The sequence below is a fragment of the Indicator indicator genome, chromosome 3 (genome assembly GCF_027791375.1).
Source record: "Indicator indicator isolate 239-I01 chromosome 3, UM_Iind_1.1, whole genome shotgun sequence".
In the NCBI taxonomy this organism is placed as follows: domain Eukaryota; kingdom Metazoa; phylum Chordata; class Aves; order Piciformes; family Indicatoridae; genus Indicator; species Indicator indicator.
The window spans coordinates 33,132,721-33,204,809 of record NC_072012.1 but is presented as its reverse complement, the minus strand read 5'-3'; positions in this window follow the sequence as shown (position 1 = coordinate 33,204,809).

The window sequence follows — 72,089 nt, the reverse complement described above, 5'->3', positions numbered from 1 at the left end:
ATGAATTTCAAAATCATTATTTCTGCCACAGATCTTGCAGTCCATATGGATAAGGTGCAATACTGGCACTGGTATCTACAGGTCCATCTGCACAGAGCCTCATTTTACTGCATAAGTTAAAGCTTTGTAAACCCAGCCATCTGTTTTCAGTGCTATTTATTCCTCAGAATCTCTAAGTAAGGCTGGGCAATAAAGATGAAATGTAAAGAATTCCTCTATATTATATGACTAAATTTAAAAAAATAGATTAAGATAATCAAAATAATATTGAAATATTTTCTATGGTAATTCATGTCTCTAAAATAATTTAAAATCATAAATACATCCTTTAACTATGATAATGGTATCTGCAAAATGCTATGTAATCATAAAATTAATCCTTCTTCACCTTGTTGCAGAACACAGCATTAGGCTCCTCATATATTTTTTTTCCCATGGATTTGCTGTCCGTGATAATAATAAGGGGAAAATTTGTTTTGACTCCCAGTGATTTCCATTTGGCTTTCAGAGAAACAGTGGATGTTTTATAAAAATATCATACCTCCTTCCTTTTTTAGGGAACATGGGATTATAAACACATTTGGTAAAATCTACTTAGTGGCTTGAGTACTTTTGATTAGTTCATACATACATACATACATATATATATGTATGTATGTATATATATAGAGATGAAAAAAATCCATTCTGTGAGACAATTCATGGATCAACACCTGGTACACTAACACTCTGAAACTGTGAGGTGCTGGAAAATACTGGAAGGTACTTTTACTTTGTCTATATCTTGGAACGAAATGGTCAAGGCTGATATAATTTTCTGTGTAATCACAAAAGTTCCTTGGGTAGTATTACATTTTAATAATTCTAATTTATAAAAATGTAAATTACATTCTGAAACACACCTCCTGAGGCTATTTTATTAGAAGTATATGTATTGTTTGAAGAAAATTAAATGAAAGCCATATTCAGTTGTGTCTGTACATTCAGTTCTCTTATCAATCCTGGAGAACCTGAAAAATTCCAAAAGATAATGCAAGGCCTCAAGGCACCTTGGAGATCATTGAAAGAATGTGGGCATCTACTATCACTTCATTCTTAGTTTTGGGTTTGGGTGTCTTCAGCTCAAGTTAGATCAAATGCTGAAGAAACAGAAGCAAAAAGATTCTAATCTGGAGGTAGATCAATCAGACTGAAATTAAGTAAGTAACATGTTACTGAAGAACAGGTAACGTGTCCTAACATTTACTCTCATTGTTATTTTAGAATAATTTTTTTCCAGAATTTTCATTTCCTTCTGTCTGCATGACTGCTAGTGGTTACTAGACATCTTGCTTGAACAAAAAAAATGTGTTTATTCTTTGGCATACTTAACATGTTAAGAGTGTTTTACAACATAAATAATACTGGTTTTCCGACTCTCTATGGGGAGGTTGGAACTAGATTATCTTTAAGGTCGCTTCCAAACTGAACCATTCTATGGTTCTATATGTAGCTTAAGAGCATAAACATGATTTGTGTTTTCATACAAACTCCCAAACCACAGACAGTTTAATTTGCAAGCTAAAATTTATGGCCACCTCTTCAATTCAGAAACATGTAATCAAAACAGCTGGCTGCCAGCCAGTGATTTAGACACTGGTGTTGTACTAGTTAAATGTTTAAATTAATACAGATAAATCCAGGGGCTCTTAACAGCTGTGTTTTAACTTGTGCCTTGAATTATTTTAACTTAAGTTTCTATAAATACAAGACTGATGGGTGGTTCTTTTATTGAAGTTTCGTGTATGTGTTTGCCTTGGTAATTTTTTGTTAACTTATTTATTTTGAATTTAGCAAATGAACAATTCTTTTTGCTTCTTCCTTGTCCTGATGTTTTTAAGAATGACTTTAATTTGTCTACTTAATGTTGGGAGTTAACTCTATTTCTGTGGGTATGATAATACTTAATGACCAGTTCATGGGACCCTACAAGAGAAGCTCAACTCCTCTAGCTAACTCATCTAACATGCAGCAACACATGCATCTTCTTGAAATGCATAGCCTTGTTTTGTAAATTGATGATGAAAGGATCTTCAAGCAACTATCAGCAATAATTTTGAAGCTCCAGGTGTCACAAAGGCATGTGTACAATACAGTTGAAAAATTTTGTCTCAAGATATGAAGCAAAAGTGACTATCAGCCTAACCTAAGCCTTTCTTCCATGGAAGACAGAAGACTCCATAAATATGATTTAAGCAGTGGCTTTATTCCTGATTTTTTCCACTTTTGAAAGGTGAAGATCCAGTGTTTCTTCTGCATTCCAAGTCTTCAGCTGGCATGAGGAGGTCCATGAGACATGTTCCCTTATAAAGAAATAAAAAAAATCTTTTTTTTTTTTTTTTTAATTGAAGTTAAGAAGTGAGGAAAAAAATTTGAAACAATTGAGTCCTCAAAGACTTATGATTACTTTCATGCCAGGGATCAGTTTTGTACAAATGAATGGGGGTCCATGCTTAACAGCTGTGTGCCTGTTTTTATGATGTTGCTAAAATTACAGCCTGTAATATTTCTGCATAAGTATTTACAAACTTAGCATTTATTGTACTTTGATTATAGAAATATTATTTTTTTCAAATATTAATAAATACTGTTTCATGGTCAAGAAACTGGAGAGGAACTATTAATTCCTTTTCAGCTAGCCTATATAGCTAGCTAGCCTCATCTCAACAACTATGACTACAATAAGCTTCTAAGCAGTCTCATAAGTTACAAAAGGTGTTAATCATATCCAGAAAGTAAATAAACTGTTTCCTTTTGGAAGATGAGCAGCCAAATCTCACTGTAGGCAAATAATATTAATAGTTTCTAAAGTCGGTCTATTCCCGCAGCACAAAACAATTGTATATGGCAGAGTTGGAAAAAGCATGGAAGAATGTAAACAAAATAATTTTTAATTCAACAGATGGCTGATCAAAAGGCATGAACCTTACCTGTAAAGCTAATGCTGTTAGTTTTAAATAGAAGTTATCACAAACTCAGGATTGCTACAACTCTTCATTAATCACTAGGCACTGAGCTATAATTTCTGTATAAAGACCTATCACATCTGTCCCCTCATCTGCTCTGTATCTGAGTCACTGGTTTTTCAAATTTATGAAAGGAAGAAAAATCCATGAGTGTTCTGCAGCCAGATAAAAGGTAAATGCTAACATACTTTAAAAACAATCTGAAGTACTTTGACTAATATATCCTATTATTTACAGGTTGGTTAACTGTGGGAGACTCAGCAAACTTCTGTCAGCTAAAAAAAACATTGTCATGTCAATGAAAAGTGATGAAAATTCCCTGAAGGACTAAGAAAATTTAGAAATAGAGTTCTGATGAATACCATGTGTGAAAATAAACCTCTTCCATTTTGGCCAGTTTCAATGATAATAATATCCAGAATAGAAGTCACATTTAATCAACCACCACTGATTTTGTCAGCAAGTTGATAGGAACAAAACAGTATCTTCTAGAGCTTTATCTGTGAAAAATGTCATTATAAAACCATTATTAAACTCCAATATTCAGTGACTTCTACAAGAATAGATTTTAACTCAATAAACCAATAATAGTGCTGTCTTGCATTATGTGTATATATATATATATATAAAACTCCCTATTTATTCTAAGGTTTGACATAATGTCTATGTATTGTTTAATAATCTAATATTTGAGGGGTTAAATTTGCACAAAGTCTATTTACAAATATTTGGAAATACATTTTCTAGCAGCATGGGTAAACTGAGCAGAATTTAAACAATACACTAATGCAATTATTAACATGTTCAATCAAGTAGTGTACTAAACCAAATCGCTTCTGCTGCTAAATTAAGTGGATATTTCAAACCACCCTGCTTTGAATAGACTTTGCTAGTGCAGTCCTAGTACTACAGCATGAAACAAAAATAAACAATTGTGAAAGAGGCAATAAAAATATTTTAAAATACATTTTTATTGTTCTTGTCTTTCATAAAGCATAGGATTTTTAAACTAGTTACTTCATCAAAATCTGTAGGCATTGGCTATTGGTGTGTTGTAGAGTAGGGAATAAACTTAAAATATTGATCATCCTTTTTGGCTCAGAAGTGCTTGAAATGAATCCAAGTAAATCTTTAACAGTGCTTGGGATGTATATATTAGCATATTTTTGATGAAACTGTTTTTTAATAAATTGATGATACATGTATATATATTTTAAAAATGATTGATACATAAAAAGTAAAACTGTAATCATGAATGTAGTTTAGGTGATCTATAGTCAAATGTGTTTCTAATCTAAAATGTATCTTTTTATATATTTTGCCTATGTAATATCTTATACCTAATTTAATATCTGTGTAGTATCTATCAGTATGTGCAAGGATATTTGAATACTAGGAAAGAGAGGGCAAAGTTTCTAAAAACAATCTTATTTGACCAACATGCCTACAATACTGTGCATCATTCCTCCATTGAAATTACATTTTTTCCAGTGTTCAGATTTTTAATTATAAAAAACTTGTATATACATTGCAAACCCCATGTGTTTCAGGAAACAGACACCATTAGATAATGCTTAACTTGGGCATTTTGAAGGGGAAGTGAAACATTTTATTCAAAGACTAAAATGTTTTGGATCCTCAACAGTACAGCATTATTATAAATATGGAGTTTTACCTACTTGGTGCAGGGAAGACAGAATATGCTGAGTTATTGTTCACTGGGGAAACTTTCATCTACAGACTTCAAGAAGTGAAATTATAATGGATTCGTCATATAATTTGCCATCAGGGGATGAAAGGTCAAGTCTTTGTCTATAACATGAAATGAGATCTTTCAGAGTTTCCTTATAGCATGAGTGATTTAATGCCTGTGAACAGAAGGTTGAATGCTCTTTTTTCCTTTTATTTTGGAAGTGATTAGTGACTGGATCTAGTAAATCTGTACTGATGAAAAGTTGATTTATGCTAAAGTCCAGATTCTCTTTCCTTCAAATGATCCTCAGCCTGACTTTGTTTTCATCTTTATGCACAAAATGTTAAACAATCCATTCTGGCCAATATCTGTAGCCAATTCTTTGCCATGACTAATGAATCAAACAAATCTTACTGTATTGATACACTGGGAGCATCCAGAGGAAATGAAAAGGTAGAATGGAAACAGCTGGATTTGGAACAGTTATAGATCCTTATCACGTGCCTGAATGTGGTGTCAGAGTAGCTTGGAAAGTTATAAATATTTGTCATAAACAAAAGTGTTCAAAAATGGAATCTAATTGACTTAACTTATGTACCTGTTTTGGGAAAAGCTGAACCCACTTTATAGTTTACATTGATTGTAGTGACTTGAGCTCCATTGACTATGTGCAGAGAAACCTGTATATGGACATTGACCTGTTACAAACTCCTCAATTTCTGTCTTTCTGAACACTAGAGGAGGAAAGGAATTTGTGTGTGTTGTAAACTGAAAGCAATTATGTTTCCTTTGAAGGCATATATATCCTGACACCTTGAATCCATTGCAAGCACAGATCTGAGACCTCAGTCTTCTACCCAGACACTTGAGTGTAAAAGGAAAATATTAAGTGCAGATATTCTTACATTCTGCATGGAAGAGCAGACAAACCCTAATCTGGTCTATTGTGAACTACTACAATGATGTCATATTCTGCTCTTGTCTAAAATAGACTACTAAATTAAATTGCTTACAAAAATAATATTTGCTTTGAAAAAAACCTGAACTGGACTTCTCACTTTTATATAACTAAAGCATTCCATATCAATAGGAAAAATATAATTTTGATTATTTTATTTAATCTCCATAATTTCAATAATATATGTAAAATATAAACAGTGAGGCAGCAGAAGTAATTTTATACAGGCTGTACAGCAAATAAAGCAATAGTGATAAGCTATTAAAAAAAAGAAAAGATAAAACTGAGACTTTGATCTTGGAAAATTATCATTTAGAAAACAAAGTATAGAAAAAGAAGTTATCTCCAAAATAATCTGTTTTTCTGGGAATGATGCTGTAAAGAAAACAATTTTGATTCTATATACTTAGTTATAATCTCCAAATTAATCTTGACCTGAATAATTATATTTATTGCAGTTCTATTTTGGAAATAAAGAGTTTTAATTCATCAAATATATGAAAAGAAATCCCAACCCCTGATAATTTATTTGCTGAGACAGAACCATTATAAATTGCTACATTTTATACCTACAGAAGTATCTCAAATGAGAAGCTTTAGGTACCAAAGAAAAACATTACTATCTCAGAGGTGCACTGAGCCTCGTGTTTTTATTGCAATAACAAGTCAATACAGACTGGGAGTTCTTAAATCAGACATCAGTATTAATACAAAAGTCAGGATATAATTTTTTCATATTTATCTAGAGTCCTAGTAGTCAAGCTAAACTCAGTGCAGAGGTCTGTGGGTACAATTCCACATTCTTTTCTATATAAGAGATTAAGCAAATCTTCAAGATCAAGTGTACCCTCGGCAAATTCACTGATACTAAACACCTTGTCAGGCTGGGCTGTCATCCCATGAGATCTGAACAGGGTGAAGAGCTGGTCACAGGTCACCCTCATGGTGTTCAATATGGATAAATGCAGAGTCCTGCATCAGAGTCCAGGCATCAGTACAGACTAAGGGGTTGTCCTGCTGGAAAACAGCTTCATGGAGAAAGATCTTGGAGTCCTAGTGGACATCAAGTTCTCCATAGGACAGCAATGCACCCTTGTGGCCAAGAGGGCCAAAGGTATCCTGGGGTGCATCAAGAAAAGTGTGTCCAGCAGCACTAGGGATGTTCTCCTCCCACTCTGCTCCATCTGGTGAGGCCTCATTTGGAGTACTGTGCCAGTTCTGGGCTCCCTAGTTCAAGAGAGACAGGGAACTACTGGAGAGAGTCCAACAGAGATATACAAAGATGACTTTCTTCTATGAATAAAGATAGAGAGACCTGGGGCTGTTTAGTCTCGAGAAGAGAAGGCTGAGGGGGGATCTTACCAATGTATATAAATATCTGAGGGGTGGGAGTCAGGATGAAGGTGCTCAATGAACAACGGGTACAATCCAGAACACAGGAGGTTCTACTTCAACATGAAGAGGCACTTCTTCACGGTGAGGGTGACAGAGCCCTGGAACAGGCTGCCCAGAGAATTTGTGAAGTCTCCTTCTCTGGATACTTTCAAAACCTACCTGGATGCATTCCTGTGTGACCTGTCCTGGGTGATCTTGTTTGGCCAGGGGATTGAATTAGATGATCTCTAGAGGTCCCTTCCAGCCCCTAGTATTCTGTGGTTCTGTGTTTCAGTTTGTGCCCACTGGTCCTATTACTGTGCTCCACTGAAAAGAGACAGGCTTGGCCTTCTATTCACTCTCTTTTCAGATATTTGTACAGATTGATAAGAACTTCCCCTGAGCATTTTATTCTCCATGCCCAACAGTCCCTGCTCTCTAATCTCAGAAAACAGATGCTTCTGTCCCTAATCATGTTACTGGGCTTGCCCCAGCAGCTCCACATCTCTCTTGTGCTGTGATGCTCAGAGCAGGACATGGTACTTCATGTGTGACCTTACCAGTGCTGAGGGATAGGATCACCTTTCTTGACCTTGATGACAACAATCTTCTTAATAAAACTGAGGATACAATGAACCCTCTTTGTGGCACTTTGCCTTGAGATAAGCAGTTAAGACTGGCAGTATGTGTACTCCACAGAATTTTCTCTGGGCCCTTGTCGGCTCCTGAAATGGAAGTATTCACCTTGCTATATTTTCAGATCAGAAACTCTGAAGTAATCCTCAAACTATGTGAAAAATCATGAAAGAGGCATATCAGCAGTATATGAATGAGGATTTGATTCCATGACTTTGAGGTTTGCAAGAAGACATCTTGTCATGTTTCAGAGTGACAAGCCTGATGCACCACTGCTGAGAAATGCAAAACATGAGGAGGCCAGACCTGGTGCAATCTCCTCCTCAGGAGCCTCTGGAAACCTCACTTGTGCAATTGCTCAGCATGTGTTCAGGCATTGAAGTCTAGCTGGCACTGGGTGAAAACATGTCAGCAGCAACAAGTTTAAGAAAAAAAGTTTGTGTAACAAGGGCTGCATGGATCAGTGCTTAAGGCACAAACCCATTTTATTCACTTGTAGAAATATATATTTAGATATTAATAATGTTAATTGTTCAGACATTAATAGTATGAATCTAATTTTAGAACTGCTTTTAAGCATACCTTTGTGGTCACCCCTAACAGTTTCTGCTGTGCTTAGCTTTAAATTTGTGCTTTGATATTCATGACACTGAGGCATATACCTAAAATCAAGGATGCCTATGAATGCCCATCTAAGGAAGCACTTTCCTATATTTGGCCTGCTATTTATATCATGCTGGCACTTCCCAAGCTCACTTGGGGTGCTTTGCAAGTGTAAGTGAATCTTTCTGCAAAGCAAGGATGAGAAGACAAAAGGTTGACAGCTTTCTAAGGCAAATAAATCAGCAGCATTAGAGTGAGAACATAAGACTGGATATTTTCAAGGTTTCCCTTGAAGGACAGTTTGGTACTGGAAACATCTCGTCTCAACCAAGTAAAGCACAACTTATCTCAACCAGAGTGCTTTGTGTAAGAGTGCAGGGTCTAACCCATTCAGCGTCTTTGCTTCGGTCTCTGAGCTTTTGTGTGATAAGATCTGCCCATCTCCACAAGTGCAAGAGAGAAGCCTCCTGGGGAGTGGGGGTAGCTATGGCTGGACAGTTGGTGAGTGCTCTGGGGTACTGACAACACAGGTGATGTGAGCTGTGTGCTGTTACACCTACAAACAAGCTGGCACGTGTCCTGTCCACTCACTGGATTCCATGAGTTTGCCTCTAGCTTACCTGGAAAATAGAAACTTGAATGCTGGCATTACACTTCTTACTGTGTAAGTGTTAAAAAAACAAAAATCTGCACACAATGAAGAAAGACTCCTAATTTCTTTTAAGTCATTATTGTGAGACTAGACCATGGTATCAGATTTGTAAAATAAAATATTTTATTGTTATAGTGTTCTATGTTTCTTTTTCTACCCTCCTCCCTATTAATCAAAATTCTAATCTTCATCCTTAGAATGTTTCAGTGAAATATGGGACTCAGATCCAAAATTTAAAAGGTTGCCATGCCAAGCTGCTGCAATAGAGTCTTTCTAATCAATCAGAACTTCTGAATTATTTGGCAGTCCAGCATTGCACAGTCTTTCAAATTGCAAGCTCCTATAAGCTGCTTTACAGTGGATGTCAGTAAAAATTAAAACAAAAGAGCAGGCATTTTATCACTGCTTGATTCTATTCAGACAGTTTTCATACATTTTCAAGGGTGGCCCAACTATTCACACATTTGAATTGATCATGGTAATGCCTCTGTGTACTGACAATTGATACAAACGAGATAAAAAGAACATTTTGTCATCAGATGATAACTTCTCTATTTAAAATTCCATCCTTATTTAAATGGAACAATAGCTGTCAGGAATTAATACTGAAGGGGACTAAATCTGTAGCTGCCATTATGTGTTAAAAATACTCTCCCACTGACATTTTCACTATACATGTCAACTAAATCCACAATTAGTATTAGCTCTGAGGAATGATCCCTGATGTATGAATGGGCCGCAGGATCAGGAAACACACAAAACAAATGTAATAAGCTTCATAATGTGGACACACAAATAAATAAAATTAAAAATTGGGAAATACAACAAACTGTAAGGAGTGGACACCAGTGTAGAAATTTCTGCTGAGCTCTAAGACTGAAAATTGTGTCAGAATAGATACAGCCTACACTCTGGAGACAATATTCTTTTCTTTGACTTCCACCAGGTAGTCACAGACTCTTTGAGCAGAGGAGCACAACAATTTGTGAGTTTGGCAATTCATTGCATTGCCCAGGGAAATATGTCAATACAATTTCAGAGAACTATGTTCTGGACAAACAATTGAATACCATATGAGTATTTCTTGAGTGTATACTACAATTTAATTATTTTTTTAAATTATGATTCCATGACACCAAATATTGAGTTTTATGAAACTTATTGTTTACTTGCAATAATATATTTTTACAGATTTGTTCCCTGTAAAATTTACATTGTGACTCACTGGGGTCTTTAATCCATATACTGAAAGAACTGGACTAGCCCTCTGCTTAAATGTGGGTGTTCATTCCATCTTTTTCTGAAGTCATTAGTGCAGAAACTGTTATCTATGTAGGTGGATGGTGAACAAGGCCAGAAGCAGTTCTAAATTCAAAGTAGCCTAGAAAAAAAAAGGGTAAAAAAGGTTTATTTCACTCAGTCTAGTTTGTTACATGGTGCCCTGGCTGCCTTTAAAGGAGAGTGAGCAAGGGACTGCTGATGAATTTAGAGTGAGGGTATGGTTAAAAGACTGTAAGTTTATACAAGTGTGAAGTGGTCACAGAAGCAGAATGCTTACCTCAGTAAGGTTCAGAGTTCAATTTGCCTATGCAGCTTCAGAACAAAATATGCTTTTAAAACTCCAGACTTTAATTAGAAAATTGTTAGAAGGAAATACAGCATAGAATGAAACACATTGTGACAATGAAGCTTTGTCTGCTATTGTGTGTGCATATTTTCCATCCAGCTGCATTAGCATACATTAGCTAACTACATCTCCCTCTCCTTAAAAGAAATCACTGTGTGCAAATTACCTCAGGAAAAAAGGCAGCCATCAGTAAAAGGAAGTTTATTTCTCTTATTGCTAAGTGTTACTGCTTTATGATAAAAGCCATAGCATTTAGCTCATTATATATAATATAAATCTTAGAAATAAAACTGTGGTATTCTTTCTGAGATAGACTGTTCACGTATAATTTAAAACACAAATGACTGGGTAATACCAAACGATGAATCAAAGCCATGATAATGTTCCTACTATTTAAGGCTGTATTTGTGCTGTAGTGGCAAACTGAGTTTTTTGTTGTTGTTGTTGTTGTTGTTATTGTAGTTTGTGTTTGTTTGTGTTTTTTAAAGGCAGGAACAAAGAACAAGAGTCCGGGAGATATGTCTTTGATGCTGAAGACCCAACGCTTTGTTACGGCAGGCAGCATCATCATAAAATACAGAACACTGGAACAAGCAGCCCATACATTCAAAACCTGCCTGGATATGTTCATGTGTGACCTACTCTAGATGATCGTGCTCTAGTGGGGGAGTTGGACTAGATAAACTTTTGAGGTTGCTTCCAACCCCTAATATTCTGTGATCCCATGAATACCATCTAAAAAGGCATCAGGTTCCTACATCAGCTTGGAGTTTTCCTGCTTAGAAGTCTTTAGCAGAATTTTACTTCTTTAACAGTAAAAAATCTCCAATATTTTGACTCAAGTTACTTCAAGTGACCAATTAATTTATATGACTAGAGAATCCAGATGTGTTTGTCAAAGTCTGAATTACCTTGGATCTTGGAAATCTCATTTCATCCTTGTTTTGCCACCTCCAGGATATATTTTTGTAAAGGCAGGAAATACAACATACCATCATAGTATTAATTGCTAAGTCTGGATTTCCAAAAGAAGGCTTTGCTTGGCAAGCTGAAATAACAGTCTAAAATACTAAAGATTTCCTTCCTTTCACATAGCTTGGTGGAATTTTCAGGGAAAGAGGCATGGGTGCATTTTATTTTTCCCCAGTGGAAGCACCTGCACTTAGTTTTGACAGTAGACCTGCTTCTTTTTTATGTTGTTTGTTTCCTTTGCATTCAAGTGGCAGATGAGGTGCTGACAGAAAGACATCAAGAGGCTCGCCTTTGAATTTTGCTGATTTTTGAATCTGTAAGAAAGGCTTACCATGAGAGCATTCACAGAACATAGGAAAGACTTACTCTGCAAGTACCCCCAAAGCCAGTAAAGAACCCTTGAGAAAAGAAGGCTTAGGGAAGACCTTATCATCATGTTCCAGTATTTAAATGATGGCTACAAAGAAGACAAGAGAGTCTCTTTTTACAATGAAGACAAGGTAAAGACAAGGAATATTAGGTACGAGTTAGTCCTGTGGAGATTCTCATTAGACACAAGAGGAAAATTTTTTCACAAGGACAGTTAGCCATTGGAATAATCTCCCCAGAAAAGTGGTGAAGTTCCCAACACTACATGTTAAAGATTTGACTGGACACCATGCTGGGCTACTTTGTCTAGACTGTGATTTTCCAAAAAAGTTTGGCCCATTGATCCTTGAGGTCCTTTCAACCTGATATTCTATGATTCTATAATCTTGGTTTGATAGGAACTCACATGAGAGTTCCTGTTTTTCTCTTTGCCCAGGGAAATTGTGGATGCCTCATCCTTGGAAGTGTTTAAGACCAGCCTGGATGAAGCTTTGAGCAATCTGCTCTACTATGAAGTATTCCTGCCCATGGCAGGGGAGTTGGAAACCAGATGATCTTTAAGATTGCTTCCAAATCAAGCCATTCTGTGATTCTATGATTCCACGATTCTATGTTTCTATTATTCTGTGAGCTCATACCAGATCATACATTATACAGATATCTATAATGTTACACAGTTGCATTATCTGTCACAATGAGAACTGGTTGCTACAGTGTTGTGTTTGGTGAAAACAAAACATATCTTTTTTAGCTACAACTTCACAGATGCATTTTCTCAAACAGTGCACAATAGTTTACATTTTCTGTGCTTATAGAATGATATGCAGAGCTTCATTAGAAAAGGTAGTTACTCAAAAGGGTGTGATTTTTAAAGACAAATCTATAGTTGCTTCAGTATTTTGCTATAGTCTGACAAATAATCTAGAATTATTTCTGTCATTTCTCTGAATAAAGTATTCAAAATTCTGTAGTCTAAAGATTTGCAAAAAACATGTAATAGCTTCTGTTTAACAAGATGAAAGTTAAAACCTCTGTTTCCATGAACACTTCTGGCAAAAAAGTACTGTTCTGATGTTTGTGAAGAACAAAGAAAGTTGTGGGTGTAATGCAAGTCCAATTTACATATAAAATTTAGCCTGGTTTTGCAAAATTATCTTTGAATACAATGTATGTTGCTCCTAAGACTTACTTACAGAGGAGGCAGACATATCTTCATTTTCTTATTTAATGGTCTTGATTTTTCTATTTCCACGTAAGAGCAATCTTATAGAAACATACTACCTACAGCTGCTACAACAGCTCATTTAGGTTGATGAGCTTGTTAGAAATACCTCCTCTTACAATAAGCAGTGTTTGGTACGTTCACTTGAACCTTGAACTAGAATAAACATTATTTGCTGTGCAAACAGTACCACCATTGGCAGGGAAAAAAGACTTTTTCTTCTGTCTTTATGTCAGAATTGGAATTAGCAGTAATAGCAGCAGGCCTATTCATGATACTGGGAATATAACACACAGCCAAGTTTAGTCAACTAGTACTGACTCCCTAACTCACTCCAGCACTCTTCCTCACTTCTGAGAAGACATATTTAATTTTTAATTGATTTGGAGTGTTCAATTAGAAAAATCATAAATTCTCAAGAAAAGATGTAACAACAGAGATTTTATATTGAAGAAAATAAAATTCCCAACTGCAACTGCTAATCTTCTCCTTGGAAGCCCTCAATTTATCTTTTGGTTTTGTTGTTCTTTTAAATACAGGAAAGCAGAAATGTCCTCCATTTTATCAGTATATAGAGAGCATGTGAGCTGGATGTGTACTGACACTGGCTTGACATTATAATTGCACCTTGCAGCTAACTGAAGGAGAGTTACAAGGATGGTAAAGTCAAACTCTTTCGGGTAGTGGTTGTAGTAAGCAGTACAGCAGCCACAGGGAGTAGGTTGGGAAGATCAGGATGCAGATTAGGGGGAAAAAGTCTTTATTAGGGTGGTAGTTCAGATTGGGAAAAGGTCTTCAGAGAGACAAGAAGTCTCCGTCTGTAGAGTTTTTAAGACTTCACTAAGCAAAGTTGTGACTGAACCAATTTCGTTTGTAAATAATCCCGCTACAAGCAGGAGAAACAGATGAAGTTTTGCTTGATTGTGGTCCAAAGCAGGACACTTTCAGAGATTTTACAGTATAGTTGAAATTCCATGGCACAACATGCAGTACATAAAATATTTGTTTAGTCCTACCAAACACCCATGTTAACCTTTCCAGTGCAGTCTGTCTAGAGGTAGACTTTGGGAGTTTCAAAAAGTGCTGATATAGATAACATTTGAATGTTGCAAGCATATATTTACTCTTGACTGTTGTTTGATCTAACCACTTTTAAATCTATTTTAGCAGATATGTTACCAAGCTCTTTAGATGTTTCAGAGAGGTACACAGAATAATTTATCATACTGAAAAGAGAATGGGTGGGTTTAATTTCCACCTAATTTTAGACTTAAAAGAGTTAGACTTTCATGTCTAAGACAACCAGAACCATATGTTAATCAGTCAAGAGAAAAGAGCAACTTATGAGGACATGCTAATTTTCCTAAGATAGTAGCCTAAGATAGGGCACATGAGTCACCAGAAAACACTGATTTCTCTTCATTGTGGTATTTACAGGATGACTCAGACATAAAGCTTTTAGGTGCCTAAACTGGGGCACACGAACACAGTGTTTGACATGGTGTGATTAAAATAATTTTTATTTTATATAGCAATAGCAAAGGATTAGAGATAAATTGAGTAAGCTTACATCTTAGTATCGTAATTCAGACCTTTATAACCTCAGCATTACGTTTTGGGATATCTGATGTCAGTTTATTACTTCTAAACTCATGAGAAAAAGGCTTTAAATTATTGCTATATTTGAAGGTACAAACATTTCAAATCAATTCAGCTGCTTTGATCCTATTTTTTTTTTTCAAGGTATATAACAGAAATTTTGAAGGAAAAACAGAAGGGAAAAAATTAATGGTTTAAACTGCCACTATATGATGTAAGCACATATTGCATAATAATAGCAACAGTGAAAAAGAGTAATGCTGACAACAACTCTTGTGATAAAACGTCTTGCACTTTTCTTTGGCTAAATCTAAGTTAAACTTTCCCTTGATCAATTATTTAATGGGTTGCATGAAAGGGAGTATTCTTTACATATTCTTATATTCTTATTCAACTGTAAGTAACCTTGATCATCACAGTTGCCTTGATCATCAGTTGCATTAGGATGCTTTTCAGTTCTGACTGATGTGAACATAAGCAGTTTAGTCCCAAGATTTTTGTTGTTCTTATACATATTTGTAACACTCTTATACTTCTAAGATACATAAAATGACATTATAATATCTAGGCTGAAGCACATGTCATGGAGGCAACGTTGAGTTATATGAGAAACTATGAACACTTGATCTTCATGAAGACAGCAACTTGACAGGTCAAGAAGAATTGTGAAAATGAGAGTCACCCAGCAATTTATGCTGTGCCCTAATAAATCCATTCACTGCACTGGAATCAGTCACTCTCTTTAAATCATCAACCTGCATCTTAGTACTCAGGTGATGCACATCTATAATAAAAATATAGAATAGTCAGTCTTAGTCTGGCTGTTTTCACCTTACAATTGAAAAACAATTTAAGATAGTATCTACTGTTTTTTGTGGGTTTAAAGTTAATTTTGGTATAGTAGCGAGGGCATAGCCAAAAGAGAATAAGGTTCTAGGTATTCCTGCTTGGCCAATATGAAATGACTTATTAAAATTCTATAGGGTCCTGTAACAGTTTAGCGCAAAGCGCTTGCTGCCCCGACACAAAAGTAAGGGGAAGAGTAACACACACAAGTCAGGGTTGAGATAGAGAAGAGTTTAGTATAACATATCATAAGCACAACGCATAACGACCTTAGCTAATAATCTAATTAATCTAATGATACAATGCATGATAACCTTAGCTTAGCCTATTTGCAGAAGAAGCACAGTGAAATACAAAAAAACCAGAAAGCCAAAACCCACAGCTTCCCTGCTCCCATTCGTTCCACCACCATGCCTGCAGAAAAGAGACCACACCCAAGAAGCCGGAACCCAGAAGCAGCAACCAGAACAGGCAGCTTCCCAGGTTGCAATCTGAATCTCAAGCCCCATAATATGTTGCTCCAGTTAGCACTTTCATTTTTGACGCTGGCGTGACTGCTGCATGGTATGGGTAACAGCAGCAGGTTCAATTCAATCCATGACAGGTCCATCTCTAGGTATTATTCTGTGTTTATTATACCAGCCTGTTGCAACTTTTCAGGGATCAACAGGATTGTAAGTCCAAAACTGAAGTGAAAAATGTCTAAGCTCTGCTGCTGCTTAATGAAATTTGTTTTCAGAATGTGAATACGGGTTTAATTGTCATTAGGAAAATTTTATTGCAGGTCTCAGTGTATTGTACCGGCGTATCTTGTATGTATTTGGCATATATATGTAAGTGTTGCAAAGTAGGCAGGCTGGCAGAACAAAAGCACCAGAAGAAGGCAGTTTGTTTTGATTTGCAACATCATAGCCATCTGGGGAGCGAGGTACTACTAATAGAAGAACTATAACTAAGACCATTTAATACTCTTACAGTAACTAGTGTAAAAGCATAAACCTGCAAGACACAGTTATTAGTGTTTATTGATTCCTTATGGAAAGATTTACTCTCAGGGCTTCCAAATTGAACTTCTGATTAATACAAAATGCCTTGGTTACATTTGCTGAACATTTTCTCATTTCCTTTTGGAGAGTTCAGGTCTCACAGTTTTGGCATTTGGGTCCATAATCATAGATTTGAGGACAATATATTTATTATTATATGGATTATGGTACGTTGTTGTCACTGTTATGGTATGATATATATTATTGAATTAGTATTCATTAGTATTGTTGCATGTAGAATCCTATCTAGGAGAGCAGATTATTCTGAGAGGAACAGTAGGGGATGCTCATAAGCAAAAGATAAATCTCAGTAGTTACAGTCACACACACACACACAAAAAGAAGCAGAAATTTCTCTACCAATTCATTCAGGAACATAAGAGATTTTTGGAAAAAAAAAAGAAGAAAAGAGTGAGTAGGAAAATTTAAGTATACTTTTTTTTTTTTGTGATAAAGCCTTTGCTTGAAGTTTACAATATTTTTGAGATGGGGTCAGAGGATTGTGCAAAAGTATAGGCTAGCAGGTGGAGTCAGGAAACCTCTGCCACTATGCCCTCAGGTAGCATTAAACTCTTCTAAGACTGAATGGAATAAAATACAAGGAAAACTACTCAGAAGACCAGGAATCTAAAAGAAGAGGAAAGTGGCTAAATGGTGCTCTTCAGAAAGGAAATGGTGCACACAACTAAAACTCCTAACAGCCTTTTTAAGAAGTGGAATAACCTATGAATTTAAAAGAATGGAGCAGGTGGGGCACAAGAAGGAGAATTTCCACCAAAAAATTCTTTTTATTTTTTTCTTTCATAAGGAGGAGACAGTTTCTGAATATGTTCACATACAAGAAAGGAAGAAACCAAGGCCTGCTGCAAGGAAGAGGTTTAATATATGTTCATGAAGAAAAGCTGTCTCATTCCCCATAGGGGAGAAATATAACCAAGGACCATACCTTCCTAAATAGAGAAAACAGGGTTAGTGTATCTTTGTTTCATCTGTTCAATCATACAAACAGAATTCAATAGGAATTGAATTATTTTTTTCATTCCCTGTCTTGGCTAAATAAAAAAGTGCCATGTGCTTTGACTGCAATCCTTGTTAGTATATATATCTACCCTTGTTATAAGATGTAGCTATATACACAGATGAGAAAGGTTAATGCACAGATTAGCAAGAACATTTTATCTTTCTGCCTTGCAGCTAACAGCAAAATTTCCTTTAAGAAACTTATTCAGCCTACAAGCTTGTGGCTGCGGAGTCCCAATCTATTTCTAGTGATCTTGCCACATGCTCTAAATTAAAAATATAATGGATTTTCATTCAAAAAATGCCTAGTGGAGGTTACTTGCAAGGACTATTTTTGCCTCATCTTACTACTTAGTATGATTTTAGCAAACAACTGGTGCAAACAGGAGGGAAAAGAGATATGCCTTTTACGGCCTGTTTGGTTGATTGACTGGTAAGTGCTGTTGACATATGCTGTGTTAACTCCAGGAGTGAACTGAGCAAACACAAATTGTCAAGTCAGTTAACGTTCCCTGTTTCCACAGCTCTGACTTCCAGCCATGACAAACACTGTCACTGTATTGCTTGACCTTTCCAGTGAAAAGGATTATATGTGTCACTCTTGCTCACCTGCTATGCTATGTCCCTGATAAGTGAGAGAAGTGCTCATGGTGCATCTCTATGATCGTATGTGAGTCCCATTTCTAATTAAACTCCTAAGTCTATAGATTATTGTCTATCTGCATAGTGAAAAAGACAGTGAAGAACTTGCAAATCTACCTCTACCCAGCACAGGAGTGTCTGGCTACTCACAGTGCTCTCAGAGAAAAGATTTCTTTTTGTTTTCTTTCTTGATTTGGAAAGAAAGACCGGAGGATCATTATTTCTCCTTTAGAATTAGCTTAATTTGCAGGACAATTAAAACTTAATTTCTTTAATAATGTAGAAGAAACCACTCTCCTGTAAGTTTTAGGAAATTATGCTATGGTGATTACTCTGTATTTTCCCGACTGTGAGTTAGTGTCCTGAAGGGACATCAGTGTGTTCAACGTGATTGTACCATACTGTCTGTACACAGCTCTCATAAGAACTTGATCTCAGAAGTTTAGCCATGTGTATTTCAAAACATATTTAATTAGAAATGTACTGAAAACATGCATGAAAAAGAGTTAAATCAGGATGTAAGAAAGTTTTACTATGGCTTACATTTACTTCAATATTCGTGTTACTGTTTTATGCCAATGTACTTTTTTATTAAAAAGGCTATTTATCCCCCTCCAAAGAGGTAATTTAATTTTTATCTAATGAGTTTCCCCCTTCAAGAGAAGTTTTGCAAGAGATCCCTTGATAAAACTAATAATCAACCTGAAGTGCAACTGGAGAGGTATATTTGAAACAGGTTGGGTAATAAATAGAGAAAATAATGGAATATAGATTTCACAGTTAAGGGATCATCTCTTTAATTAAGAAGACTTAGCACAGTTAGATAATGCATGGTGCAGAGACAGTGAACAAACCACATATTACTCAGAAGTAGCCTATAAATCTGTACAGCCAAGCTGTTTGGCTGATTCATTTCTTCCCCGGCATACTGTGTTACTCTAAGCAAGTAAGAGACTTCCAGCAAACTACAAGCTCTCTTGGAAACCTCACTGAATAGAAGTGGTATTAAATAAGAAAACTGTTGATTTTCAGGGCAAAACTGGGATTCTCAAAGGTCCTCTGTTTTGTTCTGGTGTAGGTGGAAGAGACTTAAAAATGGATAATGTACAGCAATCTGCATATGAAGAACTTTATTGTTCTTTATGCATAAATCTACACAACTCTCTATCACGTTTTCAGAAGGAGAGACTGATGAAAGGCTACTGTTTTCCAGTCCTGAATAGCAATTTAGATAGCAGACCTACAAAATACAGAGAATATGTGGCTTGGGGGAAGTGACAAAGTTTAGCATTTCTGGTAGAATTAAAAAAATTTGGAAGAAATGATTCTTTGTAGTTTGTTAAGTACTACGGTTGGTGTGTATGAGTAAGTATTGCCTCTCACCTTCTCTTGAAAAAAAGCAAAGCCTGAAAATAACTAAAACACTAATCAAACAAACAAGTTAGAGGTATTTTTGGATCAGGGAACAAAATGCAAATCTGTTTCAATAACACAATGTTGCATTTAACTGTAATAGCAAGAAAGCAAAGCTCTGGAGAGGGCAAGTCGGTTTGGAATGCTGACTGTGTATTGTTTGGTAGTAGAGTAATTTTCAAACCCTGTATACATATAGCTGTACTGTGCATCATTTATTTATTGCTAACTTTGGAGATAACTAATAGTTGAACAACCTTGTACCTCAATCTCACAAGGGGAGATATATTTACAAGGGCCACTAAGCTTCAAAGAATAGCAAAGCACACTCAGTATACAGTGAATAATGATCACTGAGGGAAAGCATGAAGAGGGTAGGGTGTTTATATGCTTTTGGCACCATTAATTTTAATTTCGAGCCAAGTCTGAAAGGCAAATTCATATGAGCACACAGGATTTTGCAAAATGTTCCCTAGGAGCCTGAACCTACTCAGAAGAATGAAGAAGGCTGAAATGCTGAACTTGGAGATTTGATCTGCTACAACCCCTAGTTGTTCAGGTGTATTCTGGCCTGCTCTTTCCATCAAATGTTTGGGAAAACCATTGCTTGACATTATACTTTAAGACCCTCAGGTGGGAGGAAGGGAGGATTGGGAAGCTTTTTGGGAATTCTGTGAGGGGGTTCTGTATGCCTTAGGATGTTCTTTTCCACTATGCTTTGTAGTTTTTCTGTAGCTTCACCAATTTGCTTTTCCATTTGAACTTTTCCATCACTCTCCAATCCGTTTGCATCTGTCATTCTTTTGCCCCTTTCGGGGCAAGAGATGTTCTGGCTGGCCTCAAACCAGCACAAAGAGAAATGAACAACTTTCTGTGATGTATGAGTGGGAAGCTCCGGGGTCAGGAGTGTCACTACCATTTTTGAGGAGCACTGCATGAATGTATACTGAGTATATTAGTGTGTGAGTTCAATTACTGGACTTTGCTGGGTGTAGACCCTAAAGCTGATGAAGCTTTGCTTACATATTCCTGATCAGTTGCTTCCTGTATTCATGGCTCACTTGTTGCATGCTGCTTACATGGACAGGAACAAAACATAGAATAAGTGGGGTAGGACAAGGGAAAAACAATGTCTGCAGAATAACACCTAGATGTTCAAGTCAATGAAATATTCATATAACAGCTTTTGTGGACAGTAAAGGTCTAAAAACTTATTCAGCTCTTTAATAATCCTTATGGATAATTTAATGCATCTTGGTGTTACCAGATGCATTACTTCAACCAAGAGCATATGACACTAAAGTAATTTATATACCACCACTTTTATAACAAGAACTTAGACTTCCAGCATTTCATTTTCCTGCCTTGTGAAAGAAGAAAGACAGATCTTGACAGTTTTGACTGATAAGGCAAATAGCTGTAATGAATCAAGTTGCCAGATACAATGTGCTAACTATAATGTTACTGAACAAAACTACTTTGGAAAATAGCAGCAAATGAAGGAACTTGAGCCTCTCTTTTCCTCTCTTTGGGCTTGTGATCATGGAGAAAAAAAAGCCTAATGTGTTTATGTTCACACCATTCTTAACATCTTGACTTGTTCCTGTCTGTGTATATAGATGTTTTCTGAGTAACCAAAGAAATACTAATCCAAGAGGAGGCATCTATCTTCCCACTTTGCTCACTAGAAGTAGTTACCAATCTGACAGGTAAAATGCTGTTACGATTGTCAGAGATTTCTCTATAAATTCTGCACAAGTAAAATGGATTCATTTTACTATTGTAAGTAGATTCTAACTCCCCTCCTTCTCCTTCAGGAGACCAAATACTTCACATGAGGCTTCATATTCTGGTCCAAAAGAAAATATGGAAAATAGAAGCATCTAATGAGGTACATAAAAGTGTGGGGGTGTAACCCATTGCATATAAGAGTTCATTATGACATCTGAGACAGGCGCTCAAGTTGTCTAAGGTTGAGTCAGGTGTCCATGGAAAGGTATTGGCAGTGGGGCTGCAAGGCGACCTCTGTGAGGAGATGCCAAGGCTGCTCAGTGCTGGGCACAGATGGTTTCAGATGGCTCAAACTGACCCACTGCAGGGCACAGCTGAGCTCCTCAGCTATGCTGGAGGCTCCCGCTGTGATAATGAATATTAAAAAGGGAAGAAAATGCCTGACAGGAAAGGAAGATGAGGGAGCAAAACCAGGAGGAGTTAAAAGCAGCAGAGGAAACACAAAGTCAAAGGAGGAGTGGAGGAGGTGCTCCAAGCATTGGATCAAAGACTCCCTTCAGCTGGTGGAGAGATCGCAAAAACCAAAGGGAAAGTGTGAGGAGGGAGATCAACAGAGGGAAACCTCTATGTAGTGACCATAAACCCCAGCCCCAACCTCCCTCTGCTACTTGTGATAGGGAGAGAAGTTGGAAGCGAAATTAGATTTGCAAAATGGGGAAGGAAAGGTATTGCTTTAATATTGGCCTCACTACCTGAATTAGTAATTACATTTTGATTTTAACTGGCAATAAATTAGTTTTTCTAAGCTTTTTTTTTTCCATCCCTTTCTGTGATGGTAATTAGTAAGTGATGCCCCTGTCTTTGCCACAAACTTTTTTGCTTCTGTTCTTCCTATTTTCTCCCCCATCCTTCAGAGAAGAGTGTGAGTGAGCAGCTATGTGGGCATTTAGCTGATAGCCAAGGCTATCCCACCACAACAATATTCTCTAAATTACTACTTCATAGAGCTAACACAAGATATAAAAAAAAAAATCAAAAGGATAGATGATCTTACATGCCTTCAGGTGCTGGGAATCCCAACAGCATCAGACAGGCCTCCCATCAGGGCTTTGCACAGAGTGTGGTTCCCATCTGTGGAGAAATTCATCAGCAGTTATACCGCTAATAGGATTTTCTTAGAAGAAAGCAGTAATAATTTCTACTGCCAAGCAAAATGATGTTTGCAGAAGAACATGTTGCTTTAATTTTAGATATAGCCAAAGACTCATATATGGTGTTATAGCTGGTGCCAAGTGAGAGCTGTCTACAGGCAATTCTGTGTACAGTTCTCCTTCTGAATTCATCCTGTGGCCAAGGGATTTGTGTAGCACAGCACAGGCCTAAAGCAAAGGACAGGCCTGTACCTACTCAGATTAACTGCTATGTGGATCACAAACTCTGCAGCACAAAATAGTCCAGATCACGACTGCTGATCACTTGAAAAAATAAGGTCTGAATGCAAGATGTGTGATGAACCTCCTCAGGAGGAAAGGGGAAGAAAGCAGGATGAGAAAGTTCATTGCATGGGATCACAGCATGGGAGAAAGGCTCTAGATTAAATTTACCACTGCAGAGGTGACTGACTAATGTTTTTCTGTTGCTGCTTGTTACTGTGGATTACTTCAGCTCTGAATTTCTCTTTTCACTTATTGTGCAGTTTTGGGGTTTTTTATTTGTCAGAAGTCTAGATCAAGGTAACTTATGATCCTAGCCCCTTTCCATTCACTATGTGTGCTTGTAACATTATTGATTTTCTGAGAAAATGTGTGAACACACATCAGACTGCTTTCTGAAACAAAAAGCTTTTCTCAGTTCATGTCATGCATAGACTTAATACACTCTTTGGCAATAAAGTGGCTGTTGATTATTACCATGCACAGTTGTGGCAGCCTCATTAGTTTCACTACATAGCTTGCAGTAGTTTCATGCCAAATTAAAAATACAGGTCATTCAAAGGACTAGTGTGAGATCAGCCTGTGGAAATTTGAAACTCACCTGAATCCAAGAGTTTATAGACACACAAACCCACTTCATACTCCATCCAAAACCGAGAATTCATAATGGGTATAATTAAAAGTATTCTGCCTTAGCAGTTAGGCTGTGGCTGATATGGACATGATTATGAAAATTAGAAAAATGCTCTTTATTGTTAACATGATATTTAAATATTGAATGCTTATCCAGGGTTACCCTGGTCACAGGAAATGTTAAACAACTGAAATAATTTATGTTCTATGCCTGCTTTGAAGAGCACCAAAGTCAAATGATTCTTTTCATTATATGGAATATATTATTGACAATATGTCTAATTTTGGGTGGGATAGTACAAACTAAGCAACCTCACTGGTGGAATGAATACTTCCTATGCGTGGACTTGTTAGGACAGTGTTAAAATTATGAATCTCCCTTTGAAGAACAAATAGGATGATGAGGAATTGAGAGGCTCCTGTGTGAGTAGGTTAAAAAAGTTTGGCCTGCTCAGATTAGGGAAGGCTCTCAGAGGACATTATTCTTCTCTACAAGCAGAACAAAAGCATATATCAGGTAGGTAGCTATTTGTGACTGTTGTTGAGGCCTCCTTTCACGTGAGTCATGTGCTATGGGGAGGTGGAGGAAGGAGGCACAAGCAGAAGAGACAATAAGCCACATCTTCTCTGTCCTTTGCATGAGAGAGTTCCCTGCATGTTAGCACTGCAACTTCTTTCTGGTTTATAAACGTGGCATATGGGACCAGGGAGATGAGAAGCAGAATCCTGGAGACAGGAGCTAATGGAAAGCTAAAGTTCCCATAATCTTCCCTGATAAATCATCACCTGGGCATATACCAAGGAGGGAGACCATCTGTTTATGAAGAAGAAAAATGTTGGCTGTGGAAAATGTGTGAGAATTGATGAGAACTGTTGAAAATCAGAATAAGTTTGCTAGCAAGAGAAAAGTAAAGTGTCTGAGCATGCTGTTGCTAATGCACTTTGTATTTTTAACTGGTTTATGGAGGGAACTTAATGAAATTAAAAAGCAGATTGTTTGACTTGGCTGCAAGGAACTGGTTTCAATTGCCTGAGATGTTCTTTCCAAGTTTTCACAATCTGTTTCTAAGTAATTATTCTTTTGATGATTTAAGATTGCCAGTTTTAAAAATTGTACCCTAGTTGATGCAACTACAAAATCTATTTTTTGCATAGTCATTTACAAATTTCTTCTCAGTGTTATGCGCTCTTTATCTCCTTTTCTCTAAGTCTCTTTCTCCTCTGTCATATACAAGAATTTTCTGTAACGTGCAAACACCTACCACCAAAAAGCCTTAAAGAAGCTGTTTCTCCAATGATTACCCACTACTGGAAAACTCTCTCTAGATGTGAAAAGCTTGAGAACATTCAAATAATTAAATTAATTATTTAATTAATTAAATTATTGCAATTAAATAATTGAAATTAAACTTTTTTTTTTTTTTTAATACGGTGGATTTTCAAGAATTTCACAAGTCCTCTATGTGGCTGAATGTCTCAAAATGTATTCCCTTCCTATGATTTTGACGCCCTTAAAAGAAAGTGACTTTTTCTCTGATTTGAAATCCATGCACAAATAGTCTGCTCCACCAAACAAACAACTAAAATGTTAGAATGCAAAGCAATCATTTAGATTTTGATTTGGTCAGATATATGCAGACAATACACTTGACTTAGCATCAAGGAGTATTAATAGAAATTAAGGCAAATTTGCATCAGTCATGATACATAAATTTTAAATAATAGTTGCAAAGAAGTTAATTAGCAGATTCATAATAAAATATTTTAATGAATGTTACAGTTCTGAAGATATCACAGAACATCAGGTTTTGGAAGGGACCTTGAAAGATCATCTAGTCCAACCTCCCTGCCAGGGCAGGATCACAGGAACATGTCCAGGCAGGTTTTGAATATCTCCAGAGGAGACTCCACAACCCATTCCAGTGTTTTGTCACCCTGACAGTGAAAAAGTTTTTCTTTACATTCTCACAGAATCTCCTATGCTCCCGCTTGCACCCATTGCCCTTTGGGGCATCATTGAGCATCTCTGAGAAGAGCCTGGCTCCATCAACCTGACATTCATCCTTCACATATTTATAAACATTAATGTTGTCACCTCTTAGACTCCTCTTCTCCAAGATAAAGAGACCCAGCTCACTCAGCCTTTCCTCAGAAGGGAGACGTACCACTCCCTTAATCACTTTTGTGGCTCTGCACTGGACTCTCTCAAGCAGTTCCCTGTCCTTCTTGAAGTGAGGGGCCCAGAACTGGACACAATATTCCAGTTGTGGCCTCATCAGGGCAGAGTAGAGCAGGATGAGAACCTCTCTTGACCTACTAACCACTTCCCTTCTAATACACCCCAAGATACCATTGACCTTCTTGGCCACGAGGGCACATTGCTGGCTCATGGTCGTCCTTCTGTCCACCAGCACTCCCAAGTCCCTCTCCTCTGTACTGCTCTCCAGCAGGTCAGTCCCTAGCCTGTACTGCTCTCCAGCAGGTCAGTCCCCAGCCTATAATGCTACATGGGGTTGTTCTTTCCCAGATTCAAGACTCTACACTTGCCCTTGTTGAATTCTATTAAATTTCTCTCTGCCCAACTCTCCAGCCTGTCCAGGTCTCACTGAATGGCATCACAGCCTTCAGGTGTGTCAGTCACTCCTCCTAGTTTTGTGTCATCACAGCACACTCTGCCCTCATCCAGGACATTGATGAATATATTGAACAGTACTGGTCCCAGTACTGACCCATGAGAAGCCCCACTAAACACAGGCTTCCAACTAGACTGTCTGATTGACCACAACCCTCTCTCTTCTTCCCTTCAACCAGTTCACATCCACCTCAGTACTTGTTTAGCCAGACCACACTGCCTCAGTTTAGCTGCAAGGATGCTGTGGGAGGTGGTGTCAATTGCTTTACTGAAATCAAGATTAACCACATCCACTGCTCTACCATCATCTATCCAGTTGCTTATGTCCTCATAAAAGGCTATCAGATTGCTCAAACATGAATTTCCCCTGGCAAAGCCATGTTGACTGCTCCTAATGACCCTCTTACCCTTGATATGCCTTGAGACAGTGCCGGGGATAAGTTGTTCCATCACCTTCCCAGGGAATTGTGTGAGGCTGACTGGTCTATAGTCACCTGGGTCGTCCTCTTTGCCTTTTTTTGTAGACTGAAGTGAGATTTGCTTTCCTCCAGTCCTTATGCACCTCTCCTGTTCCCCTGTTCACCTTGCCAAAGATGACAGAGAGTGGCCTAGTGATGACTTCCACCAGTTCCCTCAGGACCCACAGGTGCATTCCATCAGGACCCATGGATTTATGGATGTCCAGGTTGCCCAATTGCTCCCTAAACCAGTCCTTATATGTGAAATAGAAAGTACTTACCAGAGGTAACAACTACTTCAATTTCCTTCCATAAGTGTAATAACCACTCCTTGCAAATTACTGTGCTTAGAAGCTGTGAGCAGGTACCACTGCGAGGGAGTCTCCCTTCATTTTGGAAAGTGTGTATATGAAGATGGAATCCTGTCCGAGTGTGAGCCCAAATCACCAAGATTAACAAGAATGTCCTCATTGACTTCAGTTACAATAGTGCTCTCCATGAATGTATGTTGTGTTTAAATATATTAAAAATATACAACAATATTAAAACATGACCACAATGCTCATCACCATCACTGTAAAATAACAAAGTACTGAAATAAAGCAGTAAAAGACTCCATAAAAACCCTAAGCATCCACCATTTCCATAATGTTACCATATTTGTATACAGTCTCAGTCCTCCTCAATAGTGTTGTCTGAATTGTCCACAGTCACACGTGGCAGAAATGTTTATTTTTCACCTGTTAGAGAGAGGATATGATTCCATAGATATTAAAAATTTTAATGGGATTACACAAGTTTACTTGAGGCCATTAGGGATTTGAAACCTCAGATAACAGGGAATGTATTGCTAATTACTGGAGCAAATTAAAAAAAAAAAAATCCATCTACTCCATGACTTCACAAACCCACTTTGATAAGTTTTAAGCAGCTATATCTAATAAGCATATATTCATGAGATTATAGTACTGCATTTTACCCAGAAGGAAAAACATTCTAAATTGGAGCAAAATGACTGATTTCTATATCATTGTCCATCTTATAATTCCATGCAAGCTCATTTACAGGACTTCGAAACCACAATAAAATACACAGAACACATATTGTACATATATTATAAATCAAAACAAAATGGAAGTGAAGTGCATTGTAAAAGGTCTCCTCCTAAGAAATCTGGAGGTATTGAAGTAGTTCCAGTGTAATGGGAAGGCCAGGTAACACCTTGGAACATGTCTTTGAACTTTTGCTCTAGTGGAGAGAGTTTGAGAATTTGAGCTTCTCTAAACATCTCTAAACAAGATGTTCTTATGAGCAAAAGTTGTGATTCAGGTCTTTCTAACTATAATTTCCTTCCTCAAGTAATAAGTAACTAGTTTAACTGCCTCAGCATCTGGACAAAAGGAAATATCAGACAAAAGGATTTAGCAGCTTTGATGATTTGTTTCTATATTCCAGGAAAATGATAACTGGAAATCTAAAGGATACAAGAACCTTCACTTGCAGACTGCTGACAACAGTCACAATTTCAGGTAATAAAAAGGAATCAAGAAATCCTTCAGGTTCTGAAAGAATGGGGCAGTCTTTAACTGCACTGGAAAGACTGGATGAAGAAACCCTGGAGATTCATTCAGGCTAAAACACGCTGCTGCCGCTCAGACATGTGCTTAAAATACCCAATACATCTCTTCCACTTAATTCTACCCTCAGGGTCTTGTCTTTCTAGGCAAGGGGACAGAGTGCAGATATCACTCTCTGTGACTCCAGGCTAGGATTGGCTAGATCAGAACTTTTCTCACTTTTAATAATGCCCACAGAAACAGAAACCCTAAGATACCTTGGTAAGCAACTCAATATGAGGACATAGATAAGAGAAAGCTTTGGGAAAGAATATGTCAATGTGCAGATGTACTAAAAAGAGCCCACAGCCCTCCAAACGTCCTTCACTCGCCAGATTTTTCCATATCTCACTCAACTGAGCACTAGAATACTTCTTACTTCCTTTGTAAATTGTGTGAGAAGCTGAGGTAGTAAAGTTTGTTGTTGATAAGCAGCTTGAATATTCAGAAGCAAGAGGCCAGCATAAACTGAAACGTCAGTAGCAGGAACTAGTTGGGATGCAGCAGAAGGGCTAGGGAGAGATATCTTCACCACGAATTCCTAATTCCTCTACTACTACTAATGAACTGTTCACTAGTCCTGAGGACAGCAAATTCCATTCCATTAGAGTATTAACAAATTATGTAAATGAGATATGGAGACCTAATTAGAGGGAAGGAATTGCATGGTTCAAGGGAAAGTTCATTTATGTATCAGTAATTACACAACAGCCCTTCTTCCTAACAGGCTAAACCAACTCTATTTCAGCATAATAAGTATTATAATTAAAACAGCTTTTCAAACTAATGATGCATGAAATATATAATAAAAAAAATGTAAAGTCCAAACATCCATAGGATTTGTTTAAAGACCTGGGAAACGTGAAAAGGGAAAAGAATTATTTTTGTGCAGATAATATAATAGCTTTTTATTTTTAGCAACACCGTGTTGTTAAGTGCAAAATATTCAATGTCAAGGAAGATTTATATGCAGCTATGATATGAATTTAAAGTTTTAACTTTCTTCTTGTTTTTAGAAGCAAGGTTGAATGAATTGTATAGATATGGATGCTGAAGAGGGGCCTGGGTATGCAATGGATGTTCTGAATGAAAGATTTGCAAAGATGAATTAAATTTAATGAGCCAATTCAGTCTTTTCATTCATACTATTAAAACTAAGTATTGAAATGCACATTTTCTTCTAGGAATTACTGTTCATTTTGTATCTTCCTGACTTTTGCTTCACTTATCAGAAGATTTTTTTTCTTTAAAAGATGAAATTGTGGCAGCCTAACAAATTGTAACAAAGCATTGAGCTTCTAAAACGGGCAAAGTGACTGAACAGATGTGATAAAAACTTCTGAGTGCTGAATTAATTTAATATATATATATATTATACTTTTGGATCACAGGACTCCACTCGACTCAGTACCTAACAAAATTCTGATTCTGGGATATTAAAAAATGAAGTTATTTCCTTAGCTTGCAATGCACCCAGCATATCTAGACTCTGAAATCATACCACATTTTTCTTGGTTTTGTGCTCTTGCAAAGCCCTCTTTGATGGTCAGATCACTAAGACTGATGAGCTAAAAAGTATTAAGAGAGGACAATGCCCTACTACACAAGAAAAGAAGAAGGAAAACAAGAATACCAAGAAAAATACATATAAATATCCTTTTATTTGTGATGGTAGAAGATAATATTCATATTACCAGATCTCAGGGTATTCTTCTGTTTGTAGTTTTTGTGGGTAATGTTTTTCCCCATAAATTTTGTTCTGGCTTCCTTGGAGCTTTCACTGGAAATCTGACAACAAATTTGAGCTGCCTGTATAACACACAGGGTCAATATTCAGGGAAAAATAGTAACATTAGGCTTCAAGATAAATATTTGCTCACAAAGGTTGATGTAAATAATGTGCCAAACACATCAGGTTTTTGAGTTTTTGTACATCTGAGATACTTTTACCTCTACTGAGCACTTCAAATAATCCTATGTCTACTATTATACATATGAACCTTAAAGGAGGAAAAAGGCCTGTTTTCTTACCCTACACCAATTTAATTGTGTTGATATTGAAGATAGTTATGCAAAATTGAATTATAATTGCTATGAAGAGATGAAAGAAGCTTGTAAACCAAATTACTTATGGATCATAACTGATGAGGGCAAATAATTTTATACCTAATTTAGATGTTTGGTTGGTTGGTTTTTTTTCTCCAGGCTGATGTGGGAACTGAACCTTAATGTTACATGTTGCACTCCTTTCCTTATTCCTCTTTTAAAGAAATTTGACCTTTGAACTTCCAAAAGTCCACTACCTGCAACCACATTCCTCTGCTGTAGTTGTATGCCGTAACATCTTTACAGCATGCAAATAAGAAAACCTAACCCAAGTTTTCTTATAAAATGAATGCTTTTAGCATACTGCATGATGATAAATGCCACACCTTGGATGACTGTGAACTGGAGGCATAGGATAGACAATAACAGAGTTTCTTTTAATAATTTGCTGATGTCATGAGTAATGTTTGAGCTTATAAAATTTCCCTAACATCTCTGACATAAAAAGTCGTGTTTTGCTTTAAGAATGTTATAGTTTGGCATACTTTGGTTCTTCCAGGACTGTTTGCCCAGCTACCAGACTTAGAATAATAATCAAAGAAGAGTCTCACACATTTTGAACAGAGTTTATGTGAACTCCATTTAGCATAACACATCTGCAAAGTTCCTTTTTTAATATTTTAAAACAAAATGCTAGACAATAAATATATTCAACTTCAGAATATGAATGTACATGCAAATTTTTCATTAAAATCTCTATTTCTGCATGCAGTAATATGTCAGTGCCCTTAAAAGAGTGCATATCTTGGTCTCTTCCTGAAGACACAGTGCTAAAAGTTCAACAGAAATATGTGACTGGCTTTCAAAAAATTGAATCTGTGTTTTTGTCAGTGCTCTCCGTGGTTTTTATCTATGTGTGTGTCAACATCTGCCACAAGTAACTTAGATTGCCATCAGAAAAGTAAAGGACATGTGGAATAATTTTAGAAGAACTGATACTTCTGCAGAAATAAAAAATGGTATATAACTGCTTCTATGTATTCTCAGATGGTGATTCTTGGTTACTGCTTATGAACCTTTGACATTAATGCAATCTCCTCTTATTTAACTGCATCAGCTTGTTCAAGGTGGTGTTTATTTACATATTCTTCAGAATATTTATGTAAAGAAAGTGTCAAACACCTTTTTAGACTATGAAACAGAAAGACTAGGGGCTGTTGCCCAAGACATGTGATAGGTCATCTGTACACATGGTTTCTGTTCCTGAAAACAATGGAAAACCACTGCTCTTTTTTGCTGTCTTAAATTATTTTTGTCTCTTAAGATCCTCACTGAAATATAATTTGCAAGGTAAAGTTCCCAGATAAATGCTTTCTGTCTATCTGATCTTTCCTGGTCATCCATGAAATTAGGGTGGCATGATTTTCTTTCTCCTACCCTCCAGCTTATTTTGTCCTTTTAGGTCAAAGGGATGATTTTATATTTTAAATCTTGTAGTAATTCCTATGCATCTTTCTGTTTAATCTCTTCAAATTTGCTTTGTTGAAATAACTCTTCAATTTTTCTTTTATGAGAAGAGCACTTTCAGATTCCTCCACATCTCAAGTCTTTTCTTTCTAAACTCAAAACATTTCTTTGCTGGTAAGGTCTAATTTCTGGCTTTTACCTTTTTGTTTGCTTTTCCTCTATAACTGCTGTCTGGAAGCTTGCACATTACCTACATTATTCCAACTTTTCTCATCTTTATCCTTAATTCTGTCTTTTCTGAATTTCTCCTTCCCACATTCTGACATTTTGTCTTTAGCCAATGAATGCTATAGGTGAAAATTTAAGTAAAAATTGGCAACTGTTCATTCCTGACATCCTAAAACCCCGTTTTAAATGGCATCTTTTGATTTTTAAAGCTCTTACATGATTGTTTGATCATATCCTCTACATTTGTTTTGTTTTTTATCTTTGTTTCTACTGTCTACTCACCAGCCTTCTCACCCACATGCAGCATTGCCAACGCATTTCTCAGACCCACCTTCCTAAATGTAGTGGGTTATTTTTCCCTTCTGTTATGAAGCACACTTTACAATTCTCTGCCATTATTTACCATTTCCTTAAAATCTATCCAGATCCATAGTCTGTGTGAGAATTGTGCAGAAAATAAAGGTAAATCACTTTTCATTTTAGTCCCACTGAAAAGTACTTGTCAAACACAGCAGAAGCTTTTTCCTAGTCTATTCGAGCACAGGGATAGATTATAATATGTCAAATATGAGCAGAGGGAAGCAGAGGAAAAAATGATTGAGAATTGACTATTTGCTTTGTGTTCTTCTGAATGGATGTTTTTAGTGATTTTCTTCAATTCTTGCAGATTATAACCTAAAGGCCCTGCATGTGAAAAGGCATACTGCATGACTGTGTTAGTCTAAGAGCAAGGCAAGAGCTGGTGACTGCTGCAGAGTGACTATTTCTGTGCCTATCACTGTCTGATCTGAATTGTTTTGCTTCATGAGAACAAGTGTAGCTACTTTCAGTTTCCATGCTTTTCATGTGGGGTTGTGCAGCTCTGTAAGCAAGGGTCTTTGTCATGTGAACGCGGTGCCAAAAATCTTTTTGGATGTCTTCAACACCCTATCACTGTCTTCTGAAGACAAATAGGAGAGATTCTGCACCATTCTGATTAAAAAAGCATCTAACACTCTCCAAAGGATACATACTATTGTCAAATCTACACATTTAACTAGTGCCTTTTGCTAGTATATTTATTGTATGTTGTGTATGGCAATTAGTGCATTTCTTCAGCACATCAAAGTACAGTGAAGCCAAAGAGTGCTCATTTCAAACTCAGTGAAGGCAAATGTATAGTCTCATAGTATTCCCCTAAAAGAGGTGCATGGCATTGCACTGGTGTGAAGAAGTACAAATACTGACAGGAAAGGTAATAAATCTCAGATCCAGAGCTTTGTTGGGCCAAGGCCAAAGAACAGCTCAATGTGCAGAAGAGGTTTTCCTCTGACCTGGGCATATCTGTACAAAGAAGCTCCTGTAATGCCAACTAGACCAGCTGACAAGCTGGCCTTTCCTGTGCCAGCTGCCCCTGGATGTAAGCAAATGTAGGGGAACTGGAGACTATCAAAGTGCAAGCAAACTTCAGTGGTGCATCCTACTCTGGCTTCTTCTAGTTTTTAAGAAACTCTGTTACAATAACAAGGCTGGAGCAGCTCTTGCCTCACCTGCTCCTGGCTTTTTCCTCGGACTATTTCCAGGATTCCTCAGGACACTTGTCCTTGAAATGAAGCTCAAGGTGGGGGTAGAGTCCATCTTGGGCAGTCAGAGGCCATAGGACCTCTTGTCCTTCTGGTATTTAGACACACTGATGAGTTTTCTTCTCCTAAGCTTTCTCTTCTCCAGGATGAGCATTCCCAGCTTCTGCAGCCTGTCCTCATGTGAGATGTTCCAGGCCCTGAATCAACTTCACAGACCTTTGTTGAGTAGCACTTTTTTTAGGTGAGAGATACCTTCTACGAGTAGCACTGTGATACATTGAGAGTTATTTCAGTTCACAAAAGAACAGGGAGTAGTGTTCCTGCTAATCTGGTTATTCTCAGCATTGTTTAGAAACCATGCCCTATGGATGTATACCTGCTATCCCAGGCTGTCTGAGCCCATGCATGGGTTTTGGCAGTGGTCTGAGGAATTGCCAGCCTTAGCTGCTTACTGCTTCCCTCACGCTGCATTCTGCACTGGGCTGACAAAAGCAAGGCTGGAAAGGGGTTTGGCTGAGAGATACTAATTTCTTCCTGCTGAAGCATTTGCACAGCTCTGCTTCTGCACGTAGCAGCACAGACACCTGGGCTAACGCACAGCAGAGAAGGCATACAGTAACAGTGGCAAAGGCATTAGCATCAGGACAGATACTTCGGTACTGCCACCCAGAGGTTGCTCACTGACCAGTGCTTCCGCAGTGCTATGTCAGCAGCTCAGAAGGTGCACAGGAGATGAAGCAGTGGTTGTGCAAGTGGAGAAGTTCCAAAAGGCTCTTTCCTTGTGACCTGGAGGTGGAAGTCAGGACTTTCTAGGCTAAGTCTATACGGCCATTTTTAGTGACATTGCGCCCCACAACGTGACTTGTTGTCCAAGAAGGTTCTCATCTTTGTGTTCCCTCATTATTCTCAGTTTAAAGTCTTGCATGTGAGGTCAGACATCTTGTTGCTGAAAACTGCTTTGTGCTGCTTAGCGAGGTGTATCTGATGCTTCAAGCAAATGCTGATCTGCAAACAGTGTCCCACATCACAGAGTCCAAAACAGTGTAGCCAGCAACAGTTCTGCAGCTAATTACTGACTTGTCTTCTGCAGCAGCACTGAAGAGAACACCAGCTGGGCCCTCATGCCTTGACTGCTGCTCCCAGTGATGGAACAAAATAACTGGAGTTAAATGCTGGGTGTAAGCAGCACAAAACAGTCATCTTCCTGCAGGTGTGGTGGCCACGGTTGTTCTTCCTCACTGCCTGGCAATTCCAGTCCCTGAACTAGCAGGGCCAATTCCACCTGGCCAATGGCTGAGGCAGTCCCTGGAGCAGCTCTTGCCTCATGTGCTCCTGTTTTTTTCCTCAGGCCATTTCCTCAGGGCACTTGTCCTTGAAATGAGACTCGAGGTGTGGGCAATGCCCAGCTTGGGCAGTCAGGGGCCACACCAGCTTTCACCAGGTGTGCAGGAGACCATATATACACACACAGAGTCCAGATACTGATGCATTAACAAAGCTGTACAAGTTTGGATGCTAGGCAGTTGCCTGCAAAGCAGTGCCCCTGCCAAAATTGCCCCATGTGTTACAGAAAATTTCTTGCCACCAAACTACCCAATTGGTTTACAGTTTTCTTGCCTTCAAGTAAAGCAAGAGTAGCTACAAAACTGATAGTGCATGCCCTGAGAGGGGTGGTCTTGTAGGTAAGAGGCTTCCCAGCTCAAGCAGGGGTATGTTTTAGTATTGTAATGATATGTTATTGAGTGAAGTTCACTCATTGCGAACATAAGTTGCATCAGTTTTACATCTTGTTCTTGAAGAGGACTTCCATCATTTAGGCTGTAGTGAGAACTTGCTGGTTTGGAGTTACTCACTAACTTTCTGTATACTTTGAACACTTCAGACTCTTTGCCAGTCACAGATTTATAGAACAGTTTGGTTGGAACCTTAAAGATCATCTAATTAAAACCCCCTCACCATGGACAGGGACACCTTCCACTAGACCAGGTTGCTCAAGGCCTCACTCTAACAGGTCTTGAACATCTCCAGGGAGGGGACATCCTTGATCTCCCTGGGCAACTTGTTCCAGTGTCCCACTGCCCTCACTGCAAAGAGTTTCTTCCTAATATCTAGTCTAAATCTGCCCTCCTCAAGCTTAAATTAATTTTGTCTCATCCTATCACAAGCCCTTGTAAAACTGATCCTCCTCTTCCAAATACTGGGGAGCTTTCATGTTGATTTTTCTGCCAGATATCAGGGCTCCAACTACCCATTTGTGTATAGCAACGTTTTGTACAGCCAAATCTATTCTTCTGTTTCCTTAAAAGTGACTTCAAAGGAGTCACAATGTTATTAGCACTTTGCCACTGTTCTAAATCATTTGCAAATATGAATGGAAGGCAGAAAATGTCTTTCCTGTCTTTAAGAAAAGCACGATGAAGGGTTTTGGGGAATTACAGGACAGCTTCACTTTGCTCCCTGGGAAGGTGTTTCCAAAGATGGGAGCCATTTCCAATAATGTTTAGGACAAGAAACTGTCTGGGATTAGTCAGTATGGATTTATGAAGGGCAGAAAATACTTAACCAGCTTGATACATTTTTACAATGAGACGATTGGCTTGGTGGATCAGGAGAGTCAGTGGCTGTTTTTCATCCTGACTTTGACAGGGCTATCAATGCTGTTTCACATAATGTCCTCATAGGCAAGCTCAGGAAGTACAGGCTAGATAAGCATAAATAGAGGTTCAGTGAAAAGTGGCCAAACTTCTCAGCTTGAAGGGTTGTGATCAGCAAGCAGAACACCAATCCGTTGGAAGGCCATTCATTGGTGATCAATCTGAGGGGTTGATAATGATACTAATACTGCTTAATATCCTTGTTTAATGACCTGTGTGATGGGACAGAGTGTATCCTCAGCAAGTTTGCAGTCTACACAAAGTCAGGAGAAGTGGTTGATACACCAGAGCAGGTTGGACAAATAAGCAAACAGGAATCTCAGGAAAGTCAACAAAGAGAAAAGCAAGTCCTGCATCTGGGAAGGAATAACTGAATGGGTGGGTATGGGCTGGGGGCTGACTGCTTGGAAGGTAGCTTTGCAGAGAAGGATCTAGGGGTCCTGGTGAACAAGAAGTGGGTCCTGAGTGAGCAGTGTATGCTAGAAACAAAGCTGATTGACAGTATTATGGGTTATGTTAGGGTGAGCATTACCAGCAGATTGATATTGTGTTCCTTCCTCATTCTTTAGCACCAGACAGGCCACAACTGGACCACTGGCTACAGTCCTGGGCTCACCTGTAGAAGAGGGCTACAGACATAATGGAGAAAGTCTAGCAAAGGGTCACAGACATGAAGGGATGGGGGAATGTGAGCTCCATGGATGCCTAGAGAGGGTATAAAAGTCTCCATCCTTGAAGAAATTCAAAACTTGACTGAATGAAGCCACAGGCAAGCTGCTTTTGGTGACCCTGTTTTAAGTGGGTGGGATAGACTAGAGAATCTTGAGATGTCCTTTTTAGCTGCAGTGGCTCTGTGATTTTCTAACTGCTTAAGTCTCAATGAAACACTAGCAGGAGGTTTGTGTGTGTGTGTGTGTGTGTGTGTGTGTGTATTTTCAGTGGTGAGAGTGAGAAAGCATATGTGCATATGGATTTCATAGCTTAAATATCACCTAGTTCTTCAAGGGCTGCTCTCTACTCTGGAAAGTGCCAGCAACAACTCAATTTAATGTCAGATTTCCTCTTCTGTCCCACACTTGTGAGCAGCTGAGTTTAAAAGAACTCTGTGGAAAGCAAAACAGAATAAATATGTACAGGACATTTTAGCATACTGAGCAGTTGCTACTTAAAATATAGATCAGAACTTGTTCTTTTGGGAGAGCACACAGTGACAGTTTTCCAGAAGAAAAAGCAGTATGTTTACTAATCTCTCCTGGCTAGCAGCAATATGTTTATCTTCCATAAGCCTGGAGGCCAGTAGTCCTGTGAGAACCTACAGCTGCAGCAGTTCAAGCACAATAATTTCGACTTAAATGGCACAGTAATTCTTCAGCTTTCATACAGTTTCAGCTGCACACTTCTCTGCAAGGAATACAGAAGAAGTGACATCATCACTACCTACATAGTATTTGTAGCTCATGGTGAATTCTAATACTGGTAAGAGAATAAAAAAGACTAGATTCTACAAAATATCAGGCATGCAGCAGTGACACCTGCTGTGTCCCATTAACTTATGCTGGACTTAGTGAAATTTCAGAGGGCATTTGTGTCTCAGACAACTGTAAAAGTACAAACATCAGGAAAAAAATTCTTAAAATGCATTGAAGACAGGATTTTTCAGCTCCTTTTGTCTTTTTCTGGCAGTTGTTTGACCTGTAACATTTGACTTGATTTTATTTAGAGCTTTACATTTCTGTGGAAACAAACATATGCAAAATGCATCAACCTGTGTTGTGTATTCATAAATACACAGATATACACACACTAATCTACCACTCATGTCTGGATTTGCACTAGGCACCTGTGGCTAGCTTCTGGCAGTGGGTGTTGAGAGGCAGCTTCTGTGAGGAGTAGCTGGGGCTTCCTCATGCCAGACACAGAAAGTTCCAGCTGGGTCCAACCAACCCAGAGCAGGGCACAGCTGAGCCCCTGGGCTGTGCAGGTGGACCCCACTATGATAATGAATTTTTTAAAGGGAAGAAAAATGCCTGATGGAGGAGGAGGGCGCAAAAAAGAGTGAAAAAACAGTGAAGGGAACATAAAGCAGTAGAGGGAATATTGCTGAAGATCTACAACTCCTGGAGGGCCTGGGCTGGAGCAGGGGGAAACCACTGTGTAATGGCCATTGCATTCCCAACTTCGACACTCCTTGTTCCACACATTGTGTCACTGAAGGGACTCAGTGTAACCTGAAACAGTAACAAGGGGGCAGGAGAGGAGTTTGGGGTGAAGTTGACCAGAGGAATGGGAAGAGGAAAGCTGTTTTCCCCAAGTGTGTTTTCCTTGGGTATTTTAATATTGAGGGGGGGTTGTTTTCCAATACCTGAACCAATAATTAAGTACATATATCTTAGTGGGTAGTGAATTATTTTTTTCTCAGGCTGAGTCTGTTTTTCCTGTGATGTCAATTGGTAAAGGATCTTCCTGTCTTTATCTTTGATCCACAAGCTTTCTTTCTCCCATTCTTTCAAAATTTTTCCCCTGTCCTTCTGAGTGGCTGGATGGGATTTTGGCTGCTAACCAGTCCCAACCCATTACATAACTTTCTGTTAATATTCATGCACACATATTTTTAAATTTTGGCTATAAATTTCATGGAGTTTCTTGGAATAGTTTAAAGTAATTTGATTAAAGTACATACTACCCTGAAAGAACAATCCACACAAATAAATGATCAACTATTGTGTGTGTGTGTGTGTGATTGCTTGTTTTGTAATGTTTCAAATGGAGGAGTTACACCAGAGAAATTCCCAACTGGATTTAATTCTAGCCAGGGACTTTCAGTCACCACCCTGTTCCTTAGTTCTCCCCCTTTTTCTCAGTCCCTGGTTGTATTCCTGACCAGGGTTCTAGCTATGACATTTGAGATGGTTTCTTTGTCTTTCCTAACCTTCTCCTATGTGTCTTATGTTTGATTTTTTTTCTAAGATTTATTTTTTAAAATCTTTTTTGTCAGTCTATCTACATTCTCCTTTTTACTTTATATGTGTCTGTTTCAGTTCCCTCTCCAGACAGATACAGCGCAGCAAAGAGAAGTATTGTGATAGCTGCTGCTGAGTGTTCATTAGTATTTCTTCGACCTCTCAGTTTGGTTTTGCCATCACTGTGAAATAATAATGACATTTTTTTTCCCTGTGTCTGGTCAAGGTGTTCTTCTATCTGAAAATATATAGTATATTGGTGTGAATAATTTTGGAAGGAAAGGCTATTATATAACACAGCGGTTTGTGCTGGATAGCTTATCTGCATAAAAGGAAATTTCAGCTAATAGTTGTAAATTGCACTTCTTGTTTGAGCATTGTCAGGTGAAGTTTGAAGTCTAATGCTTGACATTGCGAGTGACCTGGGGTTTACCTTTCAAATCTGTCACATTTCTGGTAAGAACAGAAATGGTTAACTCAATTCACAGGAGAAATAAAGATTTTTAAGCAGAAATCTGCTTGATTCTGGAAAAAGTTCTGCACTATGTACAGTCTGGTTTAACTTTGTGAAAGATGACAAAATTAATTTATAAAGGTGTTAAGGATGACAGACGTGACTAAGAGTTGAAATGCTGAGCAAGATTATGCTTTTAAAGTCACTGTATGTAACTATTATACCTGTGGCATGAATGACTGAATTGTATTGCAGAATATCTGGCATTAGGTATTGCACTATGTAGAACTCTGACAGAAAATAGCTACAAATTTTCTCTTATTTGTGCTCTTAAATAAATAAAAATGAACAAATAGTGAGGTGTTATCAATGCTCCTTTATTAGCACGTGGCTTTCATTAGCTAAAGAGCTTCATCAGTGACTACTTGCACTTAACCGACCTTCTTCAGTAGTAATGTGTGGCTGATTGAATAAATGCTGGTTTGTTCTAGGAGGTAGCAACTGACTCTTCATTTGAAAGGAAAAGCTGACTTTTTTATAATCTGCAGATTTGATTAGTCTGATTTCATTGATGTATATTTATTAGTCACATATTTTTGTTAAGTTCTGTTCAGTATTTAACAGAATTTAAACTACCCTAGGCTGGGAGCTGTGGATTGCAAAACCTCATACACATACCAGGGCTATCAGCAGTCCAGATACCATTGTTATGCATTTAAATACTGATTTGCAAGGTTAACTTTTAACATATAATAATTAAAGTGCATCATGCAAAGATATGCACAAGATAAACCATGCACAGTTATAAGAGATTTTATTGATCCTACAAAGACCAAAACTTTGCTACATGCTGGGGTGCTGTCTGCTGCACCTCCTCTATCCACTTACTCCAGCATATGTGCAAATCACAGCTTTAGGGAGTGCTCTAAAACATGGTAGCTTAAGGGTGTGCTTGGATTTCTGCTGCAACTACGGGAAAGGTGACAGTAAAGGTACAAATTATGGTGTATGAAACAATACAATGAACCAAGAAGAAGATACAAGCTTTTGCAGAGGCTACACAACCCGAAATGTACTGGCCACTGATCTGTATTGGAGCTATGACCTCACCAATACTGTTATGATTTTTATTATCACCTCCATGTCTAAAGAAGGTTAACACAGAATGAATTGAAATAGATATTGTAGGTGAAAATGTGAATAACAAAAAATTTTCTTACTTTCCTCTGTGTAGCATGGAAAGATGATATGATTTAAAAAAAAACAAAACAACAAACTTGTGACAAAGCTAAAAGTATAGTTTTAGTGAAGTGTTTTAATAATAAGACTAGATTTTCACTCTGATTCTAGAGAGAAAACTCTCCATATTGCTTTGCTAATATTCTAAAGGTTGCAATCTCCCGTGGAAGACATTATAGGAAATATATTTTTTGAAACTCCTGTTTTCTGAGGGTACCGCTAGAAGAGCATTCCAAAACAGGGAATGGAAAACAGTAATGAACCTATACAGACCAGAAGGAAACAAGAAATGGGTTCTGCTTTGCGATTAGGAAGGCTGACTTAGCTGCCATTTGTCACTGAAGAGTGACTACAAGCTGCACTATGGCAATGAGATAAATGATGATTGTCCCAGCTGCCATTAGTCATGGAGGAATGGATTTCTTTCTTGCTCTGTGGCTTGTATAGTTTAGTCATTTCAAACTCGGTGAAGGCAAATATATGGTCTCGTAGTATTCCACTAAAAGAGGTACATTGGTGTAAAGAACTACCAATACTGAAAGGGAAGGTAGAAAATCTCAGATCCAGAGCTTCACTGGGCCAAGCCCAAAGCACAGCTCAATGTGCAGAAGAGGTTTTCCTCCAACCTGGACACATCTGTACAAAGAAGCTTCTGTAATACAAAGTAGACTAGCTGAAAGCTGGCCTTTCTTGTGCCTAATGCCCCGAGAGGTAAGCAAATGCCAGGGGAACTGGAGACTAGCAAGGTGCAAGGAAGCATCCGTTGTGCATCCTACCCTGGCTTCCTTATGATCTGGAGCTGGAAGTCAGGGTTTCCTAGGCTAAGTCTATATGGCCATTCTTGGTGGCATTATACCTCACATAACTTCATGACCAAGGTCATTCTCATCTTTGTGCTCCCTCATCATTCTCATCATCCTCCTTCCCCAAATACTTTCATATGGATTTTTCTGCCAGATACCAGGGCTCCAACTACCTGTTTGTGCATGGCAACATTTTGTGCAGCCAAATCTATTTTTCTGTTTCCTTTTCTATTCTGTTTTCCTTCAAAAGAGTCACAATGTTATTAGCACTTTGCCACTGTTCTAATTAATTTGCCAGTATGTTACCAAACAGAGTAGAGGTGATTTTAATCCTTCCAGAAGCACAGTCCAACACAGCTTCACCTTTCTTTCCATTGTGGGATTCTCCCATTTGAAAGCTAAAATGGTCTGGCTTTGTTCATCCACAGGTATATTGAAAAAAACATCCATCAAGTCCAAATTGGCAAAAGAAGTGTTATTATTGCAAACTGAGGTGAGGACGGTGTACGGTTTTGGAACCACAGCGTGCAACCATCTTCATGGTTTGCTGGTAGAAGCTTCTGTTGACAAGAAGTTCTTGTTTCTTTGGGTCTTGCTGTCTGTGGTGTCTTCTTTTGTCTTAATTTGATGGGAACTTCCATCACAGGCTAAGCTTCATCAACCAGCTACTCTTCAAGGACATAGCTTCTAGCAAGGAACACATTCTTTATCCAAAGTCAACAGTTTTATGCCATAGAGGCCCTGACCAATGGTCCTTCTTAGAAGACCAATGGTCCTTCTTAGAAGACCAATGCAGTATATTTAACAGTAATTTAAACAGTGTCACTATAACTTAGGCATTTACTTAAACAGTTTCACTTGGATAGCATCAATGGATGCCCACTGATTGCCATGCTGGAGTTCCAGGATGATGTACTTTTCTTCAGCAAAAAGGCGGCCTCAGCTTCTTGCTGTGTGTGGTAAAAATCCAGGACCTAAACATGCTATTTTTAATATCTGTGTATTTTAGACATTTCAGTATTGATGGGAAAATCAGCCTGTAGCTAGACGCAGACCTGGACAGTCACAAGTTATTTTTACAACTTGGCAAGGGTATATGCATCTGGAGGGAAGACAACTTGCAAAACTGGTTGTAGCTTCTTAAGTTACCCTTTTCTGCTGTATTTTACTTTTATAATTCTGATAAATGCTCAGGCCTACTGTAGTTGAGAGAAAATAAGAACTCTCTTTCAAATACTTAACAAAATGATACTTTCTAGCCTGTAGCACTTAGGAATGGAGAACTAGTCTGGTTCCAGGCAAAGCTTTATTATGGAAATCTTCAAATGGAATGGAAAGCAGCCCACTTAGTATATAATTGCTGTTTTTGAGTTTCCTGTGTGGGTTATTAAGATTAAAATGATGAGGTTACTGACTGTATGCTAGGAACAATTGTTCATTTAACTTTGCATAAATTGTTTTAAAGGTGTGAATAGGTCTTGTTCCTGAATCAAACATTTTGCATAAAAATGTCATCAGAAAGACACCCTGGTGTTGTATTATGGAATAATAATTTCAGTAATAAAAATGTGAACTCTGTTATGTACAACATAAAAGCTTGTTACTATATAGAGTCCATAGAAAGCAAGACTGCCACAACTTCCTTGTATATTGTTGCCCTTTTATTGATGGAGAAATATTGTAGCTAGAGGTAGACAATAAATTGTTCTGTTAGCTCTGCTCCATTATCTTGTACACTTCAAGTTGGAACTGAAGATACCTGGAAATATAAATCCATACAGTAGCATTAAAAAACTTCCAACTCAATGTGTTTCTTCAAGGATGAGCTAACTGTTCATATGTATTTTATGTTTATCATTCTGCAAAAATACACTAAAAAGCAAAAAGTGGGGTGTAGACCATTTATAGCTCCTGTATTTGAAATGAAAGTTCTTAGAAGAACTGAAAAAAAAAATCAGTTTAACACACTGCATTTTATGATCTAATTTTTTTGCAAGCTGTATTGATCAAAACTATTCTGGCAGCAGCAGTGGAACAACAGAGTAATAGCCAAGCTCCTTCATGCAACCAAATAATAGCATGGAGCAGTAAATGGAAGCAAGACAAAGAGGACCAGAGAGATCACATAAAATGTAGTATTGCAGAATATTAAATCTACTGCAGATAACCAGTGGCATATGAACAAAATTAAAACAGACAGTCTGAAGCTGCACGCTGGGAAACATAAATCTGTATCTCAGTAATGTTTCCCTAATGGATATTTCCAATGCATGATGGGTATTTATTTTTAAATAATGTTATTTCACTGCTAACTGACCTCTCTGTCCAGTTCAATTTACATAAGGAATTGAGATGCTTAGAAGGTATGATTTTTGGAGCAAAACCAATTTTTGCAAAGTCACTCTGAAAGACAGAATCAGAAAAAGACTTGTTTTGTTTTGACATAGAAAAGTATTATGATAAACAAAATTGAAATATAATCACAGAAACCAAATTCTATTGAAATGTAATTCTGAGACCAAACTATATCCCCAAGCCTGGAGTGAGCTGCATGTCTTCTCAGTCTCATGCTCCTGTGAAGCTTTAGAGGCTTTGATAGGGCTTTGGGCAAATGCAGATACTCCACACAGAGTTTATTTTAATTCAGGAGCCTAGCATTACATTAACTATATTCATAGAATAGCAGAGTCATAAAATCATTTACATTGGAAAAGACCTTTAAGATCATTGAGTCCAGCTGTTAATCTAGCACTACCAAATCCACCACTAAACCATGGTGCCACACCTACACATCTTTTAAATACCTCTAGGAATGGTGACTCAATCACTTCTCGGGGCAGCCTGTTGCAGTGCTTGTCAACCTTTTTGGGGAAGGAATTTTTCAGGTGGTTGTAGAGAGTGATAAAAACCTTCCTGAGCCTTGTCTTCTCCAGACTGAACAACTCCAGTTCCACTCTTCATAAGAGCTATTCTCTGGACCTTTCACCAGCTCCATTGCCCTTTGAACATGCTCCAGCAACTCAGTGTCTGCCTTGTAGGTCCAAAACTGAACACAGTACTCAAGGTGTGACCTCAACAGTGCAGAGTACAGGGGCACGATCACTTCCCTGCTCCTGCTGACTACACTATTTCTAACACAAGCCAGAATGCTGTTGATCTTCTTGGCCATACTGGACCATGAGTAGTGCACCTGTCAATTGCACAGATTAGAACTAAAGAACAGGCAGTTCCTCAGGGTAAGTGATGTGATGCATTGTGCTAGAAGTACCAAAGCTGTAGGTAGTGGTAGGAGTAGACCTTGATCTTGCTCAGGTGAAGGTAATAACTGCATTGCAAATAACTGTTAATGCAATTATTACTTCCTGCTTGCTTTACCGTAGTTCCTGTTTCCTGAAGATGTAGTCCAGCACTCTCCTGTTTAGAAAGAATGTATTTATAAGACTACGGTATATCACTGCAGTGTGTGACTGAACAAAATGTTAATTCTGCTTCATACTGGTTGTTGTGGTTAGCACTTGATAATGAAAAAAAATGGCATTCTAACATGTATTAAGTCAGTCTGTACAGTCATACAGTGTTTATACTAGGAAGTTAAACAGTGTCAGGCAACATTTGTCATACTGGTATTTGGTTGTCTACATTGCTGAATTATTAATTCAAGTTTGGCCTGGGCAAACTACCTATCACCCAGAAAATTCTTTGGTACCTTTTGGGAGTTATCACAGTACAAAGACTATTTCCAGTAGTCATTTTGGATATTCTTAATGTGTTCTGCATAGAAAGACTGTTTAATAGGATGGATGCCAGCCTTTCTAGGTTAGTTGGCTTCAGTGCTTGAGGAAGGTCAGAAGCATATTTAATTTATTAGTGATGAAATTGCTTCACAGTCTGGTAGTACATCACAGCTGTAACATAGCAATTAGTAGCTCTAGGGCTGGGGAAAGAAATGGCTTCCAAGAAAGCTTTTTTGAGCTGTAAATGACCAAGTGAGCAGACGCTATTCTTTTAGGCCAGACTTGAAAGTATTCTGAAATGGCTTAATTTTAATGTTCACTTTGTTTTGCAATAAGTCCACAGGTGATGAGAAGTGTGTAGGCAGCTGCTGTATGCCTTCTTGTTGTTGTTAACTTATTGGGAGATTGCTTTTAGCTTCCAGATTTAATCTTAGAGCTCCAGACACTGATTCACACAGCACAAAGCACAGGCTTAGTCAAGATCTACTCAGCTTCTACCATGGCAATTTACCTGCACTCGACTATAGCCTGATTACATTAGAACTGCTATTCTGTGGATGCAGAGACATAGATAATGACTGCATTGACATTCTAAACAAATAGTTTTGGTTTGTGCTAAACTCTAGCTGGAGGAATATGAAGTTCTAAAATATATATATATATATATATATATATATACTTATTTTTTTTTTATATGTGGACTCTGGCTAGAGGGCTGAGGGAAAGTCTGGGAGACTACAGCAAGGCTGAGGAAAGAAATACCCAAGCCTTCCCTGATAAACCCACATCTGAGCTGTCTTCCTAGTCTCTTAATCACAGCTTCTACATTTTTCCTTCTTTTTCTTGGCTGTTATAAAGACTAGTTCTTTTAAGGAGGTGACCAGTAAAAATCTCAGTAGAGAACATTCAATAGAGAAAAAGACAGAAAAACATGACTCTGTGTCTGAGGGAATTTTTAGTTCAGATACATATCCCTTTATCATACAGCTCCATGACCTTGCTGTGAAATTCCTATTAAGTAAGTCAATGGCTTCTTTCCCCATTAAACAAGAACAAATGGGAAAATATTTTCACAAGAGTGACCTACTGATTGCCATTCTGAAATGTAGGTTCCAAGTTCATTTCCTAGATTTATTATTTTCTGCCAAAATTGATTTGGACAAAAAACATAGTAATTGCCTAATATGTGGTTAGCAATTTTCCATCTCATTACACAACCCTTGTATCTTATTACCCATTTAAATGAATACCTGTTAAATGAACAGACCTGTACAATACAAACAATTTTTCGATCCATCAAGCCAAAACAAATAGAGGACACCAATAAAGTCTTTACAACAGCATACCACACTACAGAATGCAATAAAATTGGAATCTATCAGTGTAATACATCTAGCTAAATGAATATTAAACTTTGTAACATATTCAAAATTACTTTTTTTTTGATGTCACATGATTGCACTATAACTCTAATCTTTCAAAATCACAGGGAGATCCAAGGAGGCATTCCACATCATCCTGATAAGATCTTTGATAAGTTAGTGCTCAAAAAAGTGGCTCTACCAATACCGGCCGCAACTGAACTTGGTACCAAATGTGCCACATTCTATCCTACTGATTTCTGTCACCATAACTGTCCAGGTTTCCACTCTGAATCTACAGGCCTGAGTGTCTTTTAAACTCTCTAAAAGAAGAGTATATCACAGCAAGCTGCAACAAACCTGGAGATTGAAGTGGATTAGGTTTATTTATTCATTCAAAGTGTGATTTAGGCAAAAATTTTAAGAGGTGTAAGGAAACGCATTTACTCCTCGTTCTCTTCAGGACAAAGTCCAAAGCTGCAAACTTTAGGAAATTGTTTGCATAAATGAGTGGAGTTCATATGAAATTTACTAACAGGATGACCGGCTATTCATGTTAGAAACACTTTTAGAGCAAATTGGTTTTAACAATTATTAGGAGAAGGATGAGAGGGAACATATATTCTTACTAGGAATCAAGTGAGAGGGCAGCAACATTAGAATGAAGCAGTAAGGCAAATCCTCAGAAATCCTCAGTATTTTAGAATGACTGGAACAAGTATCATGTGAACTTCAGTCCACATTACTGGTATTCCATACAAAGTGTATAGATAGATATTCTGGGGAGTGCAAAGCAATGCTCCCTATTCTTAGGTATATATCCATTTTTGACATACTATTTTCTCATTTACTGGCCAGTGTGAGTTTGGACAACAGTGATATTGACACTTTCCTGCATCTGTGCTAATACATTTAAGTTATAAAGAAAGGTAAATAGTATTTACTGCACATGCAGAAATAAACCAGGGTGAAAGAGTGATGTACAAAGATCTCAGCAGAAATGAAGTTGCACTCAAAACTGTTACAGCTTTTAACAGAATCCCCACCTTGAACTGTTCTAGAGGATAGTTTGCATTTGTTACACATAAAATTTCTCTCCTTATCTGAATTACTGGCAGTTTTGTGTGCAGGACAGACCTTTGTATTATGATGGTATTGACATTGATATTGTGTGCACATTTGTGGTTAGCTACTGATGGCCCTCTGCTCTGATAAAATCTACTTTTTTCAGCATCATTACATATTCTTTATGCCATGAGTGTGCAAAAGAGGATTTAAGTTTAGAAGAAAAATCCCTGTTAAAACAGAGGTGTCACAGTTTTCACTTATGCTGTCACTGTAATCATAGTGTAACTGGTACAAACCCAGGAACTCTTACTATTTCCCAATGATCAAACAAACCAACAGAGTCAGTCTGCAGTTGAAAATGCAAATTCATGACATGGCTGCAGTGAGTCCTTAACTGAAAATACAGAGTAGCATAGCTCAAACTGAAAAGCCTAAGTATATTCATCTCATAACAGACAATTATTCAAAATAATCACTTCTTTTTGTGATACGTGGGCATTTTAGATTCACAATCCACTTCAAGTTCCCAACTAGTGTGCAAAATGATTATTAAATCTGCTTGTTACTCCAAAAAAAGAAGATACATTTTGAAGTTTGAATGTCCTGTTTCATGCTGATGTAGAAAAGGAAAATTTTCAAAAGAAGACACTCTTCTTGACCTGTATTTATGTACTTAAGCTCTTCAAACTCATGACTCTTCAGCTTTCTGTATTTATCTTTTTTTTTTGTTTGGTTGGTTGGTTGATTGGGTTTTTTTTGACACACAGATGTAGTTACATGCACTAAAATGTTGAAGAGAATGGAGGCATAGGACATAGTTCACATAAACTTTATTTGAGGCCAGACAATCTAACTCTTGTAACAGAACAGAAATTATATCCAAACTAGAAAAATAAAGATTGATCTTGATTTAAAGCAAACCCAAAAAAGAAAATTAGAAGTGTGCAACAATTAGAAGTATGTATTACAGATATCAGAAGCCTCTAAGAGTACATTTTCCCCTTGGAAATATCTAGGCATTAATGCCCTTTATTGGTTAGCATTGGTCTGAAAAAAATATGATATAAGAAGCCAAAACCCAATACAGGTTCTGGGGGAAGTTTTTTTCTTACTTTCTATCTTTCTCTATATATACTTACAATTTTTATTACTGAAACTGAACACTGGTTTGGTGTTGTTTTGTTTTCTGAATGAAATAAAGTGTGTGAAAGCAGAGAAGCCCTGGTTTCTGAGTTAAGCAAATTTTTATAATCTTGTGATAAACCTCAAGTGGCAAGGAATCATGATAGAAACACTGAGATTTTCCTAGCTACATAATACAGTTACTAGGCACAGAGCCATGCATGTATGCACACACATACTTCAAAAAAAATGTAGTCAAGCAGAATAAAATAAATTTTATAAGAGCAAAAGCTGAGCTAAGCTTTTTAATTCAAAAAGTCAGCTTGATTAAGGAATTAGACCACCCACTGCTGGAATAAAAATGCTTGTACTATATATCATGCATCTTTGGTATCCACAGGCTGATATAAAGTATTGCAAGGTAGAACTCTACTGACTGGGTAATGAAAAAGAGATGTATTGAGGCAATAAAAGAAAGCCAACCAGATTTATTAATTCATGAATTTATATTCTCCGTAGCCAAAATTTAAATCTTCTTATAGAGAAGTCTTCAACATGTTCGCATTAAGAGTTCAAATCATTAAGCTGCTTGCATACATGATTAACTCTACCTTTATTTATTAAAGCAATCTAAACATGTGCTTAACATTAACAAATGGTTAAAAACCTGACTGAATTAATATCTACATATTTGATCTGAAGTCCTTTTTCATCACTATGAGTCTTTCTATCAACCTGGTCCACAGGGAGGTACGGCAGAAGCTCTGGAAGGTTTGTTGCAGCAATGGTACTCCCCAAAATCACACAGAAAAGAGCCTTCCTTGGCTATTTTTGTTCACAGCTACTAGTTTAAAGGGAATGAGACTGCTTGCTTTACAGGTGCTAAAACCCCACAATCTCATACTGTTCCTCTGCTCTCTATTGTTCCAGCTCATTTCAGCATTCATAGTGTCTTTCTAGTTTCCAGAGACCTGCTTGAGTTTGCTACCCTACTCTATGGTATTAATCAATCAGCCAGACCAAGGCAGTAAATTTATCAGACTCCTTACTGCATGCAACAAAAATGGATCCCTTATCCACCCAATCTACTTTCTATTTACACAGCTCAATTAGAACTCTGGCCTATGGAATAGCTTATTTCTTGTCAGTGTAGAAGGCTCCAAGGAAGAGCTCTAGGTGTTCACTATAAGAGAAAAACTTTCCCTTTTCCTGGTTGCACAGCGCTATGTTCCTCTTTTACCCCTGAAAGTCTTTCCAACTCAACTCCCTCAGTCTCTGCTGTGATCATTGTTGTGAGAAAACTCTTTTTTGAGGCATACACACAAAATAACTCCAAGTCACTTTAATAGATGAGTGAACTGCTTACCTCTGGTATGTGATATCTTCTTGTAGGGAAGTGTTGGTTTAGCTCTAAGGTTACTTAAAAGCATGGGGCTTGAAGCACTCATTCAGACTACTTGTGCCTGAGGCTGTCACCCACACTGAGCAAAATGTTCTACACCAACCAAATCATCCCCATCTTACTAAAAAAGACTTACTGGCATAGCTGTCAATCAAAAGCAACATCATGCCTCTGGCTGATTTACAAGTACAAGATTTTCATTTGAAACTAGCCAAAGTTTTAAAAGACAAAATGACATAGAGCTGTTCACTAGGGGCACAATTAAAATTAAATTAATATTTAATTATGTGCATTTTTTTTAATAGAACAAATACGATTGCTTTTAAGTAAAAAACGTATAGGTTCTCTAAACAGCACAATGTTTTTTAGAGTAGTTTTAATGTTACCTCTTCAGGCCATTTTACAATTAACCATCAACAATTATCTTCTGAACCCATCTTCCAGTTCTGAGAAGAGTATATTTAATCACCAGGTGTCAGAGCTTTTCTTTATATGCCTTTCTCTATGATAAATTTATTTCTTAAGAGTTTAGCTTCATATTTACAGACCATAATTCTAAAACAAGAAAGCCTGTTGAAACCTTTCAAATTGCATACAAACCAAACTGTGCTATGTACCTCACCACAGACCTGAATACAAAGCAAGAGTTTAATGTCTTAATAGGATACAGGATGTTCTTTATGACAGTGGATTTATACTAGCAGCACTTTTAGCAAACGTATAGCAAATAATCCAAACCTCAGATAGAATTCATCTAAGCCTGCTGAGTGCATATCCTTCATATATCAAACAGTGACATAATTGTGGCTGGCCTGCTCTCACCACATAATCTCTTGTGCTCCCGGGTATTATGCTAGGTATCCTGCCTGCTTATTTTAATTGTTTATTTTCTGAATGGATCTGACTACAGAAAGGCCTAAGAAAGCCAGAGAACAGATTTCTAGACTATAGAGGCATCTCTAATCCCTATTCCAGACCATGCAATATTTAAAAATTACTGTAAGGAAAAGTGTCCACAAGTGATTCCATTCTGTGTAGTTAAGTAAATTGGACAAAAATGAGAATTATTGCCTTACAGGAATTTTACACCAAAATTTACCTTATTTTAACTCTTCCTACTCTATAGTTATAGTATCATCATAAAATAAATTAAATCAATTAAAACAGATAACTTCCGATCTTGAGATGAGAAAGTATCACTTCTGAAAAAAGTTTTTTTTAGTTTCCTTCCAGAAGTTTATATTAAAAAGTACTAGAGTATCACAAAGAAACTGGATGTCATATTAAGTTTTGCATAGAACAATGGAATTACAGCCTAATAATTTAATTAGAAAATGACCTTTAAAAGTGCAGGAAGAAATACAGACAATTTCTTTTTATCTCATCATTACAGTGAGAGTGGTTTCTAAAAGGGCCAGAACAATACCAAATTAACTCCAGTGTGAGGTTTTACAATGCATTCAATGGTTCTTGGTTCTAATTCTTTTGAGACTATCCAGGTTTTTCTCCTTCATGGTAGTATTCATAGAAAATATTACCATTTCTCTCAGCAGGTAGAACAAAGAAACAAGTGAAATAATCAAGATTTGACCTATCAGTTATTTTCATATACAATTCATGTGCAACGTGCCTGGAGCCTGAAATGCTGCAAATGAAAATTCAGTCTTGCAGTACATATTTGGAAAGTGTAAAATATTAAAATTCAGAATGACCATTACTTAAGAAGACAGTTTCGTACTTAAAAGATGATTTGCATAAACTACATTGATTTTATTACCCTCTGTGCAAATAGCACTACTCTTTCTATCATTTATACATAATAGTTGCATACATGATATACTTTGATAAGTAACAAGAAATAAAGGACAGTCTCTGAACCACAGAAATCTTTCAGTTTATCAGACAAAAATGTGCAGTGAGATGCATACTGCTGAATAGTGATACTCTAATTCATATTTAATGCTAGTTTGGTTTCAGTGGAATCAGTATGAGGTATTTTTTATCATAAATAAAAGATTCAGTTGTGTAAAAGGAGAAGGAAGCAAGTGAAGAAACAAAAGATATAGTTAGACATGAGTGGTTTTATTTATACTGCTGTTATAGCTCATTTCCATTAACTACTTAAGGCTGAAGGCAAGGTGAAAATCCATTTTCCTAATTTTCTTTGGTAGTTTTATCATAGTTTCCTATGTGCTCTTATGCAGCATTAACTGTATAAGTCTTTACTGGTCTCCCCCTAATAACATTTGAATTTATGAGTTTATTCAGTCAAATCTGCCAAGACAGTTTTCAAAAGGGTAGCATGGTTTCAGAACCATTTCTATCAGTTCTATGAATAAGCAAGGGATGAGTATCTGTTTAAATGCCACAACACTGAAAGCTACATCATGAGTTCAGTCTCTTAGAAGACATACAGTATCCACTTTGCAGAGAATCCTTCTTTGGAATTAGGAAAAATTCAGTTGGACCTTATAAATTGTTTAGCATGCAATACTGGATCTTGTCACAAATGCAAGTGAATTTATCAGTGATGTCAAGACTGAGGGCAGCCTGGGCTTCAGTGATCCTGTGCTTGTGGAGTTTGCAGTCCTAAGGGATACAGGACAGGCAAGGACCAGAGTCAAGACCTTTAATTTTAGAAAAGCAAACTTCCATCTCCTTAGGGAGTTAGTGGGAAAACATCCTCAAGGACAGAGAAGCAGAGCAGAGCTGGTTGATTTTTAAGGACATTATCCTTAGAATGCAAGAGCTCTCGATCCTCATGTGTAAAAAATCAGGCAAGGAAGGAGAGAGATCAGCATGGCTGAACAGAGACCTGCTGCTCAAAGTAAAGAGTAAGAGGGAACTGCACAGACAGTGGAAGCAGGGACAGCTGACCTGTGAGAAGTATAGGAACACCATCTGATTGTGTAGAGATGAGGTCAGGAAGGCTAAGGCACAGCTAGAGCCAAACCTGCAAAGGACACAAAGAACAAAAAAAGTCTTCTACAGGTACATCGCCCAGCAAAGAAGATTAAAGAGGAGTGAGGAGTGAGAATGGAGAGCTGGTGTCAACAGATGAGGAGAAAGCTGAGGTACTCAATAATTTTTTTTGGCCCCAGTCTTTATTGGCAATCCTGCTCTGTCCCCTTCCTGAGTTGGTGGACAGTTAGGTGGAGACCAGCAGGGTAAAGTACCTCCCATCATAAGGGAAGATCAAGTTCAGGACCACCTGAGGAACCTGAAGTCTATGGGACCTGATGAGGTGCATCCTGTAGTTTTGAAGAAATTGTCTGATGCAATTGCAAAGCCACTCTCCATAATATTTGAAGAGTTTTGGCAGTCAGGTGAAGTCCGTGGAGATTGGAAGAAGCAAAACATTACATCCAGAAGTGCCTGGAAATGACCAACCTCTCAGCCTCACCTTGGTTCCTGGGAACATCATGGAACGGATCCTCCTGGAAGTTATACGAGAACACATGGAGGATAGGGAGATGATTCAAGACAGCCAGCATGGATTCACCAAGGGTAGTTCCTGCCTGTACCAATCTAGTGGCTTTCTATGATGATGTAACTACAGCAGTAGACAAGGGAAGACCAACATGTGTCACCTATAGGTACTTTAGCAAAGCCTTTGATACAGTCCCCCACAATATCCTGCTCTATGATCTGGATACATATGGATTTGATGGGTAGACTGTGCAGTGGATAAGGAATTGGTTGGATGATCACCTACAAAGGGTCAATGTCCAGATGGAGATGAGTGACAAGTGGTATACCCTCAAAGGTCTGTACTGGGACCAGTGCTGTTCAATATCTTCATCAATGATACAGACAGTGGAATTGAGCGCACCCTCAGCAAATCTGCAGATGAAACCAAGCCAAGTGGTGCAGTTGATAAGACTGAAGGACAGGGTGCCATCCAGAGCAACCTGGACAGGCTGGAGAGGTGGACTGAGGACTATCTCATGAGGCTCGATAAGACAGAGTGAAAGGTCCTTCACCTAGCTCAGGGCAATCCTTGATATCAATACAGGCTTGGGAGTGATGAAATTGAGAGTGGCCCTGCAGAAAAGGACTTGGGGGTAGTGGTGGATAAGTAGCTGAACATGAGGCAACAATACACACTTGCAGTCCAGAAGGCAAATTGCATCCTAGGCTGCATCAAAAGAAGCATTGCCAGCAAGTTGATTCTTCCACTCTCCTCTGCTCTGGTGAGATCTCACCTGGAGTAATGTGTTGAGGTCTTGGGCCCCCAACACAAGATAGACATGGCCCTGCTGGAGCAGGTCCAGAGAATGACCACAAAGATGATCAGAGGGCTGGAGCACCTCTCCTTTGAAGATAGACTGAAAGAATTGGTGCTGTTTAGCCTGGAGAAGAGAAGGCTCTGGAGAGAGTTTATAGCTACATTTCAGTATCTGAAGGAGACTTACAGGAAGGCTGGGGAAGGACTGTTTAGAAGGGCTTGTATTGGTAGGACAAGGGGCAATGGTTTTAAACTGGAGCAGAATAGATTTAGGTTGACCATAAAGAGGAAGTTCTTTATAACAAGAGTGGTAAAATACTAGAACAGATTGCCCAGAGCATGTGGTTGAGGCCTTGTCCCTGGAGAATCACAGAATCAACCAGGTTGGAAGAGACCTCCAAGATCATCAAGTCCAACTGATCACCCAACCCTGTATAATCAACAGGACCATGGGACTAATTGCCTTATCCAGTCTCTTCTTAAACACCTCTAGGGATGTTGACCCCACCACCTCCTTGGGCAGCCCATTCCAATGAGCAACCACTCTTTCTGTGAAGAACTTTGTGGCCCTGGGCAGCCTGATCTAGTTGGAGGTGCTCCTGATGACTGCAGAGGGATTGGACAAGATGACCTTTGAGGGTCCCTTCCCAATGCAATATACGAATCTGTGAATTTATCACTTACCTGTAAATACCTGCAGTGCAGATGTGTACATTTGAGCTTTCAGTAATGCTAGTCAGTAGGGAGTAAAAGGCACTGCAAGGGCGCAGTTTGTCTGACTTGCTTTAGACATCTATTTTAGGATGAGATAAATTGTGCCCTAGAAATGCCAGCTTCTCTCCATTGGCAGCAAAAGGCAATCTAAGGCAACTTACTCAAATATGGATGGTTGTTTAAATCCCAGTCAACATGCATGGGAAATCAAGGTACTTATTCCTCAGCTACTTAATAGAATTTCAACTCTGGAAAAATGTTTCCTATGCTCATCACTCATCTGAAAAATGATGTGACATTTTGTAATTCACTGAAGAGTTTGAAAAAAAAGACTCCATTGTGCATTTCTCTGATGGGAACAAGTACACTATCTTTCCATTACCTGTTTGCTATATGTGTGCATATGCACACAAAGGGACTACGTATGGTTTGCTAAACCTCTTACTGCCTTGGGCTTTGGTTGTGTGATTGTGTCATGGAGAATATCAGCCTGGCATATGTACCAAGTAGTAGAGATAAAGTGAGGGGATAAAGACCATAGCTCAAACTTGTTGCCCTCAACTGAGATTCTGTAAAGCCTGAAAACTTGCCAGGAGACTAGCCTTCACTAGCAGCAGGGAAGCTCTCTGGCAGCAAGTCCTCTGTGTGGACTCAATAGTGGAGGATGACTCTAACCAGACATTAAAGGATATGTGACTAGCTGCCTTTAGTTGTTCTGGCCATGAAAAGAAGAAATGTTCTGGTTCTGCATTACAAGTATGGAAGCTACAGATCTTGTTTCAAGGAAATATGAGTCCTCACTCTGAGTGCATAGAAGTAAACTTTAAGTTCCACAAAGACTTAAAGTGTGTGCATAATTAGATGTAATATCTATGTATTATATACAAACTTATAGCTCCATTCCATTTTGCATATGTACATAGGTCTAGTAAGCACATAGATGCAGGAACTATTATCAGAATATTAGCCTGAGTCAGACTAAGGAAATAATCTAGTAGGCAGTGCTCTTTTTTTTTTTCAAATGAGTATAAAGAATAAATCTAAAATGCTTCCTTCCTAATAATTTCAGTGTATGATCTTCTCTTGTTGCTGCAGCTTGCCTACAGGAAATCCCTAAAAGAAAAAAACGGACTACCTAAAGCAAGCTTCATGTTTTCTGTGAGCTCTCTTATTCTGTTAGCGCTAACAAACTGAAAAAAAAATTGAAGTAATTTGGCTTGGTAACTTATAATAATAGGCTTATAAGAAATACATATATAAAATTATGTTTGCAATTTAAAAACCTCTGCAATTCTGAATTAATTTCTCTATCCACTTTTCTTGATCCTCACCTCTTCTTTTGCTGTACTTACCTTTTCATCCTTTCAGTATTAACTTTACAGTGTTTCCCTTCACATTTCATTTTATTTAGCTTCTTTTAGACTTCATAAGGATTATTTTTCTGTGGATTACAGACTTGATACTTCAAACTCTTAAGAGCTGTGATATAACTGGTATCATTCTGTTCTTTTTTTACTCCTGTCAGTTGTCTTGTTCATTTAGATTAGAGAAAACATACAGTTTTGTTAAATTTTTTTCAATACTAAATAAATAGAATCATAGAATTTTTAGGGTTGGAAGGGACCTCACAGATCATCTAGTTCCAACCCCCCTGCTATGGGCAGGGACACCTCACATGATTGCTGTCATGAGACATTCTGAGGCTGCTCTATAGCTGTAGGTAAGGTTTCCTCAGAAACAAAAATAGTTCCCTACCTATTAAAAAAAAAAAAAAAGGAAAAAAAAATACATATACTAAACGCTTTATACAGACAGAACCTGCTGCTATGCAAATAAAACAGTGTCTGAGATGCAGGAAGCTAAGCTGTGGAATGTCACATTCCCATCTCTAGGGACTAGCTGCTGGTTGGCAGGAGGATATCTAGCTCTTTGCAATTTGACACCATAGTAGTGTTAAGAGCAGCTGCCTGCCACGTCCATGGGGGCACCCAGAGAGGGTCCCTGGGAAGAGGTTTTTGGGGAGTGGAGTAGGAGTGGCAGGCAACTGAGCAAGGCCAGGTTTCTTTGGAGGAATGGGTGGAGGGTTCTCTCTTTCTGCTCTAGGAATGGTTGGTGACTTAATTCCAGGAGACAATATTAACACAAAATTAACACAAAATCATAAAAATGTACCAAGATTACTGGGAAAAAGAAACCTATTTCAGGTAAATCTGAATGTTTTCTTTAGTTCTAAGTGCAAAGTTTTGGTGAATAGCTTCAGTGCATCATCGTGAAAGAGATAAGATATTGTTAAAAATATGGCACTTTTAATCCACATGCTTTAACTTCTCACAATCACTTAGGACTAAAAACATGTTTTTCAAGATTTTTATGAGAAGAAAAAGAAACAGTACAAAAAATTCAAAACGAAAATAATTTTTTTAAACAATGCATGGTATTTTATTTACTGTAATAGACAGGGAACAGCCTGCTCACAGCAGGGAGCTCTCTTTTTACATATAAACACAACTGCTTTGCTTTACCGCAGGAACAAACGAAGTGAAGAACACAGGTTGTACTAGGCAGAAGCCCCAGGAAATTGGTAGGTACATATTCTAGCAACTTGACTAGTGGAGTGTTAATGATTAGTTTCTTTTTACAGTGTATTACATTTTCTCCAGGAGAAGCTCAGATAAACATCTGCCTTCCCCGCCCTGCTTTTTAGAGCGTTATTGAAATTAGAAAGCCAAACTCCAGAAGAATTGCAAACTGAGTGGCCTTTTGCTGTTCTAGTTATACGTTGCAAGTCTCTAGCAAATGTCTGTAGATAATTGCTACGTTTGTAGTTATACAGGTGGGCTGAAAATGAAATATAGAGTACTACTGCAGAAGGAGGTATTACAAAAGATATGAGCAATAAATTACTGTTTGCTTCAAATGTGTAAAAGACAATGCTTTTTCCAATCACTTTGTTCATTCAGCAGTTTTGCTGTGGACAGATGACATTTTTACACCGTAAAAATCCATCTGCTGGACAACGATTCTATGGTTATGTGCTATAATGACCATTACATCCTAAAGAATGGAACTGTTCCTCATGTAGGAAAAAGAGGAGGTTTTCTTATTTTCTTACTTATTTTTACACAATACATGGTTGTAGTTTATGAACCTCCAGTTCAGTGACAGATTCCTGTTTGGGGAATGAGAAACGGCTTGCCATTTCTGCAGCTCTAACTTGCTTCCTCAGCAAGTTCTCAAGCATCCACCAGCAGAATCATATTACCAGAGGTCACCGAAGAGGCTTATTCTGACAGTATGTATTATAACAGAGAGTCATCATTGTTGCAGCTATAATTTTTATTAACATTACTTACAACCTGTAAATGCCAAGAGTAATTCAGGGCCAAACCCTTTTCTCACTCTCCTTTCCACAACTACTTTCCCATTTTCCTGCCAGCTTGCTTATCTCCAGGGTTTCTTTGAAATACTGACCTGCTAAACTAGAACAGCAAACACAAGTAGATTTATCTATCTCTGAAAGCCTTATCTCTGAAAGCCTTGTTGGCAGTCTTTTTACTTTGTTGTGAAGTAACTTCTGCAATGGAAGAGCATTTAACATGATATTGTTCTGTTCGTTCCTTTTATCACGTGCACAGCTTGCTTTCCTCTAAATTCCAGAGCTTTATTTCATTAATTGCAATCAGTTACTCTGCCTTGTAATGAACATTGTTTGAAGTGTTTGGTGTTCTCTTCTTCCTGGTGCTCAAAATGCGTTACTGTAAGTGCTGAAAACCAATGTTTCGTATGTTAGTATTTTCTTTCAAGTTGCATGAAGAACTCTTGCAACAGTGTTTCACAGTTGTCACTGGGACCATCCATGTGGGTGCACTGTTCGCACTTCTCCTCCAAGTTCGTTCCAGGAAGCTGGGGCAGAAGGCAGCGTAGTAGAGGGCATCAGGACTATGAAGCAAATTGATACAGAAGGTTTGTTTGGGTGAGTAAGAGAGGATAAATACAAGGCACTGCATGCACTATGAATTTACTGCAGAAAAATTGAGATCAGTTGGGAAGACATGTAGGTATACTAATGCAGACCCGTGGCCCAAATAATAGACTGATGCCTCTCTGAATGCTTCAGTAGCTTCAGTGTGGTACCAACCATGAGAATGTATTACTGAACCAGCTTGTTTCTGGCAGATTAATGAATGAGTAAAACCACACATGTATCTCTCTGCACATGCCTATATGGAAATATATCCAAAGATATGAGTGGACTTCAAATCAACAATAGATTAAAGCTAAACCCCTCAGGTGAGACAGCAAAGTGTTCAAGATTAGTGGGCACTCAATGCCTTTCATCAATGTTGAGCAGCCAAATCCTAATTCAAAATATAAATGTAAATTATTAATCCAAGCACAAAATGAAAGGTGATGTCTGTTAGACCTCAAAGTACCTTTTATTGTTAACCTCTTACCTTTGCATGACAATATATGAATTCCTTTTTTATCCCTTCTCCCCCTCCCCCTGACCATGAGAATAAAATTGCATTCACAACATTTTCTAGGCAATTCAAATCATCCTTGAGGTAAAAGCAGACTGGAGTAAATTCTAATAGCTACCTGCTGACTGAAAGGTTCCAATCTGAATGATTTTTATTTTAAAATGAAAGGATTTTTCCTAACTCCTTAAATGCTACTGCCACAGACACTTCATGTGTCTTGTTTTTTGGACACAAATGACTCCATCCTTCATGATGGCACAGCTTCAATCCTCATCAAGTACATTAAGCTTCTGAAACAGGTTCTATAAATTACAATTATGACATAATGTAACTTTTTACCAGGAAGAACTGTAATAATCAAAGCCTGATTTTTTGACTGCATTATAGCATTAAATTTCCTATGGCACAAAAATATTTATTGAGGGCATAAAAAACAAGGGAAAACATTTAGAGTTTTTGTCATCATTATTTAACTACTCTAGTCACTGAACCCGTCTGGTTCCATTTCTGTAAATACGACACTATATGACCTACCTTGACCATTACATTTTACAAGCTGGAGTCATCCATTAAACTTCTGAAATGATTTTGCCAATATGGCTTGCACAAAAAGCCAATAAGTAAAAAATAGGTCTCCTATGGGCTGTCTTAGCATTTCTACCTTGATAAATATAAGCAATTGTCTCAGTTTGACTCTTAGGGGAACTGATAACTAAACAGAAATAACGATCCTAATTGAAAACAGTGTACTTCATACTGTTGCCTGGAGCTTACATGCAAAATATATTTAATGTTCCAGACTTCTTGTGTTACTAAAAGACATAGAAAGGTGTGATGGTGGGGATACCAGTATTAATGTCACTTACAGAAAGTGCCAATTGCACAGTATGATGATAGGGCAAGGTACAGAAATGATGCATTTTTCTTTGCTAAATATGATAAACAGCAGCAGCCTTTTCTTTTTAGGTTGTCATTCCAGCAGCTATACCCCTGTTTATGAGAAGCAGCTCAGACTAGGACAAGCCCAGTCTATCTCCAGAATTAGCTTAACCATTATAATATACACTAATTATACATAACAAACCAATATGAATACCACAAATCCTGTTGCATGCAGTTGTCCAAGAAAATGTTTTCCATGTTACCCTACGTTTTGAAAAGTTTCCCATTAGTCTTCCACAGCCTCTAAACTTTTTGAACGGAGACCTTTCATTAGTATTCAGATGGTGTGGCATTTGGAGGACACTGTTGGCCAGCTTGTAGTTTCATTTAGATCTGTTGTTAGAGAAAATACTTTTTTAAAAAATTGAGGATCATGGGAGACAAAAAGAATCCAGCAATTAAAACACTCTCCAGCAGAACATCATGCCTATTCTTTGCTATAAATGAGCTTCCTATTATTAAATACAAACTATTCTGTCATTCTAATCTAGAATTAATTTGTGCAATGTTTCTATTATTTATAATTTTCTGTGTCATCAACTGCTCAGCAGATTAACAATACATTTCTTTCTGAAAGTAATTATGATGGGAGAGCTTTTGTATTCATCAGACTTTTAAATGAGGTTATTAATACTTACATCTCATTACATCTGTTGAATCATAATTTAATTTTTAATTACTACATGCATTTGTGTGTTTTTTATATTTGTATATGTACATGCTAATTATTGGAATTTTTTATATTAAAGAAGCTCAGAATAATTCATTTTAGAGAAGAGCACAGTTACAGGGCCATTGTTTGCAGTAGAATTAATATATTGTAGACATTCTGATGTTTTGGCTATCGATCAGAGAACTCTTTAATTGATGTTCCCTAAATTTAATGTCTTAGAACCTAATTCAAAACCTGCTGAAGTCAGTGGAGAAAGTCACGTAATTTCAATGGCTGTTAGCTCTGGTCATTAACATCATTTATTACTACACCACTTTATTTCTTAAGGAAAATAAAATGGCTTTCAATACTATTGGAAAAGGACAAAAAGGAACAGTGGGCAGTACAAAGGTTGAATTGCCTCTTCAAGTGAACTACTCCTCGACAATGCAGAGTTTGTACTTAGCAAATAGAAATGAAATGGGACCTTTTCCCTCACAAATTGAAACATCCATTTAGCAAAGCTTGAGTAAAGATAAAAAAAAAACCATCAGGAAACCTGGAGAATGCTTTGACCTTGATCCAGCAAAGCACTCAGAGAAATGCTTATCTTTAAGCAGGTGACTACTCCCATTTAAGCCAATGGACAATTCTACCCCACGTAACTGGCTGTTTTCTACCCAGATGGATGAAGAGAGTAGGGGTTTAATAGTGGTTCAGGATTATAGGCATGATTAGGATCACAATTAGGGCCAACCTCTGATCACAGTTATAACCTAATTTATATCAATTCTAAATTTGTACTGCCTAAACTTGAAGACTTAATATGATTCTTCAGTTCTTATAATAGTGTTGAGCCACTGAAGATCAAAATCCTTAAGATGAAGAAGTGACTTTGGAGGGGATTTATTTTCACTAACTTCAGCCTTCTAGCCTATGTTAGTCATGAGGGAGGAGCCCTTCTAGGGGAATTTGTATCACTGCAATTATCTTACTTTTGAATGAGATGAATTATCCTTTCAGATTTCCTAACTCTCTCCATAAGTTACAAAAGGGGCTTAGAGACCTAGCTTACTATGGTATAATTTTTTAGATATCTAAAATATGAATATGAGGCTAAACATAAATTTATCCCTTTAACAGGTCTTCCACTAGCCCAGCTGAACCTGTAATGAACTAAAAATACGTTAAGCAATGTATTAGCTGCTGTGGGTACATAACAAATCCCATTTATCTGTATTTACATGCACATAACCTTAAATAATTATTCGATTAAATGCCTTCATTTGCATTACATGTGCACAATTTCTCTGTCCTCTCCCCACTAAAACCCAAATATCGATGAATGCACAAATATGTGATGAAGCTATGTGCAAGCACAGTATTTAGCTCATGCATAAATGGATACCATTTAAAAAATGTGCATCAAGATAAAAACTTTTCAGTCACAGGGTAAAGCAAATTGAAGTTCATGATTTTTGGTTTGTGGTAACTTAAGTGGCCAAGAATGAACAGAGCCTGCAGGCAGGCAAAGTCTTCTGTTGGAAACAATGCCATGAGAAAGTATGAAGATGCAAAACAATAAACAAAATAAATTTGAATAGAAATTCACCAATAGAAAATTAATTGTAGGTAATACCCCCAAAAGTTCCTTGATAAATAATGGAATCATGCAATCATAATGCCTTTGTTCAAAATACGCAGTTTAAACTACACTTCAGATATCAAAATGAAATTGTATGTATTCAAGACTTTTTAAATTATTAACTTTTGCCTTTATAAGAGTTTCCTTTGTTTTACAGTAGGTTATATGCTGTGATGCGAGAGAAGGGACGAGGCCTGATGCAAGCCAAGTGTCGATTTATTGTACAAAGCCTTTTCTTTATATAGGTTAACATAATATCAGAAGGCAGCTTGTAATCGGTCATTAGTATGTCCATACTACAGTTGTAAATTCATGATTGGCTACAGAGAGAAAGTATCACATGAACGCATATATTTTTCAGAAGGCTTAAGCATACGTCAGGCAAGAGATAAAGGGATTCCATAATTCTGTCCTAAGTTTTGCTTTGTTCTTGTTATCAGGTCCCTGCATAACTCCCTTAGGTCACAGTGGCCTCTAGGGAGCCGCCCTGTCTGTGTTTTCCTTCTAGCTGCCCTCTGTTCCCAGGGTTTGCCACCCATCAGGGTTAAAGCATCTCCTTCTATCAGTAAGACAGTGTCTGGAGTTCTGGTCCCTAAATCAATTCCTTCATTTCCCCCTCCCTGTTGTACGATAAGAATTCTCTTGAGTGATCGATTAATTAAACCTTGTAAGCATTGCAATATACAGGGTAAAAAAAACAATAAAAAGCAAAACAGTGAAAGCATAAATGATTGTTTTGGCAAGACTTTGAAGTCAGCCAGAAATGGTTAAATGACCAAGACTGCAAAGTCTTCCTCTGATTTGTGAGGGCAGAGCTGGCCAGGCTCTATCCCCACAAATAAGGAAAACAACTACAGCAGACAATGAGGATGGGAATGCCTCTTCACTTCTATGAATTCAGCTTGATTGCACCATGCAGTATAATTTCTGTACCTCTTCCCTGCTGGAATAACATCCTGAATATCTGTGGCCTTGTCTGATGTAGAATTAAGCACAACAGAGTAATCCATTCTTAGCAATCCTAACATACTTATCTCTTGATGCTAGTCAGATTTGTCTTTTCAAATCCTTTACACCCAAAACTATGAAAGCTTTTAAGTGTGCCAGGAAGCACATGTAGAATGATCTTTTCAAGTTCAGTGGTTCAGTTTTTTCAGTGATGTCCTTTTACCCATTCACTGATATGCCCACCAGACAGGTGCTGAAGGGATTGGCAGGTGTTGATACAGAGAGGCACAGCGTGTCTCGTCCTATGGCCTTGGCAAGCGTGATCCACACATTTTGCTGTGGTTGCTTTGAGATCTGCAAGGCTGCTGCTGCAGTCAGCATCCAAAGGATGATGAAAGCACTGGGACCCGATACAGTCCAAAACCTATTGATACACAAGCATATCCTCCACCCTAGGTTATTAATACACTGGTGGTAGTTAAAAAATTAAAATGACGTGTCATTGGGGTTTCCTGGGAATCATTAGGAAGCTGCAAAAAATTTAAATTTTAAAATGTAAAACATACATAGCTTTGTTTAACCAGGCTTCTGAAGAGGCCCCTACCATTCCCCCTCTTTAGTTTTTGCAAAAGTCACTTCAGTGTACTGTGTGAGGGAATAAGGAACACAGGGAACATGAGCAATACCCCACAATTGCAAGAATGAATTAATTTTACCAGATAGATAGGCTGGGCTATTTGTCTATTCCTGGGTAACCACTGTTTAACTATAACATTGTGGTGAGTTAACATATAAATCTACATAAACATATTCCCTAATTACATAACATTAAGGCATTGAAACATTCAGCCCCGAATGAAATGTTTCCTCCAGGGACACTCGTGCAGTCAGCTTCAGATCGGTGCTTCTGATCTCAGTTAAACAGGCACTGTGGTCACTCTCAGTGGTCAGCTGATTGTCAGCTTCACAGGCACTGCTGTTTGTCCCATTCTTTGAGTCTTGCGCTGGGCCTTGCCATGCTGGCATCAGGAAAAACCTGTAGATGGGAAAAGGTGAATCCCTTTCCTAGCCCTGAGTTTTCCCTAGGGAAAACCTGTGTACCAAAAAAGGAAAAGTTTTTTTTTTTGGTTTCTTTTCATATTCTTATAACCTTATCTTAAAACCTTTATAAACACAAAAACCAATAGAACACTCTATAACGTTCCTAAAATAATCTTATGTCCTGCTAATATCAAAAAAGGATCCTAAAAACTTAAAAAAACTACATAAAAATTAAACCATCAATATAATGTACAAAAAAGCCACAAAAAAGATAATGCGCGCTTTTCAAAATGAAAACTTATTTACCATATAGAGCTCTTTTTAAAATTTTGCCGGCAAACTCAAAAAAAAGAGAGGTTCGAACCAGAAAAAAGGAAAAAAAGAGAAACCTTAACCTATAAACTCATAAAACCAGTAGCACTTACACAGTATCATGCTTGTTGACTAAGAAAAATACTTTAACACAATCACTAAAAACTTATAAGCAAAAGTCATTTTCTATAACAATATACCTTATAACAAATACCAAGTTTGTTTTTTGGGTAGTCAATTACCATCGTGCTTATTGTAAAGAAACGCAACAATTGCAAACACTAAAATAATAAATTCCCAAATGCCTTAAAATCAAAAGTAATGATAAAAACAATATATAGATATCAGTTGCATTCATGAAATGGTGAAATACCTTTCTTAACAAAACTTAACACTGTTACTTTAAAATTAGAACACAGGTTTCTGCAGACCTTCAACAGGGAGTGAAACAAGGGAGTGAGATAAGGAGGGAAAAGGAAGGGGGGGGGGGAGAGAAAAGTGGGGAGAGGCAAATGGCAGTAGAGAAGACACTTTTTTCTTTCTTTTCTTTTCATTTTTCACATGCTGTTATCTTCAGAAATGTGCAGATTTTCCAGCTTTGAAGTGAAGGTTCTGACTGCATGAGCACTGCCTTCAGCTCCAAGGTTGCTTTTTTACTAATTTCTTGATGAAAAAACTGTGACATTTCTTTAAAGAATCAAGGTCTGTAAACACTATTGCCGCCGCTGATAGACGAGAGCGATGGGAGCCGCAGCCGCCGCCTCCTCCACGGGACAAGCCAGAGCCAGCGTGGGGGTCGCCACTTGGCTCCCTGCTGTGGCTGGCACTGCCGCTCTGAGACTCGTGATGGCCCAGCCAGGGGCCATCTCCTCCCGCTGCCCCGTACAGCTGTCCGTGCTGTAACTGCCGGGATTTTTTCTTTCACCCACTTCAGCGCTACTCCAAGATCATGGCCAGAAATAACTTTGCCATGCTTTTTAAGGAGTGCATTAATTAGTTCATATACGTCTCTCTCTGGGGACAACTCTTGATTCCCCATTTCAGTTTCCCACAGCTCACCTCACTTCCTGGAGGGATGATTTGGTGCCGGCCGGCATCCTGCTTCCTTTCAGCAGGTCACTTAAGTTCTGTGGGACGTCACAGCAGGCCACAGTATAGTGGTTATTGCCTCATCACATCAAGGGTCGCCATTATGCTGCGATGGAGAGACGGGACAAGGCCTGACGCAAGCCAAGTGTCGATTTATTGTACAAAGCTTTTTCTTTATATAGGTTAACATAATATCAGAAGGCAGCTTGTAATTGGTCATTGGTATGTCCATACTACAGTTCTAAATTCATGATTGGCTACAGAGAGAAAGTATCACACGAACGCATATATTTTTCAGAAGGCTTAAGTGTATGTCAGGCAAGAGATAAGGGGATTCCATAATTCTGTCCTAAGTTTTGCTTTGTTCTTGTTATCAGGTCCCTGTATAACTCCCTTAGGTCACAGTGGCCTCTAGGGAGCTGACCTGTCTGTGATTTCCTTCTAGCTGCGCTCTGTTCCCAGGGTTTGCCACCCATCAGGGTTAAAGCATCTCCTTCTATCAGTAAGACAGTGTCTGGAGTTCTGGTCCCTAAATCAATTCCTTCAGTTATACACCTGGTTTTAAGGACAGAGTCTCTTATTTTATTATCATTGATAAAATTACCAATTATCAGGCAGCTGTGCCCCCTCCCAACATCTTGCCCACCCCAGTCTACTTCTTAGGGGAAACAAAGTGAGAAATAGAGAAGGCACTGATCCTATGCAAGCACCCATACATATTGCTTTGTTAGCAACAGCGCTTCAGTCACGCATGCAAAACACAACACTGCTCATGCTGCAATGAAAAAAAACATCTCCCTCCCAACCAGATCCAGTATAGTGTACTTCACTAAAATAAAGTTGCCTTTGGCAGCTAAGTGCCCTGTTTCTGTGCTGTTCTCTTGGTAGGTCTCAATTAAAAAAAACCAACATTACAACATAAGTTTATCTAATCTCCAAGGTAACTCTTCTGAAATTATAATTCACTACGTTAGGTGTTTGAGAAAACAAATAAGATTTAGAACAGTACAGAGATGAGAAATTAAGTAGAGGTATGATGGCTTTAAGACTATCTTTTTAATTTTTCTTCACAAAGTTTGAGCAGAGAAAGAATGTAAATAAATCACTATTGGGTGTAAGAATGCAAAGTAATGATTATTCTAAACACTTCCATTGGAGAGAGAGAAATGTTTAAGAACTGCTACTCAAAATAAGGTCCGGGAGTTAGGCAGTCTCAGCTTGCTCGGCTTCTGTCTGCCTGTTTCTTTTCTGGCTGAAGATAACACACTGACCTTGAAAAGCTGAGTCTAACAGCCTGTCTGCTTCTTGACTCTCTGCCTTCTGCCAGGTGGGTCTGGGGGCAGTCCTTCTGGCTGGGAGGGAGGCCTCTTGGGGGAAGCAAAGGGGACTTGGTTGTGTTTTTCTGATGATTGTACATATTTGTAAACATTGTGATTAATGTATTTTTGTACACATTCATTGCATTTCATCATAGATTGTAGTTTTGCTTGTAAATACAGCTTTCATTTGCTTCCAGAGTCAGCTAGCCTGGTTATTGTCAGTGTGGGAAGGGGATTTCAGCTCTCACACTGTTACGAAAAGGAAAGGCCTGTGAACAGAAAATAAAGAAAAATAACACTTGAGATTCATATTTTAATTAGCACAAAATTTACTGTTAGTTTCAGAAAAGCGTAGTTACTTGGAAGAAACTTAGCTGAAAAGTAAAACCTCTGAAGAAAATTATTTCTCTTCTAGCTCAAATCAGGACATCTAGGAAAACCAAAACTTTTCTAGCATTTATTAGGAATAATGGTTCTGCAATCCTGTAATTTCTCTAAACAATTTCTGCCTTAGCCAGCTGCATGACAGAATTAGACTTGCTAATTATAATTCTGTGATTGGCTTGTTGTTTTTTAAAGAGAATATCACTTGAAAGTGATATTTTTCCATGAGAGAGTTGGTAGCTTCATAATTATTTTAATATGGAGACAAAATATGAATTGGCAGGAATATTGAAGATAATGAAATTTTTGTCTAATTGTGGAAGAAAGATGATCCTGTAAATATCTATTGCACATATTCTTACTGAGCTGTCCTGTTAGGGAGCTTCTTCGTATGTTTTTCTGGCACTGGAATAAAAATATTCAGTAAATGTGAGCTGTGTAATTCACAGGAAGGCTTTTTTTTTTTTTTTTTTTTTACCTGCAAGAAAATACAGATCTATTTATCTTCATATTGGGGGGAAAAAATATACAATCTGTCTATCAGTCAACCTTACACACTACATCCCATACTCTGACAGTACTGTCACACACCAGGTCTGTTCAGCCTCACTTCTACTGACTTCTCATTGCTTACTGACTTCATTCAAGAACTCCAGCTGTGCTTGCCTGCAACTGCTGCCATTTCCTTGCTACTTGACTGCTCCCACCTTTTGCTCTTCAGTACAGAGCAGGCAGCTTGTATGCATCATACCAAGGTAGATAGTAAGTGAAGAACTTTGCTGAGGCTTTAGTTCTTTGAGGACAGCTGATTGTAAGCCTTATTTTTCACTCACTTGGACCTAAGCAAATGGTATTACTGTTGCTGAAAGTAACAATAATGAATAATGAACATTCTTTCCCAATATCTTGAACCCACTTAATTTTATTGGTCTTATTTTATTTAGTTAGCTGATTTTATTTTAATTTGATTATATTGTTTCCTGGTTCACGTATTAAAAATGTGCTTTTTCTAGGGATTATCAATGTTTTCCTCATAAACTTACCAAAGAACATTCCATAGTTTGGGTGGTAGCACATGTAGCTCTTTATCAGAATTGACTGTGTGATGCTTCAGTTCCTTTAGAGCTTGCACTCAGGAAAATGAGAGCCTTTTAGTTACTTGGCAGGAAGATCTCACGTTCATCTACTTTACCATAACGCTTGTGTCCATCACATTTGTGAGTCAGGGAGCAACAGACAAGAACTATATTCTGTGCTCAAAAGATGGGCCCAAGGCTGGAGGGGCTGCCAGGAGCTTGACCCTGTCACTCACAACATATATTTTAATCATCAAATTTTCAATATCAAGCAATGATTATGAAGACTGCAGCTCAGACTAAGGCAACTGTTTGAATCCATAGACAGTTTCCCCAAGTAGCAGCACGAAACCACCTTAACTTCCCCCTGCTTCCTCGTCCCGGCGCAGCTCCTGCTCCCTCACCTTCCCCCTGCTTCCTCGTCCCGGCGCAGCTCCTGCTCCCTCACCTTCCCCCTGCTTCCTCGTCCCGGCGCAGCTCCTGCTCCCTCACCTTCCCCCTGCTTCCTCGTCCCGGCGCAGCTCCTGCTCCCTCACCTTCCCCCTGCTTCCTCGTCCCGGCGCAGCTCCTGCTCCCTCACCTTCCCCCTGCTTCCTCGTCCCGGCGCAGCTCCTGCTCCCTCACCTTCCCCCTGCTTCCTCGTCCCGGCGCAGCTCCTGCTCCCTCACCTTCCCCCTGCTTCCTCGTCCCGGCGCAGCTCCTGCTCCCTCACCTTCCCCCTGCTTCCTCGTCCCGGCGCAGCTCCTGCTCCCTCACCTTCCCCCTGCTTCCTCGTCCCGGCGCAGCTCCTGCTCCCTCACCTTCCCCCTGCTTCCTCGTCCCGGCGCAGCTCCTGCTCCCTCACCTTCCCCCTGCTTCCTCGTCCCGGCGCAGCTCCTGCTCCCTCACCTTCCCCCTGCTTCCTCGTCCCGGCGCAGCTCCTGCTCCCTCACCTTCCCCCTGCTTCCTCGTCCCGGCGCAGCTCCTGCTCCCTCACCTTCCCCCTGCTTCCTCGTCCCGGCGCAGCTCCTGCTCCCTCACCTTCCCCCTGCTTCCTCGTCCCGGCGCAGCTCCTGCTCCCTCACCTTCCCCCTGCTTCCTCGTCCCGGCGCAGCTCCTGCTCCCTCACCTTCCCCCTGCTTCCTCGTCCCGGCGCAGCTCCTGCTCCCTCACCTTCCCCCTGCTTCCTCGTCCCGGCGCAGCTCCTGCTCCCTCACCTTCCCCCTGCTTCCTCGTCCCGGCGCAGCTCCTGCTCCCTCACCTTCCCCCTGCTTCCTCGTCCCGGCGCAGCTCCTGCTCCCTCACCTTCCCCCTGCTTCCTCGTCCCGGCGCAGCTCCTGCTCCCTCACCTTCCCCCTGCTTCCTCGTCCCGGCGCAGCTCCTGCTCCCTCACCTTCCCCCTGCTTCCTCGTCCCGGCGCAGCTCCTGCTCCCTCACCTTCCCCCTGCTTCCTCGTCCCGGCGCAGCTCCTGCTCCCTCACCTTCCCCCTGCTTCCTCGTCCCGGCGCAGCCCTGCTCCCTCACCTTCCCCTGCTTCCTCGTCCCGCGCAGCTCCTGCTCCCTCACCTTCCCCCTGCTTCCTCGTCCCGCGCAGCTCCTGCTCCCTCACCTTCCCCCTGCTTCCTCGTCCCGGCGCAGCTCCTGCTCCCTCACCTTCCCCCTGCTTCCTCGTCCCGGCGCAGCTCCTGCTCCCTCACCTTCCCCCTGCTTCCTCGTCCCGGCGCAGCTCCTGCTCCCTCACCTTCCCCCTGCTTCCTCGTCCCGGCGCAGCTCCTGCTCCCTCACCTTCCCCCTGCTTCCTCGTCCCGGCGCAGCTCCTGCTCCCTCACCTTCCCCCTGCTTCCTCTTCCCGGCGCAGCTCCTGCTCCCTCACCTTCCCCCTGCTTCCTCGTCCCGGCGCAGCTCCTGCTCCCTCACCTTCCCCCTGCTTCCTCGTCCCGGCGCAGCTCCTGCTCCCTCACCTTCCCCCTGCTTCCTCGTCCCGGCGCAGCTCCTGCTCCCTCACCTTCCCCCTGCTTCCTCGTCCCGGCGCAGCTCCTGCTCCCTCACCTTCCCCCTGCTTCCTCGTCCCGGCGCAGCTCCTGCTCCCTCACCTTCCCCCTGCTTCCTCGTCCCGGCGCAGCTCCTGCTCCCTCACCTTCCCCCTGCTTCCTCTTCCCGGCGCAGCTCCTGCTCCCTCACCTTCCCCCTGCTTCCTCTTCCCGGCGCAGCTCCTGCTCCCTCACCTTCCCCCTGCTTCCCCGTCCCAGCGCAGCGCCTGCTCCCTCACCTTCCCCCTACTTCCCAGTCCCAGAGCAGCGCCTGCTCCCTCACCTTCCCCCTACTTCCCCGTCCCAGAGCAGCGCCTGCTCCCTCACCTTCCCCCTACTTCCTCTTCCCGGCGCAGCTCCTGCTCCCTCACCTTCCCCCTGCTTCCTCTTCCCGGCGCAGCTCCTGCTCCCTCACCTTCCCCCTGCTTCCTCTTCCCGGCGCAGCTCCTGCTCCCTCACCTTCCCCCTACTTCCTCTTCCCAGAGCAGCTCCTGCTCCCTCACCTTCCCCCTACTTCCTCTTCCCAGAGCAGCTCCTGCTCCCTCACCTTCCCCATCTTCCTCTTCCCAGCGCAGCTCCTGCTCCCTCACCTTCCCCCTGCTTCCTCTTCCCGGCGCAGCTCCTGCTCCCTCACCTTCCCCCTGCTTCCTCTTCCCAGAGCAGCTCCTGCTCCCTCACCTTCCCCCTACTTTCTCTTCCCAAAGCAGCTCCTGTTCCCTCACCATCCCCCTGCTTCCTCTTCCCAAAACAGCTCCTGCTCCCACCCCCCTTTCATCTTCTCAAAGCAGATCCTACTCCCTCTATACCATCCTCCACCCTGTCTAAACAGCTTCTGTTCCACCACCACCATTTTTTTTGCACCCATCCCAGAGCCAGGGACAAGACCCTCAACCAGCCAAGATACCAAACAGAGGACCTCAGCCCCAGTAAGGAGGCTCAGCCAGCACCCATGGATAACATCAGAGTAGT